The following is a 71489-nucleotide window of genomic DNA, read 5'->3' on the forward strand; positions in this document are numbered from 1 at the left end:
CACAAGTCTGGTCTGAAGCCAAACCTTCCAACAAGCACACTGCAATAGCTGCTTAGCGCCACAGTTTTCCTGATTTTTTTTAAATAGTTGAATGGTCTTATTATACTGTTTAGTTTAATTTCCAAATACTATAAAAAAGGTTTAGAATGGGTAAATTTATGAGTATAATACTTTGCTAAAATAATCATCAAATGCTTATATATGTATAATCCTTAGCAGATCCAAAACTGAATTTTCTCTTCACTTGGAAAATGTACTGAGTGAAGGTTATTAGCAGTATTCCAAAATTCTCACCAGAAATTTGCCAATGCACTGAAAAGTGTTTAGGACACTGCCAGAACAGGTGCAGCATTGTTTCTGGATGTTCACATGATGACCATATATATGAATAGCTGTTGTACATCTAAGAAGATAATGACTTGCAGGACAATATAATTTTGGAAGAAACATCCCTTACTTGGACATATTTGTACAGAGGATTACAAATATTTTTCCAATTCGAGTTCAACATTATCAAGAATGTGATTAAAATATAAAGGTACTGTGGCCATGACATCACTTCCTTGGGCATTACACACCATATTCAACAACTCTGCTGTGAAATGCAGTGAAAAGTAAAATGTCATGGTGACACTGCTGTACCTGAACACCTCCATAAAAAAGTAATGCTTATTTCATTTGTTTATTTTGTTATTGTATATTTGATTTATTAGGCTCAGAATTACAAATTCTGAGCCTGATAAATTACAAAATTACAACAAAATGTGTTTGAATTGTCTGAGTTTGCTTAGAAAAAAAATGAAATAGTGTTCAGTTTACAGTAATATTTTGTAAAGCACTGAACCAAATAAAGCTGTTAATTTTAAAGTAAAAATATGTTGAAATGATGATATTTCTTTCTGGAGTTTACAGATTACTAAACTGTAATAGAAAAAAATAGTACACAAAGGACAGTAGACTGGCCACACCATTTATTTAATATAGATCTACAATATTAAATGAGAGCACTCCAATTAAAAAGCATATTTTATGATTCTCATTTGTGTCTCTCAAAGAAGTTGCAGCTTATTCTTCACCATCCTTTGCCTGAAATTGATAGATAGTGAAAGAAGAAATAATGAGTGGCATTTGGCTTATGAGAGGAGAATTTTGCAGGACTGAAATTATTGCAATATTTTTATAATAATATTACCGTCAAACAAAATTAGCTCATGAAACCAGTTCGTTTTTATGATTACTTACTTTTCCAATCTCCCGACTCTTTGCTCTCAGCTTGTTGACCTGAGACTCGGCGATGTCAGCACGCTCCTGAGCTTCCTCCATCTCGTGCTGCACCTTCCTGTACCTGGACAGGTGAGTGTTGGCCTGCTCCTCCTGAGAGGGAATTCAACACCAGAGTCAACGGCCATCAAGACTGAGGACACATATCTACTGATTTTGGTAACAATGGGGCTCATTCACAAACAGTGTGTATGCACAAATCTGTGGTTAAACCGTGCATACGAACATTTTCATTGAATTCATCAAAATTCACTGACCTGATTGTTTTGTACTCTGCAAACAAATTCAGAACTGCACGATTACAGACTATACGATACACATCAGGGCAAATGGAGTCCTTATATAGAGAAACAGGGGCATGGCAGTATGCGGACATCAGACAGCGAGCACCAGCCTGCCAGTTTACAATGACTCTGCTTCACCAATTTTGTGGTAAGAACAAAACTAGCGGGTGTGCACGTCATGACTCCAACTGTAGTTTTGAGCAGTTGTTTTATGTGCAGAGTGAGTAAGTTTCTACGCACATATCATTAAATGAAGCCCGATGTTCTTACTGACAGACATATAAGAAGAGTGTGGTTGTATTTTTCTGTCTCCAGGTCTGACTGTGCTGCTTTATTTAAGACAAAACAGGAGAAAGTTTTTGAACTCACAGCCTCCTCAGCCTGTCTCTTGTAGGCCTTCACTTTCAGCTGCAGCTTGTCCACCAGATCCTGAAGTCTGGTGATATTCTTCTTGTCCTCTTCAGTCTGCAGTTAACATGAATTTACGATTAAAATATATTTGCACTTTTGTCAGACAATTGTACCAAGCAGTAGGGGGAAAAAATGGCTACCTGATAGGTGAGCTCCTTCACTCTTCTCTCATATTTCCGAACACCTTTCACAGCTTCTGCTCCTCGTCTCTGCTCACCTTCAACCTCTGTCTCAAGCTCACGCACCTGTAATATGAACGATAGGTGCTTTAACTCTGAGGAAAAGATTTTAATATTGAGTCAAAAGTTGAGATCGGTGTATTCTTTACCCTGGATTCCAGTTTCTGGAGCTGCTTCTTGCCGCCCTTCATGGCGAGATTCTCAGCTTCATCAAGGCGATGCTGCAGGTCCTTCACCGTCACCTCCAGGTTCTTCTTCATCCTCTCCAAATGAGCGCTGGTGTCCTGCTCCTTCTTCAGCTCCTCTGCCATCATGGCAGCCTAAAATGTTGAATATGGTTTTGCTGTTAGGGAACTGTGTTATTTCTGGCTAACCTGCTGATAACTTGCCTTAGGTCTTTTGCCCGTTGACAGGCGGCCAGCTTTGCATTTGCACGTATGAAACATCTATTTTTATTGACAACCTGCCTAACTTTGAGTTGCATGGCCTGTGTGTCGCTTTGTACGAACATATTGTTAACCCATGACTGCATCTTTTAACATTTTATTAATATCTACATTATGACTGTTGTATTTCATCTCTACTTCTGGCTATTGCTGTTTTCTGTTGCTATTGCAGCTCTGCATGTAATGCTTAGCTGTGTGTTGTTGCCTTGTGCTGCTTACATGGAAATTTGGGTTAAAAAGCTGTTTGCTGTTGCTGTGTTATTGTTCTGTTCTGTCCCTCTGCTGTTTCTTGTTGCTTTGCACGGTTTGTGCTGCGTCTTGAGAATTCTTGTTTGATATTCCTATTGCTGTCCATATGGTGTCCTGCTGTTGTTGCTATATAAATTTGATCATTTTATAGGTTTCAAAACATTTTGACAAAGGACTACAGCTGAAAATTAGCCAGATAGCTAACACAGGCACATTTACAGAAATGTTGATTAATGTGTGTTGTCCTTGTAAACTAAATAAATGAAAATGAAATGAAAGTATCCAATAGTGGGATGTCATGCACTGACATATTGTGCTCTATACTTGAGTAACATACAGTATAAGTGCGTAAGGATGACTCACATCAGTGATGGCTTTCTTGGCCTTCTCCTCAGCATTTCTTGCTTCCTGGACGGCGTCTTCCACCTCACTTTGGATTTGGACAAGGTCAGATTCCAACTTCTTTTTGGTGTTGATGAGGCTGGTATTCTATTATCAAAGAAGGAAGCATACATTTGTGTTAAATAATGGAACAGCAAAATTTAAATTAAAAACAAGAAGATCAGCCTTTGAGCATACCTGAGAGTGCAGCAGCCCCACACGCTCGCTGGCATCAATCAGCTCCTGTTCAGCCACTTTGCGGCTTCTCTCCGTCTGCTCCAGAGCAGCTCTCAGCTCCTCGATCTCAGCTATCATCAGGTTGTTCCTGCGCTCCACCATGGCAACCTGCTCCTTCATGTCTTCCTGACCTCTTATGGCTTCATCAAGGTGCAGTTGGGCATCCTAAATCGGAAAACATTGATAGATCTATCAGCAAACACTTTAAGTTTGTTTTTTTTAAGCAAGATGCTCTGCCACAGATCCTTCAGTGGACGTACCTTGAGCTGTCCCTGCACGTTTCTCAGCTGTTTCTGGGCCTCAGCTGCCTGGCGGTTGGCGTGGCTCAGCTGAATCTCCATCTCATTAAGGTCTCCCTCCATCTTCTTCTTGATTCTCAGGGCATCATTCCTGCTCCTGACCTCAGCATCCAAAGTGCTCTGCATGGAGTCAATCACTCTCTGGCTGTTCCTCTTGATCTGCTCCATCTCCTCGTCCTTCTCCGCAAGTTTTCTGTCAATTTCACTCTTAACTTGGGTGAGCTCGAGCTGAACACGGAGGATCTTGGATTCCTCATGCTCCAGAGTAGCCTGTAAACAAGTGTGATCTTAATCAACTAGAGCACTGAACAGTTTCTTCTTTTAAAACACAGAAACTGAGGCTGAGTCACAGTGAAGAAATATAGGACTGAGGTGTCTAACACCTTTAGTCTCACACAGGCGTACTCTAACGCTCTGCTAATATTTACCTCAGCCTCTTCCAGGGCAGTTTGGATTTCTGTCTTCTCACTTTCCACTGTCTTCTTTCCCTTCTCGAGCTCATGAATTGTCTTACCAGTCTCACCAATTTGTTCGGTCAAGTCTGAGATCTCCTCTGTTGAAGCAGATTTATGTAGTATACATTTTAGAATATAAAGCAATGTAAAAAACAACATCGTTCAGATAAATTGACCTAGTGTGTGTACATATGTTGGGAAAAACAGGGTGAATTGTCTTACGTTGCAGGTTCTTGTTCTCCCTCTTCATTGTCTCCAGCTGGTCCAGAGCTTCTTCATATGAATTCTTCAGCTTGAAGATCTCGGTGCTTAATGACCGACTCTCCTTCTGAGCTCCTTCCAGCTCTGCCTGGCTCTCCTCATACTTCTGTTTCCACTCAGCAAGAACCTGAAAGAACAACAAACAATTGTGTTTAAAATTAAAAAGTAAAATTTAAAAAAATTAACGTCATCTTGTCATCTAGTAGTAACCAGTCAAAACTGCATATTTGCACAAAAATATCTGACCTTGTCAAAGTTCCTTTGCTTCTTGTCGAGGTTAGCAGCCAGAGCATTAGCTCTCTCCACATCAATCATGAGGTCCTCCACTTCACCCTGCAGTCTCTGTTTGGTCTTCTCCAGAGAGGCACATTTTGCATTCACAGCTTCGATGGATTCTTCTGCATCCTGAAGACGCTGGGCGAGCTTTTTCCTGTAAAAATATATAGGTTTTGTAACAATTTACAGATATCTTACATACCATTTACATTTCAGGATTGGTCATTACTTGGCCTCCTCCAGCTCCTCAGTGCGTTGAATAGCATCCGTCTCATATTTGGTTCTCCACTGAGCCACCTCACTGTTGGCCTTGGACATTGCACGCTGCAGCTCACATTTGGCCTCCTGCTCCTCCTCATACTGCTCTCTGAGCAGGTCGCAGTCGTGACGAGCTGACTGGACAGCATGAGCCAGGGCGTTCTTGGCCTATGAACCAAATGAGCATATGATTAATATTTGATAGCATTTGTCTGGTGGCCTGTTACTCTGTAATTCTCCTGCTGATTTAAGTGTCCGTTACCTTCACTTCCTCCTCTATGTGCCTCTTCAGCTCCTCGATCTGCTGAGTGTAAGCCTGCTTGCCTCTCGTCAGCTGAGAAACAAGAGCTTCTTTCTCCTCCATCTGGCGACTGAATTCACCTAATCAAAGATATTCACTGATTTAATGTACATCAAAACAAAGCTGCAATAACGTACATGATAACATTATCCTGCAAGACAGGTTTTCCTCCTGGGTCATCATGTTGAAAAGAGATACATTTTGCAAGTTTGCAGCAAGTGAGATGCAGATTTGTGCAATGTGCAACAGAATTTTAAATGTATGTAGAAGAGAGTGAAGGCTGTATAGGGTCATTAAAAATCAGGGAAAACAATAGGGAGTAAAGTTTGGTATGGGTATAACCATTCAGGATGCCCCAATCCATTGCAAACAATGCATACTTAATGCGTGCACTGTGCAGCTCCATCATCTGGGAAAACAAAAGTATCTGATCGGGACTCGGTATCGGCAGGTACTCAATATTAAATGACTCTGATCAGGATTGGGGCCAAAAAAAAATGATGATGATAAGGACTTTCCTAAAAACCATGATGTTCATACCATTTTCAGTTAGAAGACGTGCTTTCTGTGCACTCTGGTCATTAAGCTGACGAACATTTTCCTCATTCTTGGTCTTGAGCTCACTCAGTTGATCTTCTAATGTCCTGCACAACTTTTCAAGGTTCGCCTGATAAAAGAAAACATTTATTAGTATTAAAATATTCCCATTATTTTTTGCCCCCTGTGAGAGAATGTAGCTCTCTCACCTTTGATTTGGCGACAGACTCCATGTTGCTCGAGAGGTCATCAATCTCCATCTTGAATTCGCTCTTCTCTTTCTCCAGCTTCTGTTTGACTCTCTGGAGGTTATCGATCTGTTCTCCCAGCTCTGCCACACTGTCAGCCTGCTTCTTGCGGAGAGCTGCGGCGGTGGCTTCATGCTGCAGGGTGGACTCTTCGAGATCACGACGCAGCTTCTGAAACTCGGCCTCGCGCTTCTTGTTCATCTCGATTTGAGCAGCTGTCGCTCCGCCAGCTTCTTCCAGCCTCTCGCTGATCTCCTCAAGTTCCCTGGAGAGATCAGACCTCTGCTTCTCCACCTTGGCCCGAGCAGCTCGCTCAGCCTCAATCTCTTCTTCCAGCTCCTCAATACGAGCCTGAAACACACAAGATTTGACTAAAGATTCTTCAAGATAGCTGAATGTTTCTAATATCTTTGAATAATAATTCAAACTGTACCTGCAGTTCCTTTATCTTTTTCTGGAGCTGGATTCCAAGAGACTGCTCATCCTCAATCTTACTCAGCAGCTGGCTTACTTCGAAGTCTTTCCTGCAGATGACAGAATAAATCAGTGAATTAAAGTTTAGTTGTGTCCTTAATGAAATCATTTATTGCAAGTAGGTAAATGGATGGCCTTTGTTTATTCTTACTTCTTTAATTTCTCATCAGACTGCTGTTTGTCATTCTCCAGGTCCATTATGGATTCCTGGGCCAGTTTCAAATCTCCTTCAAGCTTCCTTTTTGCTCGCTCCAGATCCATGCGGAGCTTCTTTTCTTGCTCCAGGGATCCTTCAAGCTGACAATAAAACAGATGTTTTATAAATTAAAGTTACATTCCTCAAAGGTTCTGTATGTAACTTTTAAGAAATCCTTGTTTTCAATAACACTGATGGCCTTTAAGAGAAATGCAGTCCTCATTGTGTTTGTTTGCACTGCGCAGGCGCAAGTGAGCACCTGGGCATCGGCCAATAACCATAATAGCGACTGGTGAAGTAATTAGCCAACTAACATATCCCCTCACTAGTTTGTGAGCAATGCTGTTAGCGAGAAACTAGCTAAGATTAGATTGAATAGATTCGGTCTTTGCTGCACTGATCTGGCGTCAGTTTCTTTGTAACGTTAGCTGAAGAAGTAATTTGCAAAGAGCAGGCTAGCCAATTTACTAGCCAGATCAGCCCTGTCTGGATGAGTAAGCTGACATTGTCTATCGAAGATAATATTTTGCCACGTTAGCTACCTAACATTTCATCCATCATTAATATAAAGTTATATATGCTACCTTCAATATTTTCAGAAAATCACACTCTATTTTTGATTATATTTATAGTTTGTATTTTTACTGCAAAAGCCATTTTCAAAAAATATTTACATTCAGAAAGCATCCCTCTATAAAGTTGTTTTTATTGTTAGTGGCAGAGGCCACCATTCCCGCACTGAATTTAAGTTGCCTTCACAAACACAAGAGATTTACAGGAAATGAGGTGTTCACATAATTTAGCACACCTTTATCTATGATTGGCTGATTCAGTGTTTAATGTTCACTATTCTAAGACTGTGTCAAAGCTGTATCATTAGCTGTGATCAATAATCAAATTGTGTCTCCAATGCAGGACAACGGTCAGTTTGTCAGTGCTGTTATCACTGTGACCAGGGGTGTCATCAAATTTGCCAGGACTGAAATTATGAATACCAAAGTTTAAAAAGAGATTTTCGCTGTTTCATAAGCAATTTGAACTTTTTCTTTTAAGTGTAGATTACTCACATCATCCACTTGCTGCTCCAGCTTGGTCTTGGCCTTCGTCAGAGTGTTGACTTTGTCTTCCTCTGCCTGCAGATCATCCAGGGTCTGCTGATGGGCCTCTTGGAGGGCTTTCTTCTCTTTGGTCAACTTAGCAATTGTCTCATCTTGAGATGTCATTTCTTCTGTAAGGTTTTTGACCTACAAAAGTTGACATGAATTTTAATCAACACGTTTTGAATTTTTATGAAAATGTATATTTGAAAAGACTTCTTGTTACCTTGTTCTCAGTGGCATGCTTCTCCTTTTCCACTTTGGCCAGGGTGAGCTCCAAGTCATCAATGTCTTTCTTCAACTCGGAGCACTCGTCCTCCAGCTTCCTCTTTTTAGCAGTCAGCTCAGAATTCATTTCCTCCTCATCCTCCAGTCTCTCGGTCGTCTCTTTGAGTTTGGCCTCAAGCTGGATTTTGGCTTTAATGAGCCCCTCACACCTTTCTTCTGCATCGCTGAGGTTTTCACTTTCCTTAAAGTCAATGCAAAAAGGTTCACGTCATTGCAAAAGCAATAATTTTATGTTGCATATTCAGTACATGCACTAGCAGTGTGATGATCCAACTTACAGACTGAACTTGCAACAACAGGTCATTCTTCTCCTGCAGCAGAGAAACCATCTTCTCCTCCAGTTCTTTCTTCTTAGCCTGAACTTTGGTAAGTTCGTCTTTGCACTTCCCAAAGTCCTCTTTCATCTGTGCCATCTCTTTCTCAGTCTCTGCACTCTTCAGCAGGGGCTTAATCTTGAAGTACAGCTTCATCCATGGCCAGGTTTTGACATTCATGAACGAGCGAACGTTGTACTGGATGGTGAAAATGGCCTCTCTGACAACAACACAGAAAAAATGGAGTTAGAAAATGTTGAAACGTTGCAAGCTTTAAAAAATGCTTTAACATTTAGACATCATCAGTAACATTCAGAAACAGTACCTGCGCTCCATCATCTTGACAAACTCTTTCCTCATCATGAAACCTCTGCAGAGAGCCTGAGTCATTGTGACCAGCTCAGCCAGTTTCTCATCTCTCATCTCCTCCAGGACTCCCAGCAGACCGGCTTTGAAGAACACCTGAGGTGAATTATTTTTAAAATAATGAAATACTGATGGAAACTATACCTCTTTTCAAACAGCCTTTTCGAAGGGAGCATTTCTTAACCTACCTTAGTGTGGCCGAACTTGTACTGAGTGTGGTCCACATCGATGGATCCCAGCAGTTTCTCTGAGGCTTTCTTGTTGTCAATGAACTGTCCCTCTGGGATGACACCAGCATTCAATACTTTGTATCTAAAAGTAAATATTTCTTTCAGTTAGACACACTAGCTTGAAGAATAATAACATTTTTCATTTAGTGTCAACATTTTATTTCTGTCACCTCTGCTTGAAGTCACCGTAGAGGATTCTGCTGGGGAAACCTTTCCTGCAGATCCTGATGCCTTCCAGCACGCCGTTACACCTCAGCTGGTGGATGACCAGGAAGTTCTCCATGAGACCTATGATAAATTATTTGTAATTAATTAGCAACTGTACAAGAAATGGTCAAACAACATGACATATTTGGGGAATATGGGGTTGTCCGTTTAGAGTTGAAGATTCAAGTCATCAGTTGGAGACCCCTCAGTCGCTAAGATATTTTTATTTCATGTTTTTGTTTTGTTTGGTTGATTTTTTGTCAGACAGTGTGCATGTTAATTGTGAATGTTATCCTCTGCCTTCTGCTTAGAAGTCATGAATTTACAACTTACAGCAGCTTAATATAATACAGTCTCTGGCTTATGGATATGTTGGCAAAAAATGTTGCACATTTCGTATCCTTAGTCAGCGTAGTTAGCTAACTTGGCTTGATTACTATACTGTGTCAAGTCACTGTCATCCTGAACATCCCACCAAATCCTGGTCAAAGCCTAAAACTCTATATGGAAAAATGAATGAACAGTAGAATATTTGCATTAACAGCCAAATCCGATTTGGCTGACCTAATCTTGACTTGGGTACAGCCGTACCAATTTCTATAACTTTCAGCATTTACATAAAAAACACATACCTGGTGTCTTTGATTCATTGGGAATCAGGCAACGCACAAAATGAGGATGGGTGCTCCTCAAATTTGTCATCAGCTTGCCCAAATTCTCCTAAAGAAGTAAAGGACATTGCATTGGCAGAAGGCACTACATTAGTGCAATGAAGTTCATAAGATCTACTTTCGTTTCTTACCCTGAACAATGCAGACACAGTCTGGAAGGAACCACCCTTCTTCTTGCCACCTTTCTTTCCACCACCACCTCCACTTTCAGCTGTCAGTGTAACAAAAATTACATCAGAATCATTCAATTCAACACAAGTAATAAGTTTTCATTTTTTAAATTTTAAACAGTATGTACCTTCTGCTGAGGCATGTGATGCATACAGGAAGGCCAACAGTTTAGTTGAGGACTTCTGGTAGAGCTGAACAACTGAGTCATTCAGGGGGTCTTTGTTCTTATCCAGCCAGCCAACAATGTTGTAGTCAACAGTGCCGGCATAGTGCACCAGGGAGAAGTGGGCCTCAGCTTTGCCTTTGGCAGGCTTTGGCTTCTCAAACGCCTTCGTTTTTCCAAGATGCTGGTCATACAGTTTGTTCTTGAAGGTCATGTCTGATGCTTTGGGGAACATACACTCCTCTTCAAGGATGGAGAAAATGCCCATTGGCTGTCATGATGAAATGATTGTTTAAGACAAAATCTTTCGAGATTTTGGGTATTTTTCTGTGTTTCTGAATATACAGCATGCTGCTCACCTTCTCAATCAGCTCAATACAGGCAGCCAAGTCCATACCAAAATCAATAAACTCCCATTCAATTCCCTCTTTCTTGTACTCCTCTTGCTCCAGGACGAACATGTGGTGGTTGAAAAACTGTTGCAGTTTTTCATTGGTGAAGTTGATACACAGCTGCTCCAAGCTGTTGAACTAAAGACAGTAAAATATTAAAGGTCAGCAACAGCCAAAAATAACATAAATGTAAGACTGAATGACTTGTACTCTAAACCTTTCATACAGCTGCATGAGATTATGTAGAATCAGCTAAGCATACTTACATCAAAAATTTCAAACCCAGCAATATCCAGGACACCAATAAAAAAGCTTCTGGGCTGTCTGGTATCCAGCATCTCATTAATTCTGACCACCATCCACAAGAACATTTTCTCATAGACAGACTTGCAGAGAGCCATGACAGCGTTGTTGACCTGATTTCACAGATACAACAATGAAATTATAAGGGTTTTACATGGATGAACAATAAAAAATTAAAATAAAATGAGGCACATACCTGAGGCACAGTCTGGCCCTTAGTCACAAACTCATTTCCGACTTTCACCCTTGGGTAGCACAATGCCTTCAGTAAATCGGCTGAGTTCAGGCCCATGAGGTAGGCGATTTTATCGGCAACTGAAAATAAGTGAAAAATTATAGATGTAATTTTTAGGACAACACTTAAGATTCAAAATCATAATTTTTCACTAGTTTTCAAAAGTGCAACATACCCTCAGTGCCATCGGGCTCAGCTTGCTCCTCACGCTGCTTCTGCTTGAACTTCAAGGCTCCGTGATGCATCACAGCTCCAGTCAGCTTGTAAATGCTAGCCTTCTCATCTGCAGTGAAGCCCAGGATGTCGATGGCAGTCTGTAAGTATTTTTGAAAAGGTATTATTTTAAATTATAACATCTGCACCAGGGAAACAAAACGTCAAATGTCTAAATGCACACATTTTTGAGGGTGTGGATTTGATAATTTTCTTACATCAGTGGCCATGAACTCCTCAACGTCATCGATACTCTTGACAGTGATTTCACCCTGACTGATCATGGGATAGTCGTATGGATTGGTGGTGATGAGGAGAGCCTCTGGAGAAAGAAAGCACTGTGGTTAATTCTTGTAAGCACATACAGCAGGTATTGACCAGCCTCTAAAAAATCAAACATGTCTCACCAATCAGCTCAGGTTTATGGCCTGTCATGAGCTGATAGAAGATGTGGTAGCTCCTCTCAGCAGACAGCTGAAACGTCACTCGAGACTTCTCCAGCAGATCTGTCGATCACACAGACACCAGTCAGGTCTGCTCAATGAGCTGAGCAAAAACTATCTGCTCAGTAATTTCAAGCCTTACATGTTTCAATATCTGCTGAGGCCAGCTTTCCAGTTGTTCCAAAATGGATTCTGATGAATTTACCCTATTCAAAACAGGACTGCTGATTAGAAATAAAACATCTTGCACTGGTGTTTCAGGATGTTGTTTAAAAGATTTACAAACACTTACAAAGCGGGATGAGTTGTCATTCCTCACAGTCTTGGCATTACCATAGGCCTCCAGCAGGGGGTTAGCTGCAATGATTTGATCTTCCAGCGACCCCTTCATTCACAAAACAGGCCAGATTAAAAAAGAAATTCTTGCTTTGTGGTCTATTATTAATTAATATGTCTTTAGCCTGTTTACACCTGGTATTAACATGTGTCTTGGGTGAGAGGATCACCAGTGGGCAGCTCTAAGAACAGGTGTGATTACACCTATGACCTTGATGCACCATGAGATCCAAGTGTTAGACCACATCCGCAGCTGGTCTGGGCTGCATATGGCCATATTATTTTAGCAAATGTTGTTGTCTTATCTGACGCCACACTGCATAAGAAATCTTTCTGTAGTTGCAGTCACAGTCACTTTAGATGCAGCACTGAATAAGCATTTCCCGAGCTGTGCTCCCACCGGCGAATGCTCAGTTCAACATCTGCCTGGTTAGCACGAGCTAACACAGCAACAGCAGCTCTGAAACAGTCCTAACAAAACTCACAACACATTGCAATGGCTCGACTCTGTTAAAGCCATTCATAACCATTCGGCAACAATAGCTGTTTGATGCTGACAGTTAGCCCTGTCACTGTGTGTCCAAGCTGATTCTCACCGACTGTCCCTGGAACTGAGCTGACACTCATGCTGGAGTAGTCTCCTTCGATGGTGAATATAATGATGTAGGCTACGTATTTATTTGTTTATAGAGCGGAGAAGTGGGATCTGATTACATGTGGTCACTCCAGATGCATGTGGAGACACATTATAATGCCAGGTATGAACAGACAGACCTTATATATGTGTTGAAACTTTTTCCTAAAGACAGATGTGTTAATGTACCTGCATCTTTCCAGCGGCTTGCTCAGTTTTCTTTCCTCCAGCCACTGCGATTGTCGCAAAGTACTGGATGACACGTTTGGTGTTGACAGTCTTTCCTGCACCGGATTCTCCACTTTGAGTATGAAAAGAGATCAGTTAGCGTCAGAAACATCTTCTAAACCGAACAAATATTGAAAGAGACTCTTCTTCAGAGATGGAGTAGAGCTTGCTGTCCAGTCACTGCATGCTGTTTATGTTAAAAAATATATTGTGCAGAGACTGTTCTTTGACATGCAGTTGAGTTCTTTGACACTGATTACGAGAAAACTTAAGTAAGGATTTATGTAAAATAGCTAACTTACGTGATAAGGATAGACTGATTCTCACGATCTGTGAAGAAAAGTATTGTATTTTCAGATTAATTACATAATTGGTATGTTTTAAATCTGCTTTGTGTATATGCAAGGTTTCAGCATAGTTCTCACACACCAGTGAGCATGAACTGATAGGCGTTATCAGAGATGGAGAAGATGTGGGGTGGAGCCTCAATCCTCTTTTTGCCTCTGTATCCTGCTACAACAATTGAGTCATACACTGGGAGCCACTTGTAGGGGTTCACAGTGACACAGAACAGCCCTGAGTAGGTCTGTGGAGACAAAGAGTATTTTTACTGACACGTCCTTTTGCAGTTATTGTTTCATCTGCTGATGTGATGATCGAGTCAAACTCACGTAGATCATCCATGCTGCGTAACGCTCTTTGAGATTATACAGCACAGAAGGCTCACTGAGGTGGGTCATCATGGCCATGTCCTCAATCTTATCGTACTTTGGAGGGTTCATTGGGAAGATTTCAGTGTCTTTTACAGTGATAGACTGTTACAAGGGAAGAAGAAGCCCAGGACTTAGACTTTAGACTTCATTATTTTTTGTATTACAGCCAGAGGTTATGATTTACCAAAGCAACGCATCAGTTTAAAATCTTTTTACCTTTCCCCTTTAGGGTTCATCACAGAGAACTTATTAAGGTGAATGTATTTTGTACAAAAACATTTCGGAAAGCATGCATACCTAGACAATAAATATGAGGTGCTGGACGGAAGAACACGTAGAGGACGGGAAGACAGAGTACACACAGTGATTGATGCTCCCCTGAATGCTTTCAATTACAAACAAGGTGCCGTTACAAGCCTAAAGCTCCCTATCAGAGAAAGACAATACAGACACACCTTTAAATACCTACTAAGACAGGTCAATGACAGAGTACCCGGTCCTTGGTGATAATTAACAAAAACATTGATGGGAGCATCAGCTATTGCGTGGACTCCATCTGTCCCTCTGAACATTAGGTTACATTACAATTTATGCAGGTGATATGGAAAAAATCAACATCAGAATATATTTTTTTAAGTACCTCAGTGTCTATATTGCAATGATATTGATATGGCTATTAGTGCTTTAAAATATATTTACACTGAGATTTTTGTCTGGTAAGATCAGAAAATTACATGACTTTACTGTAATGCACACTTTAAAGCCAGGAAAAGACAACACGTACAATATTACAACATCCAAACTCTAAGACAATATCTAGTGTTATAGACAGAGGAATATATAGTCATCAAGCTTACCTTTCCACAAAGAGTCTCCACGGTGGCTTTGCCGCCCTCCCTCTGAATGAGTTTTCCCTTGAGGTACATCTCTGCAGGCTCAGTCACAAAGTATGCCGTTTTAGCATCAAACGGAGTGTTTTGAGCTTCAATTCTCTCTTTTTCTGGCTTGCGGAGGTATATGGCCGCCGCGCCAAAACACTCCATTTCCGCGTCCCCACTCATGGTGACCCTTTACTGCAGGTAAAAACAGGACAGCTGTCATTTATTTCAGACATTTCTATTACTATGTGGGTTGAATTTCTCTAAATTTGTGTGATGAAACCATGTTTCCAGATGTCTGAGAGTAAACTACTACTGAAATTAAGAGTTTGTCATAAAGCCTTCTTTTTAGGTTTTAGAGTTTTTGTTTTGTTTCCTGCTCATTAGTAGGGAAGTCTGGGGGAATATGGTTTTCTTTTATTGCCAAAACTAATTAATTTGATTTTTCATTAGACTTTTTTTTTTTCTCATGATGGCACTTAACTAACGAAAAGAAAAATGGACAACGGTTTCATTTGACCTATTTCTGTTCCATGCAAAATGAAAAAAATAAACACAAAAGCCAAATTTACTGTTGGTACCAACAGAGTGACATTACTATTAAATGTTTCCATTAACTGTGCCTTGTCTTTGTTGATTATTGATTTCTTGCATGTGCCACTAAATCCTTGTTACAAAGTATCAGGGCATCAAAGATAAATAACACTAAACAAAAAGTGACAATTTCTCTTTTCTATTCAGTGATGCAGAAATCATTAACGGGGTCACATGCACAAAATGAGCTATGTTAATTGCTTTGTTACCCATTTCATACAAGGTTATGATTTCATGAACATATAAGCATTCATTTAACAAAGTACAAATCATCACATTCAGTGCATGACTACCATCTTTAGACAAAAAGAAACACCAGAAATATAAATAAATTACCTTCTTCCTTCCCCTCAGATGAACAGATATTGATGGTTTGATGAGGGATCTGAAGAAAGACACAAAAAGTACAAATTAACAACTGTAATGAAACTGTTTATATCAAAAAAATGAACTTACTGTACATTGAAGTTCTGGCACAAACAGTTCTGTATTAACTTTGTGGTGTTTGGCAATAAGTGGTCATGCCCAGCATTGTTCATTAAGCTGCTGGTTTTCCTCCTGCTAATAAAAGACTGGAACTCACTCACCTTGACTGGTCGTCTGTCAGTCCTTGGGGGCGTCCAGCCTCCCGTCTTATATAGAGAGATCAGCGTTCACACAGCACAAATGACATGCTTTATTTGGTCATGTATTTTTACGCTCCGTGCTTGAGTATTCTTTTGCCTCTTGTGTGATCTCTGACATCTTTTGTCACCAGACAATTTATCACGGATGTTCAAACTCCTGTCACTTTTTCTATGAGTCGCTTCTTTATAGAGGTGAGTTTAAGACAATAATAAGAATTTAAATAAGTAATAAATGCAAAGTCTGTTCTTTGATTATAGTTAATCAGTGTGTGCAGTATGAATTGCCATTACTAATACCAGATTAACTTAGCAATAAAAACATACATGAACAGAGTGATGTGATGTTTTTGGTTTTTTTTTTCATTCATGAGCATATTAATCAGTATCATTTGTTTTAAATAAAAGCCACAATGTCCTCAGGGGCGACACTGTGTGGTAACAGGGCACATAAAACATTTGTCTCACTGTAAACTTTTACTGGAGCAGAAAAGGTGCCATACAATAGACACAGTAAAACTAGAGGCCAAATTTTAAAGTGTATAAATAGATCAAGACTCTTACAATGCAGCATTTTTTAACCTTGTGTAAATATTGTTCTGGCAGACGTATCGGTTACTGAAGTTCAGACATTGTTTTGGTCTTTACAATAATCTCCTTAATGCACCTTGGCACTGCAGAGGATCCGACTTTAGCCGTGGAGAAGCTCTCATGTGTCACTGGAATTCTGTTGCAGCAGCCTTGCAAGTCTTTCCTGTGACAAAGGAGCAGAATTGGGCCTAACAGTTGCTAATCTAAGAACCTGTGAAAATGATGATACCACATGATCGCAGAAACAGTCGCCGAGGGCCGTGTTTTACGAAATCCCAAAGTTAATTAGATTTGTTCTGTATGGATGAAGGACAATAGGAGGAAGACCAATACTCATATTTATAGCGCTTTAATTTCCTCTGTTGTTTAATTAATGGAGGTCCAGGAGATATTTATGTATCCGGTAAAAAACGACATATGCATCATGTGAAGGATACCTTGTCAAACAAATGGTGAAGGCATTTGCTTTGAAGTTCCCTCGACAGAAGGATATCACAAGCACTTTGGTATGCCAAGGTCACCACATGCTCTAAAACCTGCAAATAAAAACCCTGTTTTACCTTGTTTTAACACAAATATTGTGTTTTAAACGTTCTATTTCTGCAAGCACAATGTTATGACATTTAAACCTCCTGAAAAGAGGTCACCAGTTTGAATAATAACAAAGCCTGCCAGAGGGTCTAATTATCTCATTATAATGACGGATGGTGGAAATTTTAGAGCAGAGCCAATGTTTGAGTTAATGTGACAAGATTATAAATGCCACAACATCACTGCATCACACTCTCTGGGGTAGCAATGTATGGCATGGGGTCAAGTAACTATTATATAGGTATTAGCTTATAACAAATGTTGGAAACACTTAGGGATTTAGCGTTTAAGAGCAGTATATAAACATATGATAATGGTTTATAACACACTACTGTATAATGTAGTTGTACACAGTTATAAGAGTTTACAGCTACATGTGGTTACTTTTCTAAAAATAAATAATTTTTGGTCACAATTGCTGAAATTGTCACTGTATCAACAAAGTAGTATACTAGACAGATAATCTGTGGAAGAAAAAAAATCATGGTTATCCTTGTGGTGCGTCTGATGGCATTTACCAAAAAATCTTTATAATCTACTGTGCATGAATGAAAACAACCAATTAGAGCCAAGGAGACTCCAATGCAAACAACAGTCATGTCAATCACTGCTTGTGAACTGTGGTCAAACTGTCAGACTAGGCAGCACTGATTCTCTTAATGCATTGTCTTTTTCTTACCTCAAATGTTTTAATGGATATATTTTAATGTACTGTTACTGCAGAGCGTGTACTGGCTGCCATGTTGAAAACAAGCCAAGAAAAAACGAGGCACCACCCACCAGTTGAAGCAAACTCTCTGGGAACAAAATTGATCTTACCACAGCATATCATTTTATCCAATGATAACTGAGCAAATTGGCTTGATTTCTTTCCAAAAAATGAGAGGTCAAGAGCAATTAAACAAGAAATGGCCTATAATTTCTGCAAGAAATTAGTAAAAAGTTACAAGAATATTACGTAAAAATAAGAAAAAAGAGGAAAAAAAGGTACAAAAAAAAAACAACAACAAAAAACAACCTTCAGATAAATATTTTTTATGTGAAATAATTTTCACAAAAAACTGATGTCGATCCAGGTGTTAAAAGGTTAAACTGATCAAACGAAAGCAGTCCTGTTTTTAGACCAATTACGTATTTTCTCTAAGAATTTTTGCGATAACTGGGGAATAATTTGGGCTTTGCAGCCGTATACTGGCCTGATTATACTGCATAAAGGAACAGACAGGGGATGAGTGTGGGGGTCCTTATTCTATTTTTGTACTCATTATTTTCCAGCAAGTCTGCAGCCTGAGACATTGCACAGTGGTATAAAAATATGCCATATAAATAAGCTTGAACTTGAACTCTGTACTATCTGGAGAGTGAAGGGAACCTGAGCTATTTGTTATAATTCGGGTCATGTGTTGGATGGAGATTTGTAAACACTATGATCTCATTTTGTAATCTCATGAGTGTGAAGTATGTTTACATGTCAACACTGATTTTGATACATTTAAATTAACCTTCTTTTGATTTTAAGTGTAGAATTTCACAAGACAGTAATAAGGGAAAAATAGCTGTAAATGATCTGGTCATACTATATGAAAGTAACTTCTTGTTGCCATGTTGACACTCTGGCCGCTGATGGCTAATGCTAGTTTACATGACTTCTCACGAGCTGTCTGCAGGGGAAAGTGTCAGGTTTACATTAATCCCTCACTGACAGAGCTCTAACAAAGTCTGACACTTCGTTTTCACTATTTTTGACCCACAATTGGCTGTAAAACATCAAGCTACTCTTACGGATCTGCAGAGTGATAAATATTTAGAGGCTCAGATGTCTGGTTTTGGTACTGGTTTATGGGGGTGTGAGGATCAGAGAGCTCAGACTGATGACAGGAGTGACCGTCCTAAATGGGGTCGTCTGGCTGGGTCAAAGGGCCTCAGCTCTCTAGGGACGGTGTCGGAAATCTGATATTTTGAACATTATCGCTCTGTCAGTGCCACATCACATAGCATAATGCAAAATGCTAATCCTTGTTAACCAAATTTAATTATTTGCGAATACATACGTACGTACACACGGGGTGTTTCACAACTGATTATGAAAATAAAACAGTGTTTAGGAAAAGGAGACGACTGCATTACAGCATCAGAACATTTTTTAGCATCAAACACTTAATTTCCTCCAGTTTAGTGAATTGAAATAAACTGAACTGACATTTACCTGAAAGATTAATTATGGGTTTAAGATTAGCGCACTAATACAAATTATACAGAAGAAACTAAATTAATTTAAAAAGAGAAAAAACTCCCAAACATGGTCATTCAAGACTGGAAATGAATAACAAACTGGAGATCATTTCTTTTATAGAATACTAACAGGCTGTGGATTGCTCATTATTGTGAGATTTTTTTGTTTGTTTTTAAATATTGTCTAACCCTTTGAAACCTGATCAAATTGGCTGTTTCTGTCCAAATAGATAAAAGTTACAAGAAAATGACCTGAAATTGAACAAAAAAGAAAAGAGAAAGGGGGTAAAAAAAAAAAAAAACAACCCCAAAAAAACAAAACTAAACAATACATAGATACATGGGTAAAGTAGTTCATTATCATAATGATAATAATTATTATATTATAAACAAAGTTTTCTGGACATTTTTCCCCTGATTGTTTTATTATTATCTTGAAATATTCTCTCCCTTTTTAAAAACTAATTTTCAGGTCTTTGTCTTTTCCTAATGTCTTGCAATTTGTTTATGGGTTAACAGGACTAAAATTGTATTGACAATGCTCTCAGGAGACTTCAAGGTTAGCAGTATCTTCAGTAGCCTGTTAGTACCAAAGAAAGACCAAAAAATAACAGGCAACAACTTAAAATCAGCAGACTGCTTTGCTCCTTGATAATCAACACATGCTGAATCTGTTCATTTTCACACTCCCACATTACCTCATTGTATAAAAAACTTCATTTCGTTAGCAGTAATTTTGTGTATGTATTGTGTATTCACTATGCACTATATTTACAGAGTATCTTAGTTTTTTTTCTTACATTATTGAGGTCTTTTGTTACTTTTTCAATTGCTATCTACTGTTGCAAGACTCTGCTGCTGTCAACCCAAGAAATTCCTCATTTGGGATCAATAAAGTACATCTATCTGTCAATCCATGAGTCGTTCACTTCAGTTTTTACACTTTAATCATAATGTTAGCTATTTGACCTTGCCAAGCATTTCAGGTTGCTCTCATAAACAATTAAACTTCAGAGGTTCACGGACTAAAAAGTATATCAAGGCCTCGGTTTGTAACAAATCCCCTTACCTACATTATCCTACATTTTTAAAAAAAATTAAATAATTTGAATTTTTGTCACTTTCACCCTTCATATTTCCCAGAGCATCAGATTACACCTTTGCATTACTGCCTTTGTGAACGCTTGGCGGGGGCCTCAGTCATTTACCCTTTGTACTGCTGAAAGTCGAAAGTGTAAATGTTTGCTGTTGACAACTTAACTGTCAGTATGAGACATGAGAAACGGTTTTGACCCCACTGTATCACTATTTTAGTGACTCGGCATGGAGCCTTGAGAGGTCAGACATGACAGACTTCATAAAGTGTCGTGGTTTATTTGTCATAAACTCTATATATGTCAATTACAGCTCCACTGAAACCAATGTGGAGTCTTTGGTGAACAGGTGATTCGGTTTATGTCTCAAGGTTTTCGGGGCAGGCACTTGTGTTGTCTGGAGGGCACAGATTTATTTATAAACCCTTTCTTTAAATGGTCTTGTTGTACTGTGTGTCCTGACAGATGAACTGAAGACAAGGCCAGGCTTGTAGCTTGACCTTCCCTTAAGACAAGTGTTTGTTCCCCAAGAAGGGGATCATGTTATATGATGTGCAGTAGTTTGCATTCTTTCCTATGACACTGAACTGTCAAAGACAGGGAGAGGGTATTAGGAGCTAAATAGCGAGGACTTCACACCCTTCAAAAGAGGCATATACAATCAATAAAAATGTGAAACTTGATCTCTTATGCTCCCGGGTGTTCTTATTTAGAAGAAATACAAATATAGCCGTCTCCTCAGCAATGTTCTCAGAGCCGAGCCATTTGTCACTGCCTCAAGTCTTATTGTGGAACAACCTTTGATATAAAACACTCACTTCCTCGGTGGTCTTAGTCTCAAATATAACTAACGACTTGTAGTCTTAAAGGGGCAGTTCACTCAAGAATCAAAATTACAGATTTTTCCCTCTTACCTGTAGCACTATTGATCAATCTATATTGTTTTGGTGTGAGTTCCTGAGTGTTGGGGCAATTGGTTGAGGAGATGTCTGTCTTCTGTCCAGTATAATGGAGCTAGATGGCACTCTGCTTGTGGTGCTTAAAGTGGCAAAATCACATTTGAAAAACTCTAAAGCAATGTCTCTTTTTCAGAAATCAAAGACTTCGTCATGAGCAGTTTCATGCAGGAACCACTTTGTTTCAGACGACATCAACCAAAAGTATCACAGTGCAGAGGGAATCATGCTGACGAAAAGGTCTGTGGATTATCTCGAGTAACCGGTCCATGATTTCTGAAAAGACACATTTCTGTTGAATTTATCAAATGTATCTTTTTGACGCTTTCAGCACCACAAACTGAGTGCCATCTAGTTCCAATATATTGGAGAGAAGTCGGAAATCTCTACAGTTGATATTTCCAACACTCGCCAACTCATACCAAAACAATATAGATTAATAGAAAGTGCTAAAGATGAGGGGAAAAACATGTATTTTTGCTTTCGGGGTGAACTGTACCTTTAAGATTTCAAATTGTTTTGTATTTCAGATCTATGGTAATAAAAATGGTAATTTCTTGGTTTAGGTTGGAATAACTTGACTCAATTGGATGGAAATTTTACAATCAGCTGAAACACATAAATCTGACAATAGAGCAAATAATTTTTTGAGCAAAACTATTCAAACTTTGAAACACTTACAGTATATGTCAACCAGATTCCTGCTGTCAATTTTCTTTTTTTTTTTTTTTTTTTTTAAAAAAAAACTACTTTCCTCTTAAAATTACTAAACTATAACTTAATCCTGCCTGTGCAGTATTTTTGCTTGTGACGCACACTGAATATAGGTTATGATTTTATTACAGGCAAGTCAATGAAACGCAGAGTGATTTATTTCTGTACATTTGGTTGCATCAAAATTTTGAAGAAAACCAGAAATAAACTGATTTGTAATAAATGTTATTTAACCTCAGTGGAGACAGCCCTGCGCTCAGACACCCTGAGGTATCACTACAGAGTGTTGTGGTTCACTAATAGGTCTATTTTTGTCACATCTTGACATGGTGCAACATATGTTTTGAGGCACATGTAAAAGCTGTAAGGTCACTTGACTGTCAGTAACATTATCACCACAAGGCAAAGATTTGCAGTTATGGTAACCTGGAGAACTTTTACGTGATAACAGGCGACAGTTGACAAAGCGGTTATTTTAAATGATGAAGCTGTACGAACCTCGCTCAGATTTAGACACAAAATACACCACTCAAAATCACAGTTTCTATACAGACACTTATCAGGTTTATGCCTCCTGATAAAGGTCTGATGATTTGTCTGATATCAGACACTTGAAATTATTTTCATTGACTTGGTTAAATGTATGAAGAACATTGATATTTGTTTTCAGTTACAGTTTTTAGTGCACAACTGTGCACCAGTATAAATTTTGTGAAGGTACACTATGCAGCAATAATAATGAAATCTCTGCATTTAGTTGAATTATTGGTGTGAAAAGGTATTTTTGTGTAATTAAACTATATAGTATATTTTAACTCATTCAGAGGAACTGGCAAATAAATCCACAGAGTTGAGACACTGCCTTATTTGCGTAAAAAAACAGCCAATTCTCAGTATACTTTAAACGTATATGACCTTAAATTTGAACTTTCTGCTTATAATGTACAGTATGTGTATAACTAAGATATATCCTCTGAAATAAAGTAAAGGTCGGGTAGGCAGTTCAATGCCTAAACTTTGAGTAACTGTAACTCAAGTTTTCTGAAATAAAATTAGACTTCTTCTCTTGGCTCTGTTTTCAGATTTTAGAAAATCTAAGCTTTGGCCAATTGTGGCTCATTTCAGAGAGACCGTTCAACAAATCCAGATGCGCCTGCCTTTGCTAAAATCCTGATTCACTGAGGGAGAATCCCACTGAGAAAGTTGTTAAAAATTAGATGGACTTATCAAAAAGAGAGTCTGCCAATACACAAAATGAGACACGTCAATATCTGCGTGACGTTTCAAAGATGGAGAGGAGATGTTACTAAGAGTTTAGCCTTCTGTTAACAGAGGCCAATGGCTCACAGCTGCGGCCTTAAGTTCATGTATATGTAGCTAATGTTAGCGAAAGCCTTGAACAACAGTGTGTCCTCTGTCTCACTCTCCATCACTGCAAACCAGCTCAGTAGGAGGTGAGCGGGCAGCAGCTCCAGGATACAAACTCTGAGTCAACAACCTCAATTCAGCCAGCGCAAACCTCAGTTCTTGGGGGATTGGACAGCACTGACTCCCCTCCACATCAGCAAACTTTTCCCTGCTGTCGTCACACAAGTTAGACCCGCCGCTGTCACTGGCCACCTGCCTGCTGTGACACCTGGCACTGTACGGTTGCACTGGCTGAATTTGAGACAGTACAGCCAATAGCTGAATGTCGTCCGCAGAGCTGCTGCCCGCTCTCCTCCTAAAGCAGTTGACAGTGGCGGGGAGCGACGCGAAGAGACCTTGAGGTGGCTAATTGCCTATTATTATCTGTTGTTTCATAGAGGAATAAGAGTGCAGGAAGGCGCTGAGAAAATGAGCTGTACACAACCTTGCATCGTCATGAAATCAAATAAAACAATTAATGGGAAACACTGTTAATGGATGAAGTGGTGCATACGCCCATGGATGTGTGGTGGGAGGGGCTTAGTACAAAGAGGGAAGAGCTGCAAGAGGAGGGTGCATTTCCAAATTCTGCCATTTAAAAAAAATGAAACAAAAAATAAAAATAAAATACATATATATACTGCCTTGTAGCTATTTCTTCCCTTCCTGCCTACCTTAGTTATGAGATTGAAGTGAAACAAATGCAAACAAAAGCATTCAATTGCTTGCAGATTTATTTCCTCTTACACATTCAACACATCAGACAAAAAGATCATATTGTATGATTTTTTGCACTGAGTCTGTGTTTTTCACCCACTTGTCAAGACTGATACTCATTCTTCGGCGTCCTTTCCCTTTCAATAGAAAAGAGACAGACAGAAGTTGTCAAGATGTAAAGATACAAAAAATCCTTGTATAAATATCACTAGTGTACCACTGAATGATAGGAAATTAAAATGAACATACCCTGACAAAGTCACGGCTTTTGGCTCTCAGCTTGTTGACCTGAGACTCGGCGATGTCAGCACGTTCCTGAGCTTCCTCCATCTCATGCTGCACCCTGCGGTACCTGGACAGGTGAGTGTTGGCCTGCTCCTCCTGGAGGGCACAAAGTTAAAGATGTGACGCCCTGAACGATCCCACCAGTTGTATGAGATGAAAACCATGCAGACATTAAATCAAGCTGCTTCGTGCTGTCAGTTCTCTGGTGTCAGAAAAGGTGTTACTGGTGTGACACCTATTTGATTTGCATGTGTTGAATATTTCACACTCACAGCCTCCTCAGACTGCCTCTTGTAGGATTTCACTTTCAGCTGCAGCTTGTCCACCAGATCCTGAAGACGGGCGATATTCTTCCTGTCCTCCTCAGTCTAGAGGCAGTATACATAATCTGTTTGACAACAACACTGAAGCAAACGTGTCCATTCCAACATGTTTTAGAAGTACCTTTAAAAACACTCCAAAAAACACGGTACACTCCTTCATACTGTGCATCATCCACAGTAAAGCCACTTCAGAAATACTGATGAGAGCAACCAAACATTATGTGTCATGTGTGCAACATTTGAATCCCAGACTATTTCCCTACGGGGACAGTAATGTATAGTGTATTGTATCAAACAGGCAATAAACACTGAAAATACTGTATGAATTCATTCACAACAGCAGAGAAATGTAGATATTTTCAAGTCTTTAGAGGATCCATCAGAGCTGTCAGTCAAGCTGTTAGTAAGAACTGAGAGTTCCTCCTCTTTCTAGTTTTTCAAAGTGAAAATCTGTGAAAATCTTTGAATATCACACATGTGGCCACACTAATACAGGCACATAACTGCATGTGTTTATAGCTGCCAGAGTACAATGTTTATTTTTAGCTGCGGTCTTCTCTATATTACTTCAGTATGTCAGCTGGAGCTTCACACATATGATGGTGCCCTCTAGGGGTTTGAAACAAATTCTACATCCAGTTGATCTTAAGCTGCACAAATTTAAAAAGCTTCAGAAACATATCATACAATGTAAGATTTATGTTTTGGTTCGCTGTACCTGGTAGGTCAGTTCCTTCACTCTGCGTTCATATTTGCGGACGCCTTTCACAGCTTCAGCGCCGCGTCTCTGCTCGGCATCGACCTCAGCCTCAAGCTCCCGGACCTGAACAGTAAGAAGAGCAGATTTAATGGTGACAGGACTGAAAATGTTGAACATATCTTTTCTGAGCAAAATGGTAAATGTTTTTTTACAAACAGAAAATAGTTCCTTGCAGGGGGGTTGTTAAGACCTTCAAATCAAAGCTGAAAACCAGCAATTTAACTTAATTTCAAATCAAAGAACAATGAGCCAAAACAAAATTGAAAAATAATTTTACTTAAAAGCGAACTGACCCTAGCCTCCAGTTTCTGGAGCTGCTTCTTGCCACCCTTCAGGGCCAGATTCTCAGCCTCATCAAGGCGGTTCTGCAGGTCCTTCACCGTCACCTCCAGGTTCTTCTTCATCCTCTCCAAATGAGCGCTGGTGTCCTGCTCCTTCTTCAGCTCCTCTGCCATCATGGCAGCCTAAACATGAGGTGAAAGATCAGTGAGCAGAATAACTCAGAGAAATAAGGGTAGATTTGTACATTACTACAGGATAATGTTCATTATACCAACATAACTATATGTATATACAGTATATGTATTTTAAGTTTTAATTGAATTATAATGTCCAGTACCATTTTTTGTCCCAGTCTTTTTTAATAATATAAATAATTCCCCCAAATTAGTTAGAGTTAAATGATTGTTACAGTTTAGTGAAACAGAAGTTACAAATTTAAAGGTTGTTGACAAGAATACTCTTTTTTTTAATCTAACCATGATTTCTGACCTGTACAGTAAGCCAGCAAATATCTCAGCCTAAGTTTGAATGAACAAAATTATTTACTATAAAACATCTCCACTTTGAAAAACAGTTATGATTGCTTTACTGGGCAAAAATTACAACAACAATCAGTTTACTTGAAGCAAGACCTCCTCCCATCTGCTATTACCATTATATAACAAAGATGAACTTACCATTGCGAGAGTATATGATAATATATATTTCAAGACAACCTCCTCCCCAAAAGTGTGTTTTTCTTCTGTTTATGTCCCTTAGATGTCTGACTATGACTATACTGACTTGTATCTGTGCAAAGTTTGTTTTCACATTCCTCTACTAACAGGGACAATGTCTGCACTTTCCTAAAATCTGAGATTCAAGTGTACCCAGGACAAACTAGTAAGGTACGAGTTACTTGCTAACTACATTATTCTCATACTTCCACTAGTCGCTGTTTTAGGTGTCCAACATCCTCATCTAATCTCAGGTCGTCACTGAGGCTCAAAGATATTCACAATCTCTGCTGATTTTCTCTGATGCTAATGCTGGCCATTTTGATGTGAGTGCTTTTTCACCGGTCAAACTAGTGCGAGTGGCGCTGTGTCAGCACTGGATTGCGGAAAGTGAAACCTTATGCAAGCAGCAGCGGTGAGCAAGGTGCAAGGCCAGATCAAGATTCCTCAGAGACAGAAAGAATAGATCTGCTTTCAGCTCCGTTTAAGAGCTTTTACTTCTTACTTTTCATGTGGGAAAACCATTTTTGACAAAAACATTAATCACAGCAGTATACATACTTTAAAATGTGCCTGGAGGGAAACTTTAAAGAAATTAATAAGCACACAGTAAAATACTTAAACTGGGCTTACATCAGTGATGGCCTTCTTGGCTTTTTCTTCAGCATTTCTTGCTTCCTGGACGGCATCTTCCACTTCACCTTGGATCTGGACAAGGTCAGCCTCCAACTTCCTCTTAGTGTTGATGAGATTTGTGTTCTAGAGGAAAAAATAAATGGTGAAGTTTTTTTTACATTGAGGAAATTGTGTTTGAAAGTACTTATAAAATGCAGTTCTAATTTTATACAGATGTATACATTCTACAGTTTTAATAACACCTGAGAGTGCAGCAGCACCACACGCTCGCTGGCATCAGTCAGCTCCTGTTCAGCCACTTTGCGGCTTCTCTCCGTCTGCTCCAGAGCAGCTCTCAGCTCCTCGATCTCAGCCACCATCAGGTTGTTCCTGCGCTCTACAATGGCAACCTGCTCCTTCATGTCCGCTTGAACTCGAAGAGCTTCATCAAGGTGCAGCTGGGCATCCTGAAGTCAAGATAAAACAAATGACATTTACAAATTTACATTTTTTGAAACCATACAGCTGTGTTTATTCTATATGTTGCATATTTATGCCTGACCTTGAGCTGTCCCTGCACGTTTCTCAGCTGTTTCTGGGCCTCAGCTGCCTGGCGGTTGGCGTGGCTCAGCTGAATCTCCATCTCATTAAGGTCTCCCTCCATCTTCTTCTTGATTCTCAGGGCCTCATTCCTGCTCCTGACCTCAGCATCCAAAGTGGTCTGCATGGACTCAATCACTCTCTGGCTGTTCCTCTTGATCTGCTCAATCTCCTCGTCCTTCTCCGCAAGTTTTCTGTCAATTTCACCCTTTACTTGGGTGAGCTCGAGCTGGATACGAATAATCTTTGATTCTTCATGCTCCAGTGTAGCCTACAAAATGACATGTGAGATGAAGAATTCAGATGAAAGATATACTAAATATACTGGAGGTTGCAGTTTTTTGGATAAAGAATAAAGTTATCAGGTTAATTGGGTCCTTGTTTGGATTTGTTTTGTAAATAACTTCATATAATACCTCTGCCTCCTCTAGGGCAGTCTGGACCTCTGCTTTCTCGTTCTCTGCGGCCTTTTTTCCCTTCTCCAGTTCATGAATTGTCTTTCCTGACTCAGCAATACTTTCAGTCAAATCAGTGACTTCCTCTGTTGAGAAAAAAACATGTCAACAATGTATAGTGTTGTAATTGTGGTATTGCATCAACTGTCCATCTCATTTTCTCTAGTAAGATAAGCCCACTGTAGCCCAAACTTGAATATTTGGAGTGCAATGTAAGTTTTATTTTTCATCAGTCTTGCATGTGTCACATATTTTTTAAAGAATATATATATTAATGTCAACAATCACATGCAGGATTTCTTGTCTTACGTTGCAGATTTTTGTTCTCTCTCTTCAGGGTCTCCAGGTGGTCCAAAGCTTCTTCATATGAATTTTTCAGCTTGAACATCTCAGTGCTCAGAGAACGAGATTCTTTTAGAGCTCCCTCCAGCTCTGCCTGGCTCTCTTCATACTTCTGCTTCCACTCTGCAAGCACCTGAAAACATAATAGAGATTCATGTATTTCAGTAATCACAATTCTACAGTCTTCATTTAAGCATACAAGAAACAAATAAAAACCTGACCTTGTCAAAGTTTCTCTGTTTCTTGTCGAGGTTAGCAGCCAGAGCATTAGCTCTCTCCACATCAATCATCATGTCCTCCACTTCACCCTGCAGTCTCTGTTTGGTCTTCTCCAGAGAGGCACATTTTGCATTCACAGCCTCGATGGATTCTTCTGCCTCCTGAAGACGCTGGGCGAGCTTTTTCCTGTAAAACATGTTACGTTGAGTTACAGAATCAGTGCATGTGGAAACTGTTTGATTTCAGGACTGTTCATTACTTGGCCTCCTCCAGCTCCTCAGTGCGTTGAATAGCATCCGTCTCATATTTAGCTCTCCACTGAGCCACCTCGCTGTTGGCCTTGGACATTGCGCGCTGCAGCTCAGATTTGGCCTCCTGCTCCTCCTCATACTGCTCTCTGAGCAGGTCGCAGTCATGACGAGCTGACTGGACAGCATGAGCCAGGGCGTTCTTGGCCTAATAATGAAAAAAAAATATATTGTTGAAGCAATCAACTTTTTTCTTCAGCAACTTCAAGCTAATGAACATTCGATCATTTGTCACTATATTAAATAAAAGCAGTACCTTAACTTTTCCTCAAGGTGCTTTTTGAGCTCCTCAATTTGGTGAATATAAGCCATTTTTCCCCTCGTAAGCTGTGAAACAAGAGACTCCTTCTCCTCCAACTGACGACCAAATTCCCCTGATTGGAATAATTGAAATATAGAAAAGTTATTTAATGTTTTTTTTTTTTAATTTTTTTTTTTTTAAGATTTCTGATATCTTATTTTGTTATGTTTTCAGAAACAATGCAGGTTTTGATTGTTTTATTACTCTCATCCCAGATGTTATACTCACCATTTTCAGTCATCAGTCTTGATCTTTGGACATTAATTTCATTTAACTGACGCACATGTTCTTCATTCTTGGTCTTCAGTTCACTTAGCTGATCCTCAAGAGTACGACACATTTTCTCCAGGTTAGCCTGCGGACACAAACCAACAAAATGTTAAGTCCATTATAATCGTCAAGTTTCTGATGATGAATAAAAGATGAATTGTGGTGGTTATTGTTAATCCAGAAAGGTTTCTGTATTTTTTTAAATTTTACCTTCGATCTCGAGACTACCCTCCATGTTGCTCGAGAGGTCATCAATCTCCATCTTGTATTCGCTCTTCTCTTTCTCCAGCTTCTGTTTGACTCTCTGGAGGTTATCGATCTGTTCTCCCAGCTCTGCCACACTGTCAGCCTGCTTCTTGCGGAGAGCTGCGGCGATGGCCTCGTGCTGCAGGGTGGACTCTTCGAGATCACGACGCAGCTTCTGAAACTCGGCCTCGCGCTTCTTGATCATTTCGATCTGAACAGACGTCGCCCCGCCAGCTTCTTCCAGCCTCTCGCTGATCTCCTCAAGTTCCCTGGAGAGGTCAGCCCTCTGCTTCTCCACCTTTGCCCGAGCAGCTCGCTCAGCCTCAATTTCCTCCTCCAGCTCCTCAATACGAGCCTATGATGCAAAAGTAAGTACATACTCATGTTTAAGCATGTTAATTAACAATTAAACAGGACACGTAGAAGTGTCAATTGAACCAAAAGCCATTACACATATCGACACATTACCTGCAGTTCTTTGATTTTCTTATGAAGTTGAATACCAACTGCCTGTTCATCTTCTATTCTGCCAAGAAGCTGACTTATCTCGAAGTCTCTCCTTTGTTACCAAAAATATAGAAAAATGTTAGATACACACTGTTATTTGGGGGAATTTTGGTAGTTATAAAGTGAGTTCTCATTAATACATACTTCTTTATTTTCTCATCAGACTGCTGCTTGTCGTTCTCCAGATCCATTATGGATTCATGGGCCAGTTTAAGATCTCCTTCCAGCTTTCTTTTAGCTCGCTCAAGGTCCATACGGAGCTTCCTCTCTTGCTCCAAGGAACCCTCAAGCTAGTGCATTGAAATAAAGTGTAATGAGTACCAGTGGAAATACAAGAAGAAACTATTATGCACTTGTTTTGAAACAAATATGCAGCCTCTTACGTCATCCACTTGCTGCTCCAGCTTGGCTTTAGCCTTCGTCAGAGAATTGACTTTGTCTTCCTCTGCCTGCAGATCATCCAGGACCTGCTGTTGGGCCTCTTGGAGGGCTTTCTTCTCTTTGGTCAACTTGGCAATGGTCTCATCTTGAGAAGTCATTTCCTCAACCAAGTTTTTAACCTTAACAGTTCATATGAATACAATTATTTCAGATTTAATCACAGTGTATTCTTAATAAGTTGTCACAGTTGATTAAGTGAAACATAAGTGCCACAAACTTTGTTCTCAGTGGCATGCTTCTCCTTTTCCACTTTGGCCAGGGTGAGCTCCAAGTCATCAATGTCTTTCTTCAACTCGGAGCACTCGTCCTCCAGCTTCCTCTTTTTAGCAGTCAGCTCAGCATTCACTTCTTCCTCATCCTCCAGTCTCTCAGACGTCTCTTTGACTTTGGCCTCAAGTTGGATTTTGGCTTTAATGAGCCCCTCACACCTTTCCTCTGCATCGCTGAGGTTTTCAGCTTCCTAGATGTTATGTGACATAGCAACAAAATTATATTTATTTAAAATGAAAAGCCAGGATGTCTGTAAAAGTAATTTTTCTTTTTAACATACAGCCTGAATTTGTAGCTGCAGGTCATTCTTCTCCTGCAGCAGAGAAACCATCTTCTCCTCCAGTTCTTTCTTCTTAGCCTGAGTCTTTGCTAGCTCCTCTTTCATCTTTTCAAAGTCCTCTTTCATTTGTGCCATCTCCTTTTCAGCCTCTGCACTCTTCAGCAGGGGCTTAATCTTAAAGTACAGCTTCATCCATGGCCAGGTTTTGACATTCATGAATGAGCGGATGTTGTACTGGATGGAGTAAATTGCCTCCCTGATGATACAAGACACAAAAAAATAGAAAGGGTTTCTTTTTCTCCAGTTTTTTTTAGTAAACACATACACACACAAACACACACACACAAACACACGTAAGACAATAGGACAGTAAGGTGAAACTGTTTCCTTTTCTTTTGCAGCCCTTACATCCCTTTTTATGAGTAAAAATTAAATCTAAACAGTTTAGCATTGTGGAGACATGATACTGTTACAGGTTGATCCCACAATGATGCAGGAAAGAACGGTGCAGAATGCTACCTGCTTTTTTTGCTACTGCACTTTTGCACACTTAAATTTTTCACACTTCATCGTATTTCTTATTGGATATTTCTTGAGAAGTTAGTATATTTCAGTATTTATTATTTATTTTTAAAATGTTCTTTTATGTTATGTGTGGTGAACTGTGAATGAACTGCCGTAACATCTATCTATCTATCACAGCCTACAACACATACATTTGGTTTAGTTTCTGATGTCACACAGCTTCATATAAATATGGCTAAGGTTGACTCAAGGTTCAGTATCCAACTGTCTCTGATACACCAACCACTCCTTAACCACCTGTACACTTTGCACTCAAATGCATCTCATATCCAGATTGTACCGAGATGATTTCACAGAATTAAAGAGAGATAATTAGGGAAGTACTTGCCCTCCATAGTCTACCAAGTGGCTTTCACTTGCTATGGCACCGGAGGACACAAAATGGGATTCAATGCATGCGAAAAGTATTTATTCTATCTTGTCTATTGTTTCTTTTGCTTGATTTATTTTGGAGTATCATGATGAAATAAAGAAAGTAAGACCAAAAAGTGTATTATTAATTCATTCCCATAGTCTGCAAAACTTGAGTAGCTGACTCCTGCGTCTCCCTGGATCTCATTAGTATGTCAGACATATACTGAAATGGATTTAATCATAACTTGAAGCAAACACTTAAAACCAACCCAACATATCCCAATACACTCGCTCAGACTCTGAAACAGCAAGTCCAGTAACTGCATTCACAATTTTAGTCACTGGATTTTAAAAATATGCTGCTTAAACATGTAACCTGCACAACATAATGTAGACTACAAACAGTATCTTGAACTGAAAAGAGTTTACAAAGTGTACCTCCGTCATCATGAATCTTTTACGGTAGTGCCCAGGGTTTGAACAAACATCTCTATCAATACTTGCTATGTTTTCAGTGGACCAGTAATTAATTTGACACATTTACTTTAAAAGTCATGAGAGCTTCATTAAGTAAAATGAGAGGAAAAACACACTGATATATCCTGTAATGTACCAGTGCGAGATTTACAGTAAACCAAACGTGCACTGATGCATATTGTCATGAAAAAAAGTTATAAATAAAATAGTATAAAACGCTAAATCATCTTGTCGCAAATATTTGTTGATAGAATTTTCTCTGCAGTAAGAATACTTGCAGCTTGCAAAATACTGAGCCCACCTTCTCTCCATCATTTTGACAAATTCTCGTCTCATCAGGAAAGCTCTGCAGAGAGCCTGAGTCATTGTGACCAGCTCCACCAGTTTCTCATCCCTCATCTCCTCCAGCATTCCCAGAATTCCAGCCTTGAAGAATACCTGATGACAAATTTAATAACACTGAAGTAACCAAAGTGTTTCTTTTTTGTGTTTTCGTTTCAAGCTTCACAGTGACATTATTATCTCATGGTTATAAGGGAGTGTGCTCTTTACCTTGGTATGACCATATTTGTACTGCGTTTTGTCCACGTTAATGGATTCCAGCAGTTTCTCTGAGGCCTTCTTGTTGTCGATGAACTGTCCCTCGGGGATGACACTCGCATTCAATATTTTGTATCTGAAAGGATTTAATTGAATCAGATCAACAGCAGCACAGAATCAACAAAAGTGGACTAAGGGTACAGAAATAGCTACTGTACCTCTGCTTGAAGTCACCGTAGAGGATTCTGCTGGGGAAACCTTTCCTGCAGATCCTGATACCTTCTAGCACACCGTTACACCTCAGCTGGTGGATGACCAGGAAGTTCTCCATGAGACCTTAAAGAGTAACAAGGACACTCACTGTGATGGACATGAGGGCCTTTCACAGGTCAGTGGGGCTGCAGAGGCGTGTAATTTGCACACATCTGCGTTCTTTGACAGAGAAACTATGGGAATGACAAACAAACCACACAGTAAATAGATGAGAGCCAGTTACGAAGATCTCTCTCATCCGAATTGTTGTTTCGGATGAGGGAGATCAGACTTCTGTCAGTCATAAGCCCCCTGCACACATGCACTGCAAACCTGAAATTATCTAGACATCAATCCGAGGAGCTCCATGTGAGAACAAAAATGTCCGAATCAGCTGGATCGGCTATAAACCCTTTGAAACCTGGAATGACATCAAGTTTTCTTGTGCTGCATTGTGACATCTTCCACATCCATTTAAGCCTTTAAAACCTGAAATAAATTGGTTTGATTTCTTTTGAAAACATGACTAAAAAGGCGCTGAGCAAGAGACTAACCACAAGTTGCAAGAAATTAGGAAAAGGTGAAAATGGGATTTATCTTTTTTTAAAGAGAGATAAGAGGGAGAAATATTTTTTTAATAATTAGTATTTCAATTATAATAAAAATCTATATATTTATATTCTTAAATTTTGTCTAGTATTTCGAGTGGGCGAGAACGCTTCTGGCACAGACAATCTTCTGTTGTGTACTACATGTGTGAAAGGAAAACTACAGAGAATATCCAGACCTGATTTATTTGACGCTGTCAGGAGTTCAAATAAGAAAACAGCTACATCAAGTCAAGTCTTTTTTTGGGACCTACCTGGTGTTTTTGACTCGTTGGGAATCAAACAGCGCACAAAGTGAGGGTGAGTGCTCCTTAAATTGGTCATCAGCTTGCCCAAGTTTTCCTGTTGATGGACAAAACATTTAGAATTTATATTCTCTCCAAAAAATCTGGACACCATCATGACAACACCAGCCTATATCCTTAAAAAATTCAGATAGCAGCAAAAAATAATAGAAATAGAAGTTTCAGTTTGTAGTAATTGAAAGGGGAGATGTTTTCTGGTTTGTCTGAATTGTTAAATTGAAAAATATATTTATTTTTTTTTTTTGCCACCAATAAATATATTACAGACAATTGGCTCAGGAGACTGAACTCAAACCACCCATGTTGAAGGTTTCCCAAATCAACACAGTAGATCCGCAGCAATGTGCATTCAGGTAACAAACCTGGTCTGCTATTAAATCTATGATATTAAATTGTTACTTGTGAATTACATGCAGGCGTCTTGCATAAAGCTTAGTTAGGATCCCCTATTGTGAATTCCCTGGACAGTCATTCATAAAATTGTCCATAAAGTGACCATAAAATGTCTTAATAAAAACAAAAAGTACCCTGAAGAGAGCTGATACTGTCTGGAACGAGCCGCCCTTCTTCTTGGCACCCTTCTTTCCACCTTTGCCCTCTGTGAAAAGCATTATAAGTTTTATTTACATTTTGCATACCCATTTTGGCATAAAAAACATTTTCAAGTATGATGGTATTGACATTGCCAAATAAACTTTAAAAAGTATTTTAAATTGTTGTATCACTACAATACAGTACATTTGATTCCGCTCTACATGTTGTGTGATTTAAATATTTAAAAAATCTACCGTCTGCTGAAGCATGTGATATGAAGAGGTGAGCCAACAGTTTGGTTGAAGACTTCTGGTAAAGCTGAACGACTGAGTCGTTCAGGGGGTCTTTGTTCTTATCCAGCCAGCCAACGACATTGTAGTCAACAGTGCCGGCATAGTGCACCAGGGAGAAGTGGGCCTCAGCTTTGCCTTTGGTGGGTTTAGGCTTCTGGAAGGGAGCGCTTTTTCCAATATGCTGGTCATACAGTTTGTTCTTGAAGGTCATGTCTGTTGCCTTGGGGAACATACACTCCTCTTCAAGGATGGAGAAAATGCCCATTGGCTGTTAACGATGAAAAGATTATTTAAATTAAAATCTTTCAAGATTTTGGGTATTTTTCTGTGTTTCTGAACATACAGCATGCTGCTCACCTTCTCAATCAGCTCAATACAGGCAGCCAAGTCCATACCAAAATCAATAAACTCCCATTCAATTCCCTCTTTCTTGTACTCCTCTTGCTCCAGGACGAACATGTGGTGGTTGAAAAACTGTTGCAGTTTTTCATTGGTGAAGTTGATACACAGCTGCTCCAAGCTGTTGAACTTAAGATGGGAAAGAAGATACAGTGTCAAACTTTGATTGTGCTGGTTCATGCTGTGAAATTCCACGATTGCAATGTGTCCTTTACTTACATCAAAGATTTCAAAACCTGCAATGTCCAAGACACCAATGAAATAGCTTCTGGGCTGTTTGGTATCCAGCATCTCATTGATTCTGACCACCATCCACAAGAACATTTTCTCATAGACAGACTTGGAGAGAGCCATGACGGCGTTATGCACCTAAAAGCAAAAAATAATTGGGGTTCTGGTTATAAAGCACAAGTGTTTTTTTTTTGTTTTTGTTTAAATATTAATGTATTCATTTATCTTCATGAATACTTTAATTTAAATTACCTGTGGCACGGTTTGACCTTTTACCACCATTTCATTGCCGACCTTGACTCTTGGGTAACATAAAGCCTTGAGCATATCAGCAGAGTTCAGGCCCATGAGGTAGGCGATTTTATCAGCCTCTAATGAAAACACAAAACACAAACTTTACACTTCACGCAATGATGCAACTAAATTAAAAAGGCAATGGTGAGGATATGAAGATCTGAAGCAAATACTATTTATTCATCCTGTGCTGCTCATTTAAACCCAAGTCACTGTGACAACTGGCTTAGTGTAAAGTAGCCAGGGTATTATCATTCTCCTCAGTCAAAACCTCCAGCATCCTCTTTGTCTGGCTCTCCGCCCAGTTGCTGTGCCCAGAATACATTCCTTGGGAAGCACGTTGAAGGCATCTTATCAGATACACAAACCACTTCAACTGTCTCCTGTCAATTCAAAGCAGCAGCAGATCTACTCTGAGCTCCCTCCAGCTATCAGGACATCATTCTCAATTGTGAAAGAATGATGTAAAAAAAAAAACTTATTCACAGTATCACAGGAGAGCTCTGATTAAATGTATGCAGTGTTAAAAAACACCGCAGTATGTTATGACTAATTGGTTGCACAAGAAGGATATTAAGATATTTAGCTCCAGCATGTACCCTCGGTGCCGTCGGGCTCAGCCTGCTCTTCACGCTGCTTCTGCTTGAACTTCATATTTCCGTGATGCATCACAGCTCCAGTCAGCTTGTAAATGCTTATCTTCTCCTCAGAACTGAAGCCCAGGATGTCGATGGCAGTCTACAGAACAGAACGTGAAAAACACTGATGTACTGTGACATGTTTTTCTTGGTTATTTACAATATGGTTGTCCCTCTTTCCAACGTTTCAGTTTCTTTAATCGAAACCAAAAACCTTATTCTTCCAAAGCACTTTAAACAAAATGTTTTTAAAACCCAAGGCTTTATTATCATTGTTTTGTTAATACAATTTTGACTCGTTATTTATTAATGCTCTTTTTTTGAACTCTTATCTTTTTTTTGACTTTGCACTTATAAATTGTGTTTTTTTTAACGTGAATTGAATTGTTTTTTTTGATTGTGTTGTTTTAGCTTCTTTGAATAGCACCTTAAACCAATGTCTGTGTTGAAATGTGCTTTATAGATAAAGCTGCCTTGCCTTCAGTAAAGGATCCTCATTACAAAGGTTTTATGGTTCACAGCTGTTCCATTAAGAGATCATAATGACATCTGAGGAACCCTTACGGTATATGCGGTATTTAATCTTAAAAGTCTAACTTTTTATGTTTTGAATTTTGCAGCATGTGTACTTACATCCGTGGCGATGAATTCTTCAACATCATTGATACTCTTGACAGTGATTTCACCGTGACTGATCATGGGGAAGTCGTAGGGGTTGGTGGTGATGAGGAGACCCTCTGAAAGATATATTCATTGTATTTTGTTATACAGACTCAGGTGAAGGATGCATTTATTCTTTAAAATGATATACCAAAGAGCTAAATGTCTCACCTATCAGCTCAGGTTTGTGGCCAGTTGTGAGCTGATAGAAGATGTGGTAGCTTCTCTCAGCAGACAGCTGGAACGTCACTCGAGACTTCTCCAGCAGATCTGTAAAACAGGTGATGAGCTGGTTAACAGTTTGACTTTTCATCAAATGCTCTAAGTATAATGATAGGCTGGAGGCTTACATGTTTCAATATCAGCTGAAGCCAACTTTCCAGTTGTTCCAAAATGGATTCTGATGAATTTACCCTACAGAAGAAAGCAGTTATCAGTGTTGGCATTTTTGTGACTTGTTCTGCTAGTACACATGCCTAATATTGGGTAGTAAATGTTTAAATCCTACTGACTATTCGTTTGTGACACACAGAAAGTAAAGGGAAACAGTTAAGTGGTAAAATTTGGTTAACGGGCAAAACATTATTTGTTATTATTCAAACAAAAAAGACATGCTTCTTTATTTTGATATTGCACTTTATTCTATAGTACTGAGGGCAGTGGACGGTCTTAAAAGCAGACACAATTTTAAGACTGCAGGATATTCATGAACCAAAACTTACAAAGCGGGATGAGTTGTCATTCCTCACAGTCTTGGCATTACCATAAGCCTCCAGCAGTGGGTTCGCTGCAATGATTTGATCCTCCAGCGACCCCTTAAAGAAAAATTACATGATGTGTTTGTATTTACACTTTCACAAATAACATGAACACCTGCACTATATCAAATTATTTACCTGCATCTTTCCAGCTACTGGCTCAGTTTTCTTTCCTCCAGCCACTGCGATTGTCGCAAAGTACTGGATGACACGTTTGGTGTTGACAGTCTTTCCTGCACCAGATTCTCCGCTAGAATGCAGATAATGATATGGCATGTGTGTTGGTGTAAATCACACATTATTCTGTACAGAAATAATGAGTCCAAATTGGCTCTCGTTAGCGCTGACTTACGTAATCAGGATTGACTGATTCTCACGATCTGTTGAGAGAATGAAATTTGAATACACACATTGTTACTGCATTAGTTCATCTTAACAGTTTTAATGCATTTTATTTTTTATATTACAAACAATTAACTGTGACAACTTACTGTTATGTAAGATATAAAAAACAGTGTATTGTTTAAGACTGGCTCCGCTTACAGAGATACTCTTTGGGACAGACTGTAGCCTATAAAGTGACTGATACCTTGGAGCATGAACTGATAGGCGTTGTCCGAGATGGAGAAGATGTGGGGTGGAGCCTCAATCCTCTTTTTGCCTCTGTATCCTGCTACAACAATTGAGTCATACACTGGGAGCCACTTGTAGGGGTTCACAGTGACACAGAACAGCCCTGAGTAGGTCTGTTTAAGACAAGGACATAAATATTAAATATCACCCTCATACATACATATATATATATACAGTACGTACCTAATGTTATACTTAATGTTTAAACTGGTCTTACATAGATCATCCATGCTGCATAACGCTCTTTGAGATTATACAGCACAGAAGGCTCACTGAGGTGGGTCATCATGGCCATGTCCTCAATCTTATCAAACTTTGGAGGGTTCATTGGGAAGATTTCATCATCTTTCACAGTGAGAGTCTGCACCAACAGAACAAAGAATTAGTCCTAAGAATGTGCAGCACCATTATAAAATGAAGTGTGAGGATATGGAGCCATTCATTTACTCATGTCTATTGCATTATATGACAATAAATGTTCATACCTTACCACCCTTAACTTCAACTGAGGCTTTGCCACCCTCCCTTTTCACTAGTTTCCCTGGCACATACATCTCAGTGGGCTCTGCCACGTAATAAGCTGTTTTGGCATCAAAGGGGAGGTTTTGAGCCTCTATCCTCTCCTTTTCAGATTTCCGGAGGTATATGGCCGCCGTGCCAAAACACTCCATTTCCGGGTCCGCACTCATGGTGCTTCTGTAAAAAATAATTTAAGCATACATGAAATAATAAAATAGGGATTTATATAAATATATTTCAAGATTAAACAAAATTCAATAAAACATACATGGCTTATTAATAGTTTTTTTTAAATTTCATTTAGTATCCTTTTTCAGTTAAGTCACTAGTACATCATTTACCTTTTTGTTGCCAAGTGATGACGTTGTTACAGGGATACTAAAAGACAGTCAAAAAGTCAAATTAGTCAAAAGAATTACATGCAAATCTTTTTATATATTAAATCAGCATTTCTCTGTAATCTTGCAAAAGAACTGCTAAACAACAACTAAAGAATTAAACGCACTGATCACAGAAGAAAGAGTGATTGCAGACTCACCTTCGTTGGCAGCCTATCAGTCCAAAACTTCTGACGAGCCTGGGAGTGCCTCTTTTATAGTGAAATCTCTGGACACCAAAACAGGAGCAGCCCTCCTGTTTAGGTCACTGAGCTTATCTTGAAGATGATATCAGATGGCCTTCTCCACTCCATCATCCCAACTGCTGACACCGTAAAACAAAAACAACATTATCATTGAATTAAACCCAGATCAAACTGAAGATCTCTGTCAAAACATCAACCAGCTGATTATGACTAATGTGTTTTAACACTGACTCAATCTATTGCACTAAGTGGTTTAAATAAGGAATAACTGATATTTTTCTGTATTAAAAAAAAGGATTTATAACTCATTGTGGATGTGGGCCAGACAGTCTTATTGCAGGATTATTTTCTCCATCTGCACACACACAGGTCTGTAAGCAAACGTTTGGCAGTGACATTGTTTTAAGCATCTCTTGAGCATCGGGCCAAGTGTTTAGCTGAGGCTAATTTAAGATCCCATTATGATCCATTATACTGTTGTGCTTTCTCTCCAAAGAAAGATGACACCTGGGATGCAGCGAAGTATTCTCTTGTGGTGAGATAAGTTGCAAATAAAAGGTGATATTCAATATGTGTGGCCTTTCTTTGCAGTCTTATTAGGACTTAAAACAAATATAGCCTCCAGCTCACAAATGCCCAGGCTCTTACTATTGCAATTGTTTACAAATGCATTGAACGCTTATGTTAATTACATGTCAGATGTTTTTCAGCATCCTGTTACTAAGCACCACAGAAGAAATTCCAGGCTGTGAAGCTTCTTATTCTTGCTTCAGTATTGTGACGAGGTCATAAACTCATCAAGTTCAATTTAGGTCGGTATCGTGGTAAGTACAGATCTGTAGAAGCTTGCTGTTGTTTCTGTTCCTCTGTAGTTTGATGAGTTTGATGATGTTCAGATTGTTTATTGTTTGGTTCCTGCTGGGGCCTCTGAGGCTGGAATTGCTTGTGTTGTAAATATCTGGAAAAATATGCCACCCAAATGAGCAACGTGTAACTAAGTTGTTTTTGGTGATTACAATTAATATAGTTTAGAAAAAGGAAAAGGCTCTTTATATTTCTTAACTGTAGGCATTAAGTTCAGCTCACTGGTTTCAGATGGGGACACACGATGGTAACAATAAGCTAATGTGCTTTGTACTTATCAGTCTGAGATAAACTTTAATTGAAAACAGAAATTGTTGGATGAGAAAGACAATGATTACTTTGTCATACATGTTTCCAACATTTTTATCGTATGAGATGGTCCAGGTAGCTGTTAATATATGTAATGCAGCAGACAAAAGGAGGAGGCGAGGAAGGGTAAACACAAATAGTCACTGTGCTTGACATGAGGACAAACTGTCTTATAAGCATGGAACGATCTTCCAATGAAGGTAAATAACAAATTTTAAACCTCACGTGAATATATGAGATTTAAGAGATATCTGAATACCACAGCTGCTATAAGCCTATGTAATTCTCTATACTAGCAGAAAGTAGTAGTTTACAATACAAGATCCTCTTTTTTAAAAAAAAAAAAAAAAAAAGATTCATCTACAGGCCTTCAGTTGAACCTACTGTGTTAATTTGTAAAAATAAATAAAGAAAAAATGAAAAATGGAACCAATAATCAAATATTTGCCTAAGTGAAAACAGATTAACAATTTGTTCATTTAATAGACCACCTGTTGGTTTTTTGGTAAACGCTGTCTAGCCTTCTGGGTGGCCAAGACATTTCTGAATTCCAAAACAGCTCCCTTCCCTTGTGTGTGATAAACAAGACATCTCTGTGCAGGTGTTACTCAGCACACTGGAAATGTGTGTGTGTGTGTGTGTGTGTGTGTGTGTGTGTGTGTGTGTTACCATCTACTCTTGTGTGAGAGAGAAATTAACAATACTAAGTGCAGAAAGGGAGTGAAGAAAAGAGAGATGAGATCTGTGCCGATTTCTTCAGTCAACACAGAAACTGAAACGTTCTGAATTGTGTTTTTAATACTGAAAGCAGCAAGTTCAGGTAAGTTAAATACTTAAAATGAATTTTCTTCTTCACATTTTTTTGATGTAAGCACCTGTAAAAAGTATTGATATGGTCTGCATGTAGATGTATATTACGTATAAGTGTTTAACCTGTCAAGTTTAAACCTCAAATAACTGGCATGACTTGTTTGTTGATTGATGAATGATGCAAAGATGCTGTCTTATAGATATTTATTGAATGTGGCATAAGTCTGAGTGGCGTCCTGACATTTCATGAAATCAGCATGCCATCTTAAAATGTAGCTACACCTTATGTATTTGCATTTCAGCATTCATCATTTAAGTTTGTTCGGTTTGTTGACGTGCGAATCAGGAATGCAACGTAACAGCAGATTTCCAGCTCTTTCTTGATCTTCATGAACAGACGTGTGAGTGCATGATGCATGATGCAGTCAGCGATCGACTTCTCATGAATTCACTTGGTAAGTGTGCTCAGTGCAAAGTTCGTGAGTGGTGCAATTTGACAAAACTACCGATAACCATTTTTTATAATTAAAATATTGAGAGAACTTGGCTAGTTCCTAGCCTTTTGATTAAATATCATGGCTTAATTTTGGATCCCAAATGTAAATTTAGTTAATTAAGTGTCATGCTAACTTATAATCTAGTTACGTTTGAAGACAACTCAGATTCACATATTTTAACACAGGACTTTTCTACATAAGGAATATGCATTTCAACTAAATTTCTTGAATATATTCTTCAGTTGTGTGTACGTTCATCTGCACTATCAGCTATGAGATACCAGTTTAAGAATGTAGTATCTTCTTTGTTAATTTTAATAAACTGTAGGATTTCATTTTAAATATAATCAAATAAATAAAAGGTATATAAAATTGGTTAAGTTGTCTTTAGTTAGTGCATCTTAAATATGACATTCATGTTTAATGTTAATTCTTAAACTACACATGTATAGCAATTGTGGATTTCTCTGTTTTTGCATATTGCTTCATCTTGCATGTAGTAATTGATTAATTCATATATTGGCTTATTTCTAATTCTGGTCATTTTTGTCCCTGACAGATAGGTGATTCTCTACTTGGGGGATACAGATGTGAATCTAGTTGTTCTCTTCACTTTGCATGGTTGCTCATTTCTGAATGAGCCTTTCCATACTATTGGATTCTTAGGACAACTTTTTTCATTCAGGAAAAATTTAAATTACACAAACTGCCAGTTAACATGTTCATTCTGTGTGTACTGCAAACCAATGAAAATAAAGGTCATTTGGATGATTTCTTGAGAACTGCTTGATTTATTTCTCACTTAATCATCAGTTATGTTTCACTTTGTCTTGGAAACATTGCATGTCTATGTTCCTTAAATATGTATTATGGAAAACTGTTCCAAAAGTTTCAAAGCAGTTAGTGTGTTTACCTTCAGCTATCTCTCAGACTTTTCTTTGATGTTTCTGTCTGTTGGTTTGGATCCATCTCAGCCAGTCAGTCTTCTTCATCTTCCACTTACTGCACACTGTAAACAAGGAATAACAAAGAATCAGTTATTTGGTTTAGTTTGATTATTTTCTTGTTTGGAAGTACAAATCTAAAAAAAGTATATACATGGCATATAGTGAGTTAATATAAGAATTACAACATTTACTCTGCTTTACTCCACCCCTTAGTTAATATATCTTTTCAAGATAAAAAAAAACAAAAAAAAACAATTCTCATAAACTTTGGTTTTAAATGAATGAAACAGCCTGTGAGAACAGTTGTACTACATCTTCAGTGGCTCTGAAAAAACTGATCAAAGTTTGAAAAGCTAACTCTGACAAAATCATCATGTTAAATTTTGAATTTTTTAAACGTTAAAAATGTATTTTTTCACAGAAAACCTGCGTCACAAACCGATAAATGAAGGATGCAGTATTCAAATAGTGGCACTAATAGTCAGGATATCTTAATCTGTTGCTTTGACTTTGACCCTTTTCTCTTAAAGGATGGGTTCACATTTTTTCAAGTTGGTCATAAAAACTGTCACATGTTCATATGAACACTAAAACAGTAAAGAGAAGTATGATTCTACTATCTATTCTAACTAATAGTCTGATACTGCTAGTTCACCTAGAACCACTGATCTTGCTAATGTTACAGCTCAGACGAAGAGGACGCCATCAAAGTTTATAATCCAACGCAGTTAGGAGCATGAGTCTCTCGTCCATGAGTAGATGCATGCTTCCTTCTGCATTGTGATACTGTTGGGGGAAGTAGTCTGGTAGAAAAAATAGTTCCTACATGAAACGGCTGACAACAAGGTCTGTGGATTATCTTGAGTTATTGTGTTATGAAAAATTGTGTTTCTGCAAAGAGCCAGAGCTGTTGAGTTTTACAAATGTATTTTTTAGTGCTTTGAACACCACAAGCCGAGTGCCATCGAGTTCTATTATATTGGAGAGTAGTCAGATGTCACCACAGCCAATATTTCCAACAGTTGGCAACTAACACCAAAACTCTTTTTGATTTTGGGGACAACTGTAGATTTAAATTTCAGATGCATTTGAAATCAATTAATAGAATAGTTAAGTCTCAAATAAACAGTTACAACCACAGACAGCTTATACAGTCTATACACAATTACCAGATTTAAACGTGACTTCCATATTAAGTGATCGAAACATAAACATACAATGTAAACAAAATATTTCAATACACTTGCAGTGAAAAGAACAGGCAAAGGCATGAACAGTGAAATACTGGCATGTATGAACTAAAACCTTGAGTTCTGTAAATGTGTCATACCATATTGTAGAAGGGATATAATGGACTGTCCCGGATGTTTTTCTAACATTGGTCCAATATGTGGCAGGATTGATTCAAACATGCTTCTGTTACCCTGAACAAAGCAAAGACAAAGCACAAGTGAAATAACATTTCGGCATCTGTACTTTTGAATCAATAATATCTTATGTTAAAATACTTAAAGGTCCAGTGTGTAGGGTTTAGTGGCATCTAGTGGTGAGATTTCAGATTGCAAATAATGGAAATTTCTCATGTACCAAGCATGTGGGAGAACTACAGTGGCTTACAAAAACACAAATGGCCCTATCAAGAGCCAGTGTTTGTTTTGTCCATTCTGGGTTCCTGTAGAATATGGCTGACACCCTGGATTATGACCCACTCATTATGCAGATATTAAACACTTATATTAAGGTAACAAAAACACAACAATTCTTATTTTCAGGTGATTATTAACTAATAAGAAAAACATAGTTGTGAATATTCAGTGTTTCCCACAGAATAAGAATCTACGTTTGGTGGTAGAAAGAACGTGGTGGACTCCATGGAGGAGGACCTGCTCTGCATGTAGATATAAATAGCTAATTGTAAGGTAACGAATGCATGACGATTTTTTTTTCTGGCTATCATGAACTAATCAAAACATTGTCATAAATACTATATTCCATTTCCATCAATACATTCCCCTAAATCCTACACACTGAACCTCTAACTCACTACTTAACGCACTTATTTTGAGTTAGTGACTTGGTGAAATGTTAAACGACCAAAGGATGATGACTGAGAGTCTGGTAACACAAGCAGCATATTTGCAGCTTTGCAACTTGAGGCTTCCTCTGGTGTTTATAAGATGTCATTGACCCCCACTACAAACATTAATACACTTTTGACAGTCATGAGCACCACCAAGGAACTGACAACAGCCAAGCAACCACTCTCCGGGTGGTCTGCAAGAAGGGTTCTTACGGCTCAAAGGTTTAGAATCAGCCATTCATTTTTGTCATCCAGGTGATGCAGTAAGGCCCATCACAGTGTATCTTGAAGATATTTCAAACATAATTTGCTTAGCCAAATTTAATTTCTGTACACGAAGCCATAAACTTAAAAATATCACGTATGACAAACAGACTGTTCCACAGTCACCCGCCACTTCTCATCTGCTCACACCCTAATCCCAGGAGCTCTACTGCAAGATAGAAAAGGAACCGGAGTCATAATCCAAGACTGAGACATCATTTAAACCGACAAACCCGAAACCTTTTCATAATCAAACGTTTGGACATTCTTCAAAATGACAGTCACTGGTTCTTGGACGTACATACTGAAGCATGATTGACACCAAAGCAGTTTTAATGCATGCTAATATAGAAGATCTTAAAAAGAAAAACACATTCTCGAGATGGTCTTGGACCTTGGGGCTATACAGCTGCATAGTTAGTAAGCTTGTCATATGCATCCTTGTTTTACAAACCAAACACGTGGCTTTACTGCTCTAAAACAACCAGGTGCAATTCCAAATAGTCTGAATGGCAGCCAAAAGTCAGTCCAATTAGTTAAGTTAGTGAAGTGAATGCAGGTATACCAACACCTAGCCTTAGAAATGAATTCATAATAATGCAGAATCATATTTAAAATTCACAAATATATTTAAAAATGTTTATACTTACAATGCTACACATGGGTACTACTGTTACTGTAAATGTAAATCCATGCTCTCTTTGTGGCCAGCTTGTAGACTGGAATGTTACTCAACATTTACCTTGGTTTGTTATCCTGAGCCCAGTTGTTGCTTCTTGACAAATGGAGAAACTGACAGACGGAGATCAAAGACCTTAAAAACACAATAAGCCTCTTGAGCACTTGGCTTGGGCATAAACACAAGCCCGGTGCTATATTTGAGTTTTGCCCTAATAAGACAGAAGACTCCGGAGCAGGTATCGTGTAACACATGTTTGTAGAAGACAGAGGCTCATTATATCATGTGGGTAACCACTTCAGAATTTCTTCTTCTTAATCACAGCTGTAAGTAGATACTCCTTCTGATGGAAACTTATGGCTGTCAACCCACACTTTTGTGTGCCACATTGTTGGCAAAAACGCAGACGAGGACACTTGCCATCAGTGACAACATCTATCTCAACACAAACTGCAGACTTTTAATAAACAAAACAACTCAGAAATGAATTCTCTAAATATTCTGAACTTTGATACACATGAAAACTGTCACAGTGAGGTGATTTGAAAGACATAAAGGAAATAGAGCTGCGGTCCATCACTCAGCTGCTCCGCCTTTAGGGACTGTCTCAGTCTCCCTTGTTTATCCCTTAAGAGCAAGAATAAGAACAGCTGTTGGCACCGTTGTGAGAGACAATCCCTTGGCAATCTTCTCCTTTTCTTTAAAGCTCATTGGCAGTCTCTTTATTTTTCAATAATTTCTGACTTGTAAGGACTCTGAAACATTATATCTGTGACTTTTTAAAGCTTCTCCAAAGCATGACAAGGAGCTCCTTTTGTGCCAGGGGGCATTAAAAAGATGCATTAGTCACACCTTTGGACTGTCTGTAACCACTGAACTGACCTCATGCAAACTGAAACACCCTCACATCTGTACCTTATTTACTTTATATAACCAGAAGTATCCACAAGCAGAACCAACTTTAAATCTAGTATAAGTATGTATCAAACTCATAACTAAGAAAAAAAAATGTTTAGATACATTATTGTATTATATGTTCCCATCCTCATAATTTATTGCATTTTTTTTTTTTAAACCAAAGCCATCAAATCAGCTAAATGTTTGCCAATAATCACATGAACATGAAAAATATCCATGAAACATCAATTCCCAACACACCCTAAGCTTGGCAAGGATCCAGCAAGGAAGACATACCATAAACTGTATAATGTGACAGCTTCAGCACAAGCATTATCCCAGGCGACATGACCAAATACAGAAAGACACATGTGATAGGCTCCCATCGCACTGTATAAAAAGGCTCAGCAAACCTCCACCAGGGACAGGCACCCAGCAACGGTAAGTTTCTTCTTGGCCCAGGCATATTTCTTTAAACTACAAGATATGATATTTGTAATACTGTCATGTATCATTTGCATTAACTCAACACTGTTTTGAAAATATAGAAGATAAAAATTCATATGATTACAAACAGTCTGTAAAGTGTTACCACTATATTTACATGTATGTACAATGTTTTTCTTACCATATTTAAAAATAAAATATAATAGAGTGAACTAACACAAGTAGCCTTTCTGGACCTTACATCTTACTCTTTTTTTCCAGAAGTCTGCATTGAAGTCTGACATTAACCCCTGAAACTCACCAGGTGTCAACCAAGGTAAATCTGGCTTCATATTTATCCATAACTCAAGATGAGATATAGTTTAATTACTAGTAAAAATGTTGAGCATGTTATTTATGAACATCACAATCATGTCATGCCGGTATCTGTATTTCACTTATCTTAATGGAAGAGCATCAATGTGATTACAATAACAATAGATATCATAAAAGTCCCTACTTGGGCACTCGGCCAACTACTTTAAAAATGACTATTGTTTCCTCTCATGCAGTAAAGGGCAATCATGAGCGACCCGGAAATGGAGTGTTTTGGCCCGGCGGCCATATACCTCCGCAAGCCAGAACGAGAGAGAATTGAGGCTCAAAACACTCCCTTTGATGCTAAAACAGCGTACTTTGTGAGTGAGCCAGCAGAAATGTACCTCAAGGGGAAACTCATTAAGAAAGAGGGCGGCAAAGCCACCGTGGAGACTCTCACTGGGAAGGTGAGACTGAAGCTACTAGAACTAAAAGTTTTATAGTGCTTACCACTTTTAATGTTTAATCTGGAGTGCTGTACCATATGTTAACTGTTTGATGATTAAAGTCTGACAATACGTGACTGCTGGACAGAGACAAATCATATTTTTGTGCCTCTTCTGTCCTTGTAACAGTCTCTCACTGTGAAAGATGATGAAATCTTCCCAATGAACCCTCCAAAGTTTGATAAGATTGAGGACATGGCCATGATGACCCACCTAAGTGAGCCTTCTGTGCTGTATAATCTCAAAGAGCGTTATGCAGCATGGATGATCTACGTGAGTTTTGTGGAGAGGAGAGATTACTTTAATGGGTTATGGATATACTTGTTAAAAAATAATAATTCTATCGTATTTCACGCTGTTGTAGACCTACTCAGGGCTGTTCTGTGTCACTGTGAACCCCTACAAGTGGCTCCCAGTGTATGACTCAGTGGTTGTAGCAGGATACAGAGGCAAAAAGAGGATTGAGGCTCCACCCCACATCTTTTCCATCTCGGACAACGCCTATCAGTTCATGCTCCAAGGTATCACTAAGTTTGTAAGCCACTGTGTTTCCAATGCAGCTGTTGTTTAGGAAAAGTCCACATCTAACTGTTGCACACCATTTTGATGTCTTGCAGATAGAGAAAACCAGTCAATCCTGATTACGTAAGTGACCATTTTTATATTACCTACACTACAAGTACTGGCAACAGTAGCAAAATCAGAAATTTCAAACAAATCTTTACAAATACACCCCTCAACCCAGCGGAGAATCTGGTGCAGGAAAGACTGTCAACACCAAACGTGTCATCCAGTACTTTGCGACAATCGCAGTGGCTGGAGGAAAGAAAGTTGAGCCAGTAGCTGGAAAGATGCAGGTATGAGAAGATGAACAATATTCATATGAAATGTAAAAAGAAGAGAAGCTAAGTATAATGAATGTTATTTCTAGGGGTCGCTAGAAGATCAAATCATTGCAGCAAATCCACTGTTGGAGGCTTATGGTAATGCCAAGACTGTGAGGAATGACAACTCTTCACGTTTTGTAAGTTTTTGTTTGTTTTTTTTTTAAACTCCCTTTGACTTAAAATTGCATTTTATTTTGTGACAACAATCACTGACCATGACCTGCATTTAGATGTTAATCTGTTTTTGTATAGGGTAAATTTATCAGAATCCACTTTGGGACAACTGGAAAGCTAGCTTCAGCTGATATTGAAACATGTAAGTATTTTTTCTGGAACTCATTCAGCATTATTTGTTTCAAAACATGGCCAACTTCTACAGCTCTGATTCATGAGAGATAGCCCCTAACTTTTCTACAAAATAAATCCATACAGATTTGCTGGAGAAGTCACGAGTGACGTTCCAGCTGTCTGCTGAGAGGAGCTACCACATCTTCTATCAGCTCATGACAGGCCATAAACCTGAGGTGATCGGTGAGAGACCAGTGTATATTGTCAGTTATTCTAGAGCAAGTGAACAACAATGGCTTATCACAGGTTCATTAACTGTGTTATTAACATGCTTCTCCCCTTTCTTCAGAGGCCCTCCTGATCACCAAAAATCCATATGACTATCCTATGATCAGTCAGGGTGAAATCACTGTCAAGAGTATCGACGACATTGAAGAATTCATCGCCACTGATGTATGGATAACTTTACTTTGCTTGCTTTGCTTTATTCACTTTATTTGTAATTATGTACACAAAGTTATCTATTACATTTTTGCAATAAATCCTACATGTATTATTCTTAGGGATGCACAATATTGGATTTTGTGCTGATATCCAACATAACAACTTATTTGGCAAATACCGATACTGATATATCCCATTTTATTTCCCAACTAATTTTAAAGATCATCAAGTCTCTTCTGTAGTGAAATTAACAACATAATGATGGCCCACCAGCAGATGGAGACAAAAAACAATGTTTTTTAGTGTATGTAATATACATTAATTGTGCAAAAAAATATAATTGTGCTAAAAAAAATATATCTTTGTCATATCAGCAGAAATAAGCATGTTGGCCGATTCTGATATTTCACTTTAAAGCCAATATCTGCTGATACCAATGTGCCGATATTTTTGTACATCCTTAATTATTCTGACTAAGGTCTATGGTAATTTTTGAAGCAGTAGTGTACAGTATTGTTGTACTGAATTACATTATATGAGGGAGATGTTTGTAATATCCTCCCCTGTTTAAATTAAAAAACCTACCCCAATATATATATTACGGACAACTAACATTATCTTTGCAGGGAAGCTCCAGCTGTGATTTGTTTTAAAAGGGATCAGATTTACCTTAGTGTCAGTCCAGATTGAATTGCAGGTCATCGGTGCTTCTGTCCATCCATTAGCTGTACAGCTTATCCCATTCTGGGCAAGAGTCGGAGTACACCACGGAGAGGTTGCCAGTCAATCTCAGGGATGAGACACAGAGACGGACAGTTATTCATGTGAAATTATTCTAAAATACAGAACAGAGACAGAAATAATAATCTTACACTATTTTGGTCAAAATTGTGCTGCTTTTTGCTTTACAGCAAAGCAGATTGTGTTACAGCTTTTGTGATGGATACTCAACATTTGGGGAGGCAGGGCAACAGCTAAAAAAATCTACCTTTCTGTTTCAAACTGACTCTTAATTTCACAGACTGCCATCGACATCCTTGGCTTCAATGCAGAAGAGAAGGCTAGCATGTTCAAGCTGACTGGAGCTGTGATGCATCATGGGAACATGAAGTTCAAACAGAAGCAGCGTGAAGAGCAGGCTGAGCCTGATGGCACTGAGGGTATGAAACCCAAATACCATGAGCTTTTCTGTAACAGCTGACTTTTTGTCTCTTGACAAAGAATCTATGATTAAGAAGTAAATTCATCCTACAATAGATTTTATTTTTGTTTTCTTTTAGTGGCAGACAAAATCGCCTACCTCATGGGCCTGAACTCTGCTGACTTGCTAAAAGCACTATGCTACCCCAGAGTGAAGGTTGGGAATGAGTATGTGACCAAAGGTCAAACTGTCCCTCAGGTATGGGATATCAACAAGGACTTACACACAAAAACAAAACAAATTACCATATCCAAAAGACTATCTTCCAATTCCACAATGAAAGACACTTTAACACATACTATAAATCATATATTTCCATCTTAAGGCTCACAATGCAGCCATGGTTATGATTATGTTTTTTGGATCATAGCTTTATATGTTTTTTTTTAACTGTTTAACCCCTGAAATGTTGAGTCATTTTTGTTCATATTTACCACACTCTAAATATTGTGTTTTTCATTTGTAATGTCAGGTCAACAACGCTGTCATGGCTCTCTGCAAGTCTGTCTATGAGAAAATGTTCTTGTGGATGGTGGTCAGAATTAATGAGATGCTGGATACCAAACAGCCCAGAAGCTATTTCATCGGTGTCCTGGATATTGCTGGATTTGAAATTTTTGATGTAAGTAAACAACACATCACATTTGGTATATTTTACATAGTGAATCTGCACAAGAAAGTTTGACACTGTATCTTCTTTCCCATCTTAAGTTCAACAGCTTGGAGCAGCTGTGTATCAACTTCACCAATGAAAAACTGCAACAGTTTTTCAACCACCACATGTTCGTCCTGGAGCAAGAGGAGTACAAGAAAGAGGGAATTGAATGGGAGTTCATTGATTTTGGTATGGACTTGGCTGCCTGTATTGAGCTGATTGAGAAGGTGAGCAGCATGCTGTATGTTCAGAAACACAGAAAAATACCCAAAATCTTGAAAGATTTTAATTTAAATAATCTTTTCATCGTTAACAGCCAATGGGCATTTTCTCCATCCTTGAAGAGGAGTGTATGTTCCCCAAGGCAACAGACATGACGTTCAAAAACAAAATGTATGACCAGCATATTGGAAAAAGCGCTCCCTTCCAGAAACCCAAACCTGCCAAAGGCAAAGCTGAGGCCCACTTCTCCCTGGTGCACTATGCCGGCACTGTTGACTACAATGTCAATGGCTGGCTGGATAAGAACAAAGACCCCCTGAACGACTCAGTGGTTCAGCTCTACCAGAAGTCTTCAACCAAACTGTTGGCTCACCTCTATGCATCACATTCTTCAGGAGACGGTAAGGATAATATAATATAATAATATATAAGTTTGAGCCATTTTTTTTGTTGTCATTACATTTTAACATGCACTAGTTGATTTGCAGATTTAAGTATGAGAATATAGTTTAAATAAAAATGGATAACATTTGTGCAAGTTAATAACGCCAGTTTAATCTTCATTGTAAAGCAGAGGGTGGTGGTGGAAAAAAAGGCGGCAAAAAGAAGGGTGGGTCTTTCCAGACTGTATCTGCTCTGTTCAGGGTAAGTATCACAAATTAATGCCTCACTACATCTAACTGTAAAGCAGTGTATGTACATATGTATGTATGTACGTATGCATATATGTATGTATGTATGTGTGTGTGTGTCAAATCTCAAGAACCATTCATCTGATCTGCTTCACAATTGGCGGGTGTATTGTCATTATTTATTATGTAGGGGAAAAGGATGCTGGCATACCTGTTCTTGAATTGCCCTGCACCTTCACCAAAAAGAAAGAAAGAGATGGGCGTATTAACCCTCCTTCTTCCTATTATTTATTATGTAACAATTGGTATTTTCCATATTTTAGGAGAATTTAGGCAAGTTGATGACCAACTTGAGAAGCACTCACCCCCACTTTGTTCGCTGTTTGATTCCAAATGAATCAAAGACTCCCGGTAAGCCTAATATCAGTATACATTTATGCATTTAAACACGACTGTAATTATACACTACAAGACTGAACTTCACATGTCTTTAAGGTCTCATGGAGAACTTCCTGGTCATCCACCAGCTGAGGTGTAACGGCGTGCTGGAAGGCATCAGGATCTGCAGAAAGGGCTTCCCAAGCAGAATCCTCTACGGTGACTTCAAGCAGAGGTATTTACTAAGATTAATCATTGTAACAATATTATGATCAATTGTTTATTGATGATTTATTTCTGCACAATCAGATACAAAGTTTTGAATGCCAGTGTCATTCCTGAGGGACAATTCATCGACAACAAAAAGGCCTCAGAGAAACTCTTGGGCTCGATTGATGTTGATCAAACTCAGTACAAATTTGGACACACAAAGGTAATCTGTTTGTCTGCTATGAGTGTTTTTTGTTTAGTATAAATGGTAACCCTGATATTGCAAGTAAGCGCAACAATTTATTTCAAGAAAACTTTGTTTCAGGTGTTCTTCAAAGCTGGTCTGCTGGGAACTCTGGAGGAGATGAGAGATGAGAAACTGGCTGAGCTGGTCACAATGACTCAGGCTCTCTGCAGAGGTTTCCTCATGAGGAGAGAGTTTGTCAAGATGATGGAGCGCAGGTACTGTAGACAGTTCGTGTACATCCTGCACATTTTTAGATAACAACTTGATCGTACTTCTCAAGCCACATATTTACTTTGAATACCCAATCCACACTTCTTATCAATACAACTTTAAGAATCTAAATTTCCTGTGATATCTGTTTTCCTCAGGGAAGCAATCTATTCTATTCAATACAACATCCGCTCATTCATGAATGTCAAAACCTGGCCATGGATGAAGCTCTACTTCAAGATTAAGCCCCTGCTGAAGAGTGCAGAAACTGAGAAAGAGATGGCACAGATGAAAGAGGACTTTGAGAAGATGAAAGAGGAGCTAGCAAAGACTCAGGCTAAGAAGAAAGAACTGGAGGAGAAGATGGTTTCTCTGCTGCAGGAGAAGAATGACCTGCAGCTACAAATTCAGGCTGTATGTTAAAAAGAAAGAGGGAATTGCTTATCTGGTTTTACAGTTGAATAAATATCATTCTGATGTTATGTCTTATCAAATCTAGGAAGGTGAAAACCTCAGCGATGCGGAAGAAAGGTGTGAGGGGCTCATTAAAGCAAAAATCCAGCTTGAGGCCAAACTTAAAGAGACGTCTGAGAGACTGGAGGATGAGGAAGAAGTGAATGCTGAGCTGACTGCTAAAAAGAGGAAGCTGGAGGACGAGTGCTCCGAGTTGAAGAAAGACATTGATGACTTGGAGCTCACCCTGGCCAAAGTGGAAAAGGAGAAGCATGCCACTGAGAACAAAGTTTGTATATACTCTACATGGTCTTACAGTCTGCTCATTGCGAAATACTAAATACCCTTGAACTTATGCTTTTAATATTGTCAATGCAGGTTAAAAACCTGGTTGAGGAAATGACATCTCAAGATGAGACCATTGCCAAGTTGACGAAAGAGAAGAAAGCCCTCCAAGAGGCCCATCAGCAGGTCCTTGACGACCTGCAAGCAGAAGAAGACAAAGTCAACACTCTGACGAAGGCTAAGACCAAGCTGGAGCAGCAAGTGGATGACGTATGTATATAATGAGAACAAAAAGTGAGTTCTCTCATTGAAAATAAAAAATAAAGCACAATTCCTCATCTTAATTAAAATAGCTTGAAGGTTCCCTGGAACAAGAAAAGAAGCTCCGTATGGACCTTGAGCGAGCTAAAAGAAAGCTTGAAGGAGATCTTAAGCTGGCCCAGGAAACAATCATGGATCTGGAGAACGACAAGCAACAGTCTGATGAGAAATTAAAGAAGTGAGTGTAACTTATCAGTTGCATTCACATCTGATCTAACTGTATTTGTGCAGCATACAGAGAGCAAACTTTTTTGAAAAAAGTTGACCACAAGTCTGCAGTGAAAAAAGGCAGTCCAGTGTAAATGCCATTTGCAAAGTTAAAGTCACTGCAGAAACCAGAATCTCTATGTTCAAAACATTAGAAAACCAATTTACTAGTGATTCTACCAATGAATGACGGCAAAGAAATTAAGTAAATTAAAAGTAAGAATCTCAACTTTGTTTTGCCTAATTCGATAAAATGTTGTCCACCCCACAGGAAGGACTTTGAAACAAGCCAACTTCTTGGCAGGATTGAGGATGAGCAATCACTTTGTGCTCAGCTTCAGAAAAAGATCAAAGAACTTCAGGTTGGTACAGTGATTTAACATCCACCAGTGACCGGGACTTTAGATGAGACAGATGTGCTTGACTTGACTAGATGTAAATGATTAGATTGTTGTTAAGTTTATGGTGTTTTTTTGTGAATACTAGGCTCGTATTGAGGAGCTGGAAGAAGAGATTGAGGCTGAGCGAGCTGCTCGGGCAAAGGTGGAAAAGCAGAGGGCTGACCTCTCCAGGGAACTTGAGGAGATCAGCGAGAGGCTGGAAGAAGCTGGCGGCGCGACATCTGTTCAGATCGAGATGAACAAGAAGCGCGAGGCCGAGTTTCAGAAGCTGCGTCGTGATCTCGAAGAGTCCACCCTGCAGCATGAGGCCACTGCCGCAGCTCTCCGCAAGAAGCAGGCTGACAGTGTGGCAGAGCTGGGAGAACAGATCGATAACCTCCAGAGAGTCAAACAGAAGCTGGAGAAAGAGAAGAGCGAATACAAGATGGAGATTGATGACCTCTCGAGCAACATGGAGGGTGTCTCAAAATCAAAGGTAAAATTTCAAAAAAAGTAAGACTGCAACTGGATTAATAAAATGTTCCCTGTAACATGTTTATTCTGCCCTCACTGAAGCTGCAATACTTTAGATCAACACTTTTGTTAATTTCAGGCCAATCTTGAGAAAATGTGTCGTACACTTGAGGATCAACTGAGTGAGATGAAGTCCAAAAATGAAGAACACGTGCGACAGCTGAATGACATTGGAGTACAAAGGGCAAGACTGATAACAGAGAATGGTGAGGAAATGGTTTTACTTACCTTAATCTCATTTTCCGAAACAATGCTCATATTTGCATCTAGATAACCTCTAAATCTCTTTCTCTCCTCAGGTGAATTCAGTCGCCAGCTGGAGGAAAAAGAAGCCCTTGTCTCTCAGCTAACAAGGAGCAAGCAGGCTTTCACCCAGCAGATTGAGGAACTAAAGAGGCACATTGAAGAGGAAGTTAAAGTAAAAACCATCGCAGAACTACAGTGCAGATTCAAAAGCTCAGTTCAACGCTTGAAGTTGCTGAGATACATTTAATAAAAATGTCTCTTTTTTTCTTTGTAAGGCCAAGAACGCCCTGGCTCATGCTGTCCAGTCAGCTCGTCATGACTGCGACCTGCTCAGAGAGCAGTATGAGGAGGAGCAGGAGGCCAAATCTGAGCTGCAGCGCGCAATGTCCAAGGCCAACAGCGAGGTGGCTCAGTGGAGAGCTAAATATGAGACGGATGCTATTCAACGCACTGAGGAGCTGGAGGAGGCCAAGTAATGAACAGTCCTGAAATCAAACAGTTTCCACATGCACTGATTCTGTAACTCAACGTAACATGTTTTACAGGAAAAAGCTCGCCCAGCGTCTTCAGGAGGCAGAAGAATCCATCGAGGCTGTGAATGCAAAATGTGCCTCTCTGGAGAAGACCAAACAGAGACTGCAGGGTGAAGTGGAGGACATGATGATTGATGTGGAGAGAGCTAATGCTCTGGCTGCTAACCTCGACAAGAAACAGAGAAACTTTGACAAGGTCAGGTTTTTATTTGTTTCTTGTATGCTTAAATGAAGACTGTAGAATTGTGATTACTGAAATACATGAATCTCTATTATGTTTTCAGGTGCTTGCAGAGTGGAAGCAGAAGTATGAAGAGAGCCAGGCAGAGCTGGAGGGAGCTCTAAAAGAATCTCGTTCTCTGAGCACTGAGATGTTCAAGCTGAAAAATTCATATGAAGAAGCTTTGGACCACCTGGAGACCCTGAAGAGAGAGAACAAAAATCTGCAACGTAAGCAAATTAGAAAAAAAATACAAAAATTCAAATAGGCCACTGCTAAAAAGAACTGACAGTGTACTGTCATATGGTTTGAATCAAAGGCCAGGATTGAGAGAGTGTGCCCTCTAGTGGGAAAACATTTAATGTGCATGGTCTATTAGTTCAAACTAACATCAAATGTAAAACAAGTTGTTTCTAAATGTCTACTAAAAGAGACAAAACAGGTAGTTGGGCTCACACCTACCTCAGGAATCATTTATACCTTTTTTCTTACAGAGGAGATCTCCGATCTAACCGAGCAAATTGGTGAGAGCGGAAAAACCATTCATGAACTGGAGAAGGGGAAAAAGACAGTCGAGATAGAGAAATCCGAACTCCAAACATCACTTGAAGAGGCAGAGGTACTGTCTGAAAAAAAATATACTATATCACATTAAACACAATTTCAAAAGATGCTAGGGATAAACAATATATATGTATTTCTTGTCAAGGCTACTCTGGAGCATGAGGAATCAAAGATTCTGCGTATCCAGCTCGAGCTCACCCAAGTAAAGGGTGAAATTGACAGAAAACTTGCGGAGAAGGACGAGGAGATTGAGCAGATCAAGAGGAACAGCCAGAGAGTGATTGAGTCCATGCAGACCACTTTGGATGCTGAGGTCAGGAGCAGGAATGATGCCCTGAGAATCAAGAAGAAGATGGAGGGAGACCTTAATGAGATGGAGATTCAGCTGAGCCACGCCAACCGCCAGGCAGCTGAGGCCCAGAAACAGCTGAGAAACGTGCAGGGACAGCTCAAGGTAAAGCAGTTTATTAAACACAATTGGAAGTTTGCTTTGTTCAGAATTCATTGTGAAAGTTTTTCTTTAATTATTATTAATTTAGGATGCTCAACTTCACCTTGATGAAGCCATAAGAGGTCAGGAAGAAATGAGGGAGCAGGTTGCCATGGTGGAGCGCAGGAACAACCTGATGATAGCTGAGATCGAGGAGCTGAGAGCTGCTCTGGAGCAGACGGAGAGAAGCCGCAAAGTGGCTGAACAGGAGCTGATTGATGCCAGCGAGCGTGTGGGGCTGCTGCACTCTCAGGTAAGTGAAGATTTAATTTAATATAATTACGTATATATATGTGATATGTAAAAAAAAAAAAAAAAAAGATGAATGGGAAGTAAAGAATGTAATTCAACCCAAATTATTTGTTTAGAATACCAGCCTCATCAACACCAAGAAGAAGCTGGAGGCTGATCTCATTCAGGTCCAAGGTGAAGTGGAAGATTCTGTACAGGAAGCGAGAAATGCTGAGGAGAAGGCCAAGAAGGCCATCACTGATGTGAGTCATCCTAATGCACTTCTATGTAACTGTGCGCAAAATATAGACAGCATGTCTACAGGCAGACACTTTTCAAGATCACTGTTCGCCAAATTGAAGCCAGATTTTTGCAGAAATAATTTTTTTCTTATTCAAGCATTGCAGGTTAGTATAAAGGTCAGTAGTGTATAACTGGTCCCGTGCAGAGGTAGGTTTTATGCAAAAATATGGTTATTAGAGTGAGTTTGGTTAATCTACATTTTGCCAACAGGTAAGTGCAAGTATAAATTAAAAAGATAAACTGGCAGGTTTAAAGATATACAACATCATACATGCGGACTTTTAGGCAGGACAGCTAGACTCGTTTTGACAAAAAGAAACATAAAGATGGCTTAACAAAATTAAATAAATGAAATTATTTATAAAATGTAAATAAAATGTTTGTTTAATAACATTTAAGGCCCATTATTTATAAAATTGGATTTAACACATTTTAAGACTTTTAAGGACCTGCAGACACCCTGATAGTCAGTGTTTGATATGCATGTTTGGCCATTTCTCCACCACATGTCGTGGTATGGCAGTTGAGACATTAGACTGCAAAGACCTTATAATCAATGAAATTCGACTACATCTCAGGCTGCCATGATGGCAGAGGAGCTGAAGAAGGAGCAGGACACCAGCGCTCATTTGGAGAGGATGAAGAAAAACCTGGAGGTGACAGTGAAGGACCTGCAACATCGCCTTGATGAAGCTGAGAATCTGGCCATGAAGGGCGGCAAGAAGCAGCTCCAGAAACTGGAGGCTAGAGTAAGTGCCATGAGGACCAACCTATTCATATTTACTGTAAATCAGGACAACATTTTGCATTGTAGAGTCTCTGCATTCTGCTTCATCTTTAAGGTTCGTGAATTGGAGGCTGAAGTTGATGCTGAGCAGAGGCGCGGTGCTGAAGCTATCAAGGGAGTGCGAAAATATGAGCGGAAAGTGAAGGAACTCACCTATCAGGTAAAATGGTATTTAGAACACGACAATTTAAACTCATGCAAATACTAATGGTCATAATAATACATGGTTGTGAAAGAAGTTAGCTATAACTAGTATTTGGCAAGTATTCTGATGTTCTATCATTCCTGATTTACAACAGTTTGAGGAGGACAAGAAGAATATCGTCCGCCTTCAGGATCTGGTGGACAAGCTGCAGCTCAAAGTGAAGGCCTACAAGAGACAGTCTGAGGAGGCTGTGAGTACACCTACCAAATTTTTCATAACAATACACATTCTGAAAATATCACTCAGTCCACAGCATGGCTCCTGCAGCTTAAGTCAAGTCAGATTTAAGGCTTTCTAAGACAAATATTCTAATAACCAAAATTGAAGAGGGACAATTTCGTGTTGCCCAAATGTTTACTATGACATAAAACATGAAAAGTCTTTTGTCCAATGAAAAAGTTAGATTATCTATCTCAAATGTTGAAATAAAAACCCCATTCAATTTGAAACACATGGTAGACAATGAATTCATTATATTATGAAGAGGAATTTATTAAATTATTTAACAAAAAAAATAGATGTTACCAAATATTTTTACAATGCAGTGTCAAAAGAAATTCTCCTTCCTATGTTTGAGCATTTTTAAGACTTTGAAAGATTATTTCCAGTATTTTAATACAAATTAATCATTCTCATTTTCAGATTAATAAATTTATGCCTTTTAAGACTTTTTAAGGATCCACGGGAACCCTGCACAGGTTTTTACTTTACTCTGGCTTATCATACAGGAGGAGCAGGCCAATTCTCACCTATCCAGGTACAGGAGGGTGCAGCATGAGATGGAGGAAGCCCAGGAGCGCGCTGACATTGCGGAGTCTCAGGTCAACAAGCTGAGGGCAAAAAGCCGTGAAATTGTCAGGGTATGTTCATTTTTATTTATCAATTGTTAGTACACTGATTAAATTGATATCAAGAATTTCTGTATCTTAATATATTGACAAGGTGTTTAACCACTAACTTCTGGCTGTTTCTTTTGTGTTGATTCAAAGGGAAAGGACGCAGAAGAATGAGTATCAGTCTTGACAAGACACAGTGCAAGAAATCATACAATATGATCTTTTTGTCAATGTGTCGCATGTGTGAAAGAAATAAATCTATAAGCAACTGAATGTCTTTTTTTGTGTCATTTGTCTGTTATTTCCCATCACTCTTAATTCAAACAATTACAGAGTTACTCATACACATACATTACAAGCAGATGTAAGGTGACATACTTAAGTATGCAAAGAACTGAAAACATTTTTCACACACATCAGGCAGTGTCTCAACCCTCTGGATTTATCTGAAAATGGGATCACTGAGAATATACTGTATAGTGTTACCACACACTAAAACAATTTTACTCTATTAATTCACAACCACATATTTCATTATCATTGCCACCTAGTGCTGACATCACTGAGTCTCAGGTCACCAAGCTGTGAGCAGAGTCAGAGTTCAAAAAACGAGGGAGGGAGATAAACTACTAATATTTAATAACCAAATAAATAAACAATAACCCCTGTAAACACCAGGTGACTGTACACCCCCCTCTTTATCCCTGTATCAAGTGAAAATCCTGTATTCATACATTAATTTAAACTGGATATGTTTGAACTTTGCTTTAGCTTCTTATTAAGTCTCCTCCATAGATTAACCCCAAAGATTGCTAAAGAAAGTGGTACAAACACTATACGTTTTGAAATTAAGATGTCCCCCTAAATTGTGACCACCCTTTTAGCTTTTTTTGTTGGTAGGTTAATTTTAGTAATAAAAATCTTTCAAGATATGTCAATTGTAATCGTTTTGACTGTAAAAATAGTGAGTTAGTGTGATCCAGTTATCCAACATTGCGAATGCTTCCTATCGTTACTTCTACTACAACTCTGACAATCGCAAGCATTTAAAGTGACTATGGCTGTGCTGTCAGATTCGGGGAAATAATATAAACTCGATCATCTTAGATTGACGGCGGCGTTGTAGTCTATCGTTAGCGGTAACTTAACTCGAGTAACTGATATGGGTTGGGAAAACTGTCAACCTAGCCCCGTATTTTAATTTAACATCAAAGCTAACTGCTAGTTCAACCGTTAGCTCCTGGAGCTAAGCTAACGCTAACTTCGGCGTTCGTCTCAAAAATGAAAAAACTAAGTACAATTCAAACGCTTCAGGTTAGACAACACTTACAACTGTTTTGAAGACATCTCCGCTTGCTTAAAAAGCTCCTCTCCTCATCAGGTAAAGAGATATTCACTGTGCTAAACAAGCCGGACGATTTTCGATGCGTCGCTAAAGTTTGACCCAAAGATGGTTACCGGAAGTGGCAATTGTGACGTATTTGTTAAATCGTCCGGACGGAGTGGGCGGGATCTCCGCCACGCGTCATCAAATGCTCACAGAGGAATTATCCAATCACAGCAGCGTGTAGTTTCCGGCATATTTTTTTTCTTGTTTTTCCGTCTCATAGACTTTATATAATGTCCGTGTCTTTGCATACAGTTTGTGATCTGTCTGCATCATTCCCGTTCATAAGTGTGACTCTGCAGAGTAAGATTATTTCTTAAAGAAGCAGACACAGTTTATTACTCGCAGTGTGGAGCAGCATTACAATGACAAAGGTGGAGAAATTAACAGTGAACAACTGATTTCTTGTTAGCTAACGTTAGATATAAGCCAGGAAGCGTCATGTTAGCTACAATGTTGTTGATTAATTTTATCTGACTGCACTCGCTTTCAGAAATTTGATAACTGCCGAGTTTAAAGTGACTACATTGATGTCAAATAAATCCATTGCAGTAGAGAGTACAATATTTCCCATTGAAATGAAATCGTCCAATGGAATTACCCAAGTAAATCTACCTCAAATTGTAATTAACAAACTAGATTGCCTGAGTAAATATCGACCGTGGTGCACCGTACTGGAATATAAATGTCTCTTATTGCAAACTAGAATCCCCCGTGTTTGATTGGCTCATCCTCGAAAGGTGGAGTCAGCCATACTAGTTTATTGATCTCTCTTTATGCTAATTTCAACGTGCCAACCCCCGTGTTTGATTGGCTGACTACTTCAGGAGGAGCCAATTAAACACGGGGGATGGCACATTACAGTTAGTATAATGAGAGACCTATAGATTAGTATGGTTGACTACACCTTCCGAAGAGGAGCCAATCAAATACGGGGGATGGCACATGCTATTTAGCATAAAGAGACATTTATATTCTGAATTAAACTAAAAGAAAATGCCAGAAACTGCACACTGCTGTTATTGGTTGATTCCGCTGTGATATACAATTTAATTTATTTCAGTAACGACACTTTTGTTTATTTCAACAATGAAATAAATCAATTGATCATTTTCGTTTTTTAGTTTTATTTATTTATTAGCCTATTACTTTGAAATGGCACTCCATATTTAGCAACCCCTTTTCAGGGATAAAAAACGAAAAACAGAAAAACGTGGTTGTGGTCAAAACACCTCATTGGCCGCTTTGTATGTTTCTGTATGAAATTATGTGTTAAAAATTTGACTAGTGTTACAGAGCCCACCAAATATGGGCATGAATATCCTCAAACACCTGTAAAACTAAAGCTGGTAGCCTATTTTATATGGGTGTTTTTTGACTCTTATTTGACCTTTTACACTGTGAGGGAAAAATACTATTATGATCTCTCTTTTAGAAGTTCACCAAACAAAATAAGCAGGAGGTGACTGCTTAATTGTCGACGTCCATACATTTGTTCAATTTCAATAATGTTCAATAATGTTCGATAATGTTGACATTGGCCTAGTTGTTCTTTTTCTATACTGTTCACAACTGTTAAAATGTGCTTTGGCAATACTATTTCACTATGGTCATGCCAGTAAAGCATCCTTGAATTGAATCGAATTGAATTGAATTAAACTGAATTGAAATGAATTGAAGTGATAGAGAGAGAGAGAGAGAGAGTATACACACACTGCACTGCACTGTATGGTATAAAGGGAGGAGTGTGTTATGGGTTAAGTCACCAGAGGTCAGCATTGCACGGTAGTCAGACTGTTGCTGTGAACAGAGAGCTCGGGCTATGGCGTGTCAATAGTAAGATATACTACATATCGGGATGTTTTGTTATGTTCTCAGATCGCGTTTCTTTAATTTCGGATGGTGATTGCTGTACTCAGTTGATGCTGGAGCAGGTTTATGGAGCGGGTTTGTGGAGCGGGTTTGTGAGATGAGCTCCGCCGTGCTTTGGGATGCGCAGTGCGCTTTGCTGTCGCTGCTGACTGGGACTGCTGCAGTGTAAACAAGACTGTCCGAGCCTGCAGCGCTGCTGTCTGTGGGCGAGAAAAAAGATAACGACACAGTGTCTGTGGTAGTTGACTTTTCGTCTTAAGCGCGCACAGTTTCATCATGAACCCTCCGTGATTGTTTTTTGTGATTTTTCAACGACTTCATTTGTGCAGCAGAGATTAAGAAACTCGCTTTCTTTTTCTGATTTCACTGGACATCTGTCAGTCAGCGCATCCGCTACTTCTGAGCAACAAAGCATCATCCTCTCGTTTGATTAATCAGATGGACTTTGCCGCTGAGGAAGTATCAGCTCCTCCTTGAATATCAAGAAAATGAGTGACAACCAGGAGCCCCAAGATGCCGAGGACACGACTCCATCCGGGAGCGCGACCTTGCCGCTCCGGCCGCCGTGCGAGCGCCTCTCCTGCCACAAGAGCAGCGTGTGCTCCCGCTCCTACTTCGTGGTAGTGATGGTGTTTTTTCATGTTTACATCATTAATGTTATAGCACTGCTGTTCTACGTGCACTACAGCAGCGGACAGGAAGATGCCAACCGGAGTCATGACGCTCAGCGCAGTGACCACCAGCGCCCCGAGTCGCGACGTCCGCCATCAAAGCCTGAGTTTCTGCGTGATGTTTCCCTAACAAGAGTCGAGGGGATAAGGGTGAGTAATGTGATGATGCATCACTCCCACTCTTTCTTTTACTCCCTCCGTCCTTTTCTCTCTCACACGCACATTATGCACATCACCTCTCTGGTTTATCTCTCAGGTGGGACACGTTCAGAGGGTGTCACTGGTGCCAAACAAAGTGCACGAAATGCGGACTCTGAGTATGAAACCTCTGCTGTTTGGTAAGAGCCAAGGCAACCATGTGTCAAAACAAATTTGCAGCACACCCACATGAGCCTCTAGTGGTCAGAAAGGCTTCTTTTTATTCTCCTGATGAACGCAAAACATCACCACACACTTCACCCTCCCACCTTATTCTCATCTTCATCACCCTCCAACACATAACCTAGTTTATATATATGTGCTCACACAGGTCAATCAAGGCTACATGAAATGGGTCAATAAGTCCTGAGGCACTACTCCAATGAAGGTCTCATAGCTGACTGGCTAAAGAGCACAAATTCATCTGTGCCTAACACAGCTATGATGCAAAAACATACTATCTTTACTGGAGTACAGTAAATCATGACAAGTTGATTTTACCTTTTTTCCAAATCTAGAGAACTGATTGCTTATTTATTTAATTTACTACATTTCGTGAAATTATTGCAACTTAAAAATTACAAGTTTAATTAAATCAATCTTTCTCAGTTTTAGCAGCTTCAGTAAACCAAGTTTATTGTGCTTCATATCTGTATTTTGCTGGCTGCAAACTAATCAGTCATATTTGTATTTTCTGAAACATGTTAAGAAAACAGAATTCACAGATCTCCTAAATTCATCATTGGCAAAATCCTCTTTGTGATGATCAAGTTAAGTCAGACTAACCGGGTTTACTAAAGTTGCGAACACTTAGAAAGAACAAGGCAAATTTCACTTGTCATTTTTAAGTTGCACCAACTTCACAAAATTAACTTCAAGTGAACTTACATATAAAGTAAACACAAATCAAGATTTATAGTTATATTCAGGCCTACTTCCCCATACTGAAATAAGTCCCCTGATGCAAATTGGTGATTTGTAATATTGGGCTATATTAATAAAACTGACTTGAATTCTATTTTTAAAAAAACAAAAAAATACAGTGCAACATGGTAGCAAATAAGAATGCATGCAGCAGAGAAAATGCTGCAATTCTTTTGACTGAAGAGATTTTGCTCTGTGTGTAACTTTGTCTCGCTCTGTGGTTTTTCTGCAGAGATCCCTGGATTTTTGTCGGAGGATGAGTGCCGTGTTGTGATGCAGCTTGCACAGCTAAAGGGTCTGATGGAGAGCCAGCTAATGGTGCAAGAAGGGCAGGAAGAGCTGGCCAAGGAGCTCAACCTGAGCCCAGAGGAGATCTTCAACCTTCTTGATATCAACCAGGACGGACAGTTGCAGCTCCACGAGGTGTATGTCAGTTTATGGACTGTGAGCTTGTACTGTGGTGCATGACACGCAGACGTGTTTTAGTTCAGAGTTAGTTAACTCGTCTTATCTTTCCTGTCATGCCTCCAACAACAGATACTGACCCATTCTCGAGTGAGGGACGGCATCTGGCTCACACCCGAGAATCTGAGAGAAATCTATGCTGGACTCAAAGCTGACAAGGATGGTAATGGTAAGAAATGAACTTTGTGCTTTTTACAGAAATGTGTCTGTTTGCATACATATTATTTTTAAAACATTGTTTGTGCATTAGTGGTTCATGCACATGTATGTGTGTAAAATTTCTTAAATTTTAAGTCTAATTTTGGGGATAATTGCGAACATTCTTATAAACTTCACTAAATATGCTACATCTAAACCATGAAATGCCAGGGGGAACAACAGTGGTGGGTTTTGGTAAAAATGTTGGAAAGGAACAAAGATTCTTGTTGTTTATGTACAGTAAAAATATTTTTCAGTGTAACGAACACATCGTTTAAACCTTTCATGCTGTGGTTTCCAACCTTTTTGGCTCATAGCGACTCTTCAAATGTTATGGTCTAATATAGACATGAGAGTAATTTTTAGATGAATAAATAATACACAGCAAATAGACACAATTATGAATCTGTATATGACTGGATAAAACTATAGTCTATAAAATTATGGACATAGCCTCTGTGACATCACTCATTGGTTTGTGGACTCGAGTTTGGCATTTCTGCCTTTGCCAACTCAGATTTTTGGAGCCAGAAGTGACCGTTTTGGAATGGGAGGGTGGAGAGAGCCCGAATGTCAGCTGCTAGCTTGGTTGGGGCAGTGCAGTTACTGCTGTGATAATATCACATAATGCTAATTTTCACCAGCAAACAACAGGCTTTAAACCATTAATACAAATTGTAACTTGACGGAAAAACTGATACCTTAGATGATCTGCTGTTGGAGCCGGCCTCAAGTGGCCACTTGAGGAATTGCATTTTACAGAGAATAATGAACCTCAGTAATGAGTCCTGAAACCTGGAAATCCGTTTATTTTAGCACCTCTGATTCCCTCGTCTCTAAGTCAATGGGTATTTTAATTGGTTTTTGGTTAGAAGCCTTAAATAAGGTCTGTGGTTAACACAAACTCAAGAGACTTTTAAGTTTTGTTTTACGACATAATACGTCAGCAAATTCCTCACTGTGAACTATGTGTCTTAAAAAAGACGGTTGCTAACAAGTGGCTAAATGAGACTAAAGAACATCATCACAGCTTTACAGCCTCTTAGCTGTGGCGATGCCACAGTAGTGTAGTTAGTTTTAGCCTAGCATTAGCTTTTTAACTCTGACGATTACATTTAGGCTTCAAAAATTGTGAAAGTGGCGTTAATTCGTGAAGATTATCTTGCTGAACAAAATGTGTAAGTATCATAAACATTTGTTTACCACAGAGTATATTTTCTGCCATAGTACAAAATCCAATGGAAAAATACCAAAGGCTTTTTGACGAGGAAACCAGGGCAACACTAGTTTCCAGGTTGGCCTATGAAAAAGCGTCATCCCTGGGGCACCCTATAGCCTCAGTTTAAATGTGTAATTGGAAATAGATCAGGAGTTTGTTTATAGAGGAATATAGGTCTCATTTAAACACAAATCAATGGTATATACAGACATACTATCAAAGAGTAATAGAAACCAAATTTCCCTAAACTATGGTAGCCTACTAATGCTGAAAACTAGTCTCTATCTTCAGTATGCTATTTTTAGTTACTATAACGACAGAAATTGTCAGTAATGCAAGAAAAGAAGACTTACATAAGGGCTCAGAATAAGATGTGCATTCTTGTATTTGGGGCAGGTTTGCTGAGTCTAGAAGAGTTCAGACTCCTGAGCAGTGATGCCTTCCAGCGCTTCCTGCTGCAGCGAGGGGTGAAAAGGAGTCAGCTGGTGAGGAACAGCAGACACACCTGGCTGTATCAGGGCAAAGGAGCACACCAGGTCCTCCAAGACATCAAGGCAAGGTAATAAAGACAAAGAAGCTTCTCTGATAGCTGTATAAACTGTAATTCACTTTTTTTTTGCAATTAGGACAGTTTTAGCATGTTTTTTACAGAACTTCTCAATTTTTTCTTTACCTTTCTCTTACAAAGGGTGACTCGCCTCACCCGGCTCCCTCCCGCACTAGTGGACCTCAGTGAGCCACTCCAGGTGGTTCGCTACGAGGAGGGAGGACACTACCATGCCCACCATGACAGCGGCCCCGTGTATCCTGAAACAGCCTGCACACACACACGCCTCGCTGCCAACACCTCCACTCCTTTCGAGACATCCTGCAGGTGAGATTACCGAGGTACACGGTGTTGACTATTTCTCAGCAAAAAAAATCAGTGAATGTTCAGATCTGAATTCATCTGTGCTGTGTGATTACTAAACTCCATTGTGACAGCTGGCATGTTAGTCATTGTCAACCTGGAAAAATGTGTGTGCTTGCCTTGTTTAAAGCGTAATGCAGTCACTCGAGAAAAAAAACACTTCTGCTCTGTTTTTTTTAATTAATGAATAAAAATCTCATCAATCCAGAAGAACAGGGCAAGTTTGTTTTTTTCTGAAGTGAATGTATTACGCTTCTGTGTGTTTGCAAAGTGTTTGTATGTGTGTGTCTGTTTGCACCATACATGTGTGTGTCAATTTAAATTTGTGTTGCACACCTAGGTACATCACAGTTCTCTTCTACCTGAACTCTGTTGAGGGGGGTGGGGAGACCGCATTCCCTGTGGCAGACAACAGGACCTATGATGAAGTGGTGCGTAATCGTGTGTGGGTCTGGAAATGTGTAGGGAGAGCCCTGCAAAAGTATTGTGTACATACTGTGCATGTCTTTCATGTCTGTGTTAACTCACATGTTTGTCAGTGGGTGCGTGGCCCGTATGTTTAGCAAACCATGTCACTGAGTCTGAGTGTGTGTTTTAGTCTCTCATACAGAATGACGTCGATCTTTTGGACACCAGAAGAAACTGTGACAAGAGTAATCTGAGGGTGAAGCCGACCAAAGGGACAGCTGTCTTCTGGTACAACTACCTTTCTGATGGAAGAGGTAGGATTCCTATGAAAAATTGCAGTACATTTTAGTCAAATAATGTTGCAATTAAAATATGAAAATGTGCACTGACATATTTATTTTTCATTCGATGTGTAAGCACATTTGAAAGTATTTTTAAAAAATAACATTTCTCTTATGTACACATTGGGCCTAATGCAAGAAACAACATACAAACAGATTTTCTCTTATTTTTGCTTGTATCCACATTTTTTTCTTATTTTTGTTAGTACCCATTAATTTTTGGAATACACCAATGTTTTCATATTTTTGTTCTGGAACGGTCCAGAGCACTCTTACCGAGATAATAAGTTTTATATTTGAGGAACATTTTAAAAATGTATGACTAGCATATAATCAAATTTAAATAATTTTTCAGAGTAATTTCAATGACTGGATTATTAAATTCCTTGGCTAAAGAAACACTTGGTGCATTGATCTTAATAACTTTTCAGTTTCTGTGTGTCTCTCTTTGACCAGTGTTGGAACGTAACTAAGTTCATTTACTCAAATACTGTACTTAAGTACGAATTTGAGGTATTTTGACATTACTAAAGTATTTTATGGTTCCAGTTTCTCATATATATGTATGAGGAGTTGCTGCTTTTCCTTTTAGATTTATTACATTTATTTAAACCTATTAAATTTATTTTAAAGACTTTTAATACTTAAATACATTTCCTTCATTGTATTTATATACTTTACTGACGAACATTTTTAATAAAAAGCGTTTTTTTTTTTTTTTTACTATTAACAGAGTATTTTTACTGTGTGGTATTAGTACTTTCTCAAAATCACATTCACTTTGATTAAGTTTATCAACAGTTCATCAATTTCACTATTGCTGAAGGTTTTCTTCTTAAAGCCTTTTTTTGGTGGCATCTCGCCAGTATTGGGCATATGCAGTCTTTGAGTCTTTGCACACAGCACTCTACCTGCCCTAAAATAGTGTTTAGGGTGCGTTACCTTTTATTTTCTCTTATCAGAAAATTACGCAACAATATAAAGAGAAATTCAAGAGATTGTTGCTGCATGAGGCGCAGTGTGTGCCACATTGTCTGCCAATATTAAAACCAAAAGGTATTATCAATTTAAATATAAGTTTGCAAATGCTGTCGCAGTACTAAAGGGGCTCTATGCAAAAATTCAGAGCTGTATGAGTTGTATGGATATGTTCTCAACATGGAGGTGGCTGAGTTGACAGCTAGTAGCTAACAGTGCTAACTCCATAAATGGCAACGGCAACAGTGCTGACAGAGCTAACGGCGTTGACCACCGGGTGGACCATCCTGACATCAGCAGTAACTGCAGTATGAAAGCAGTGCAATGCAGCAACAATGAGCTAGCCAATGAGATACACAGATGCACATGCAGCTGGACCAGTTCACTGCAGCAAAGGACAGAGAAATTCGGATCACAACACACAGAGGTAGCGTGACTTCATTCTCAACTCTTGACACCATTACTCCACTGTATCTTTACATAGCAAATAGTGTTTTGCTGCTGTATAAATGTTCCAAAGTTCGCATACAGAACCTCCAATAAAAACAAAACAAGACAAACAGACTGCTCAAGCACAGTGGTGCTTTGAGCAAAATGTCAGCATGTCTACATGCTCTTCATCATCATAACGTAAAATAATAACATTTAGTCATAAGGTAAAGGGACTAGAAGCCAACATGAACTAAATGTCATAATGTTAACATGCACACAACTGATGTTGTTTGTGACATTTAAAACAGTGTCAACCCTATTTTCATTCAAACTGAGATTTAGAGTTTAACATCTTTCTGATGTCATATTGGTGCCAGCTGAAAAGCAATCTGATCATATTTAGATTGGGTTTGATCAAATCTTGAAAACAGGATGTTCTAAGGGGGGGAAAGGAGCAAAAATGCAAATAATGCAATAAAACTTTAAGATTGGTAAAATATATACATTTATTTATATTTTGCACTTGATTTGTTACAGTGATAAAATAAATAAAGTTGACTTCCAGCCAACTTTTAAGCCTTCAGTACAATCTTTTTTTTTTTTAAAGGAAGGATTTTCTCCACATAAAAAATCCCCCAAAAAGCTGTCCATATCAAACAAAAAGTATACATTTTTAACTTTAACCTAAAGTGACCCAAAGCTGGCTGCTCTACGTGTTGTTCTTTACATAGCCTTAGCCTACATTGTGGTTTGTAGTTCTATTTAGTGCAGCTGATAATCCAAATCCAAGTTTGTATCTGGATCAGGGGGGATCCAATCCAACGTTTCTTCGAAAAAATGGCACAAAAGTAAGATGGATTAGT

General features: G+C 39.0%; 3 protein-coding genes and 1 pseudogene across 4 annotated transcripts in view; 2 read left to right on the forward strand and 2 right to left on the reverse strand.

The window, feature by feature from the left end:
• Positions 1-964: 964 nt before the first annotated feature.
• LOC121958686 (myosin heavy chain, fast skeletal muscle-like) lies at positions 965-15850 on the reverse strand. Its single transcript, XM_042507782.1, has 41 exons — positions 15837-15850; positions 15586-15634; positions 14635-14850; positions 13736-13879; positions 13494-13650; positions 13367-13394; positions 13026-13137; positions 12159-12251; positions 12009-12072; positions 11831-11929; positions 11642-11745; positions 11386-11524; positions 11172-11290; positions 10939-11088; positions 10640-10810; positions 10245-10551; positions 10078-10157; positions 9908-9995; positions 9239-9356; positions 9027-9150; positions 8798-8934; positions 8437-8692; positions 8097-8339; positions 7841-8017; positions 6729-6874; positions 6537-6627; positions 6065-6454; positions 5859-5985; positions 5280-5398; positions 4989-5185; positions 4730-4913; positions 4445-4610; positions 4196-4320; positions 3729-4037; positions 3430-3633; positions 3214-3339; positions 2305-2475; positions 2117-2221; positions 1935-2030; positions 1243-1374; positions 965-1086 (listed from the first exon to the last, which is right to left on the reverse strand). Exons 3-41 carry the CDS (start codon positions 14836-14838, stop codon positions 1066-1068), a joined length of 5823 nt encoding a protein of 1940 aa, XP_042363716.1. The 5' UTR covers positions 14839-14850; positions 15586-15634; positions 15837-15850; the 3' UTR covers positions 965-1065.
• Positions 15851-24173: 8323 nt separating this feature from the next.
• LOC121958721 lies at positions 24174-40147 on the reverse strand (annotated as a pseudogene).
• Positions 40148-47814: 7667 nt separating this feature from the next.
• LOC121958696 (myosin heavy chain, fast skeletal muscle-like) lies at positions 47815-60896 on the forward strand. 2 transcript variants are annotated; one of them, XM_042507794.1, is made up of 41 exons: positions 47815-47845; positions 48113-48167; positions 48403-48615; positions 48784-48927; positions 49019-49175; positions 49272-49299; positions 49400-49511; positions 49586-49678; positions 49794-49857; positions 49974-50072; positions 50179-50282; positions 51295-51433; positions 51554-51672; positions 51947-52096; positions 52186-52356; positions 52446-52752; positions 52923-52996; positions 53307-53394; positions 53479-53596; positions 53671-53794; positions 53897-54033; positions 54187-54442; positions 54528-54770; positions 54860-55036; positions 55120-55265; positions 55566-55656; positions 55781-56170; positions 56288-56414; positions 56508-56626; positions 56730-56926; positions 57000-57183; positions 57272-57437; positions 57702-57826; positions 57917-58225; positions 58311-58514; positions 58630-58755; positions 59374-59544; positions 59638-59742; positions 59882-59977; positions 60516-60647; positions 60777-60896. In XM_042507794.1, the coding sequence occupies exons 3-41, from the start codon at positions 48415-48417 to the stop codon at positions 60795-60797; spliced, it is 5814 nt and encodes a 1937-aa protein (XP_042363728.1). In that variant the 5' UTR covers positions 47815-47845; positions 48113-48167; positions 48403-48414; the 3' UTR covers positions 60798-60896. The 2 variants fall into 2 exon arrangements, with proteins under 2 accessions (XP_042363728.1, XP_042363737.1); XM_042507803.1 differs by having other exon boundaries at positions 52926-52996.
• Positions 60897-63946: 3050 nt separating this feature from the next.
• p4htmb (prolyl 4-hydroxylase, transmembrane b) overlaps positions 63947-71489 on the forward strand; it is an 8547-nt gene continuing 1004 nt past the window's right edge. The window contains 9 exon segments of the mRNA XM_042507837.1: positions 63947-64339; positions 64342-64703; positions 64810-64891; positions 65908-66098; positions 66213-66309; positions 67954-68116; positions 68246-68431; positions 68808-68898; positions 69066-69189. Of these exon segments, the coding sequence (XP_042363771.1) occupies positions 64321-64339; positions 64342-64703; positions 64810-64891; positions 65908-66098; positions 66213-66309; positions 67954-68116; positions 68246-68431; positions 68808-68898; positions 69066-69189 (1315 nt within the window). The 5' untranslated portion in view covers positions 63947-64320.

This window comes from Plectropomus leopardus, chromosome 2 (genome assembly GCF_008729295.1).
Source record: "Plectropomus leopardus isolate mb chromosome 2, YSFRI_Pleo_2.0, whole genome shotgun sequence".
NCBI lineage: Eukaryota > Metazoa > Chordata > Actinopteri > Perciformes > Serranidae > Plectropomus > Plectropomus leopardus.

What these genes read in the sequence shown, in the direction of transcription:
- LOC121958686 (XM_042507782.1), bottom strand. Translation starts at nt 14,838, where the DNA reads ATGAGTGGGGACGCGGAAATGGAGTGTTTTGGCGCGGCGGCCATATAC. An exon ending in TGGAGACTCTTTGTGGAAAG is followed by an intron (nt 13,880 to 14,634) that starts GTAAGCTTGATG and finishes CCCTTGTAACAG; the next exon opens with TCTATCACTGTAAAAGACAC. An exon ending in CCATAAACCTGAGCTGATTG is followed by an intron (nt 11,746 to 11,830) that starts GTGAGACATGTT and finishes TTCTTTCTCCAG; the next exon opens with AGGCTCTCCTCATCACCACC.
- LOC121958696 (XM_042507794.1), top strand. Translation starts at nt 48,415, where the DNA reads ATGAGCGACCCGGAAATGGAGTGTTTTGGCCCGGCGGCCATATACCTC. An exon ending in AACCAGTCAATCCTGATTAC is followed by an intron (nt 49,300 to 49,399) that starts GTAAGTGACCAT and finishes CCCTCAACCCAG; the next exon opens with CGGAGAATCTGGTGCAGGAA. An exon ending in ATGACAACTCTTCACGTTTT is followed by an intron (nt 49,679 to 49,793) that starts GTAAGTTTTTGT and finishes GTTTTTGTATAG; the next exon opens with GGTAAATTTATCAGAATCCA.